Source organism: Macaca fascicularis, chromosome 6 (assembly GCF_037993035.2).
Source record: "Macaca fascicularis isolate 582-1 chromosome 6, T2T-MFA8v1.1".
NCBI lineage: Eukaryota > Metazoa > Chordata > Mammalia > Primates > Cercopithecidae > Macaca > Macaca fascicularis.
In genome coordinates, this window is record NC_088380.1 from 77382402 (window position 1) to 77454490 (window position 72089).

Here is a 72089-nt window from a genome sequence, read left to right on the forward strand (position 1 = left end):
CTCTCCAGAATCATAGACAATACCCTTTAACCATGGAAAGAGATCCCACTGTTTAATATTTCAGATTAGAAAAATCAGACGCCTAGAGAAGTCACACTAAAGTCATCTGTATTAGTCAGAGTTTTGCACAGGAATGGAACCCTTAGATACATAGGTACATATATATTATATATCTATATAATATAGATATATAATATAAATATATACAATTATGGACCCTCAGAAGTCCCATCATCTGCAGGTTCGAGACCAACAGACGCTGGTGGTGTAAATTCCAATCTGAGTCCAAAGGCCCAGTGTCCAGGGGCACCAATGGCATAAATCCCACTCCAACAGCAGGAGAAGACCGATGCCCAGCTCGCAGGCAGGCAGGAAGCAAAAGGGATGAATTCCTCCTTCTTCTGCCTTCTGTTCTATTCAGGCCCTCAATGGATTAGATGACGCCCTCTCACACTGGAAAGGGTAATCTGCTTGACTGAGTCCACCGATTAAAATGCTAATCTCATTTGGAAACATCCTCACAGACACACCCAGAAAGACTGCTTAATCTGGGCACCCCTAGGCCTAGTCAAGTTGACACATAGAATTCACCATAACACTATCCTAATCAGGGTTATTTCTAGCCATGGAAAAAGGTGTAGTTACGAATTGATAACCTAACGGTGTCTGCCTCTCATTCCTCCTTCCTTCCTGTTAGCCTGTTGTGTTGACTTTGATCAATGAAGGAACAAACCTAGCACTTACAGGCTGTGTCTGAGCCCTGTCATGCCACAGGAGGATGTGAGTGTTGAGACTGGGAAAAGGTATTCATGAGGTAAGTCCTAAGCAACTTTTCACCTGACCTTGTGAGCTTTTGAGATTTTACAAGTCTTGAGAACCAATCATTCCTTTTTGAGCAACACAAAAATGACACTTAGTGAGGGCCATAGACAGCATTCTGATACTGCTAGAGCCAGAAGGCTTAAAATCCTAGCACTGATACCTGCTATTTCTCAGCCTTTAGTTTTGCTCTCCCTTGAAAGAACTCTGCTGATCATTCACATATGCATTCATCAAACATGAGTCAGCATTCCCTGAGTATTCACAGTCTAGCAGAGTTACAACAGGTACTATGAATAACGAATCTCTGAATAAGAAAGAACTTTGATGAGTTAGAGGAAGGGAAGAAAACAGAAGGGTTATTCAGTTTCGAACTACACTGATCGAATGACTCAGAGCCCCTTTGTGTGCATCCACAAGAAAGAGACAGAGCGATAGGGAGAGCCATGTCACCCAAGCTCCTGCCATTCATACTCTTCTAGCAGTAGAAAAAGTACCACTACTTACTTGGCTAGTAGCCAGTCACATATTTCCTATTCTAGAGACAACTGTGGGACTTTACTGAGAGTGTCTTTTTTTTAGTCAGACTAGGAAAGTTAACAGTTTTAATGGCTTTTTTAAGTCATAAAGTATTTATGAAGTACCCATTATGAGCAGAACTTTTTAAAATTAAAAATTGCTAAAGAAATTAGAAGATACAGTCAGCCCATGAGGATTTTACAATTTATTTAGGACAGAAGATACTCATATTGTTAGAGAATGCTATAGGAATTCAAATTAAGAATTCAGTTTCCTGGAAACGATGATTGATCACAGGAACTATCATGAGGAAGAGTCTAGAACTGAGTCTTGAAGAAAATGGAGAGTGACATTGACAGAGAAGAGAAAGAAAGACTTACTAGGGAGGGCGAATCACACCCAACAAAGGCACAGCAAGGAGAAAGTTCACCAAGGTAAGAGGAAGACCAAGAAATCTGGGCAAACTGAATAAAGGGATCATTTGGCAGAATGGGAATTGTAAATAAAAGGTGAACCCAAAGGGTGGAATTCTTTGAATTCAGCCTAATTGTTAGGTTAGCCATATGAAACTGCCACTTTTGTAAGTCAATTAGCAGGAATTTCATATGGTTCAGTTGGAAATATGGAGTTCGTGAAATGACATAGTGAAGAAGCTGTTTTGGGAAGACTTATCTGGTAATGGGTAGGCTAGAAGTCAGCTACACCAGAGACCTGAAGACAACTAAGAATTACTCTAGTAAATTGAGCATAAGATGGTGATAACATGGATGAGGGCAGGCTGTGGATATAGAGAGGGAGAGTCAAATCTCACAGGCATTACGAAGGAAAAATTTCACCTAGACTTGATGACTAATTGAACATGGGCAAAAAAGGAAAGAGAAGAGTCAGAGATGAATACGAGATTTGCTGTCTAGGGGACTAGAATGATAGTGTTGCCATGGACAATAGAGGTATACCTTGATTTATGTAATAAATGCTTTCCTGAAAATGTGTGTAGCACAAAATTTTTAAAATCAGGTCATGATTTAAATACACTAAGAACACTTGCTGCATTTGTTAGCGTATTGATTTGCTGCTTTAATAAACAGAAAGATAAACCAGAATGGCCAGTAACGCCACACTTTGGGGTTATCTTTACTGAATATGGGCCCTACTGAACAGAAATTAGAGCTTATCACAAGACAACAAATTTTGTTTGAAAATAACCTTTTTACTACTTTTTTATCTGACTCTAAAAGTAACATAGTGGCTTAAATAAAATAGATTCGTCTCTTATGTAAAGGTCTGAGCTGGTAGAAAACACACAAAGCAGGACAGGGCTTTGTGGGGACCCAAGTTCTTTTCATCTTTTTGCTCTATCATCCTTTATGATGTTGCCCTCATTTGCATAACCAAAACTGGCTCACCATCATCTGTCCTTCTTCCAGATTATAGAAAAAAGAAAGAGGATGTCAAGGACAGCAGCTTCTGTATTAGGATATACCAGAAGTTGTACACATCACTTCTACTCATAGCCTACTGGCCAGATCTTGGTCACATGGACATATCTAGCTGCAAGGGATCCTGAAAAATATAGTCTCTAAGGGTAGCCATGTGCCCAGCTAAAAATTAGGGGGATTTTCCATTAAAAGGAAGACTAGAACAGCAGATATTGTGAGACAATTAACAGTTTCTGTCATAGTTGGGAAAGCCTTTTGTAAAACTGCTTTGAAAATAATAGTGAAGGGAAAATCCAGATTTTCCATTATCAGGTGGTCTAGGACTGCCATATATCTGTGTAGGGAATGGGAAGAAGAAAATATCACTTCCTTTTCCCAAAAATGTGCTCTAGTCTCTGAAATTTTGAGCTAATCAATGAGTCAAGAAAGCACTGAAGAATTGTTTGAACAAACAGGTTGTCAAATTGTAGAACCGGAAGGAATCTTGTAAGAGTATCTTATTAAACATAGTGTGAACCAACAGATTTTCTGGAAGATTTCTCCATGTAAAATAAATGATTGCCCAAGTGAATCTTCATTTCCACCTCTGTCACCAAACCTAAGACCTTTCCAAAGTTGCATCTTCTCCTGGAAGTATCACACTTTGATTCCAACTGCCCCTGCCATGCCTGTCTCCCTGGAACACCCAGTTTCTCCTTTAAAATTTAGCCCGGACACAAGTAAACCCCCTTTCTTTAGTGTCCTTTCATGCAGCTAAGACAGGTATTCAAAAATGACTTAACTAGATATGATGAGAGAACCAAAAGAAAAATAAAAAAAAATAGATACTACATAACAATCATCAGGTTTTTGAGGTATAGAGAGAATTTCGAGCCAACACTGACAGTCGTGGAGGGACTAGTACAATGTCAGAGACACCTTCCTTCCCAGCTCTCTGCCAATCTTTGCCAGGTGGCCTCTGGCCATTGCTTGTTTTTCTAACCTCTGGGAGCCAGTCCCAGACAGTTCTGCCCCTGAATGAATAGAAGACCTTTGGGTACCAAATTGGGGCTTCTAAACACTAACCAAAGACACTAGTCTCCTAAGCCAGGGACTTAGGATCTCACAATTAGCAGACAGTAGGCTCTGTTCATTCTTGTTGCCTGCATGCCTAGCCTAGTAACTGGCACATGGTCAGGGTCCAATATAATGTCTCTCATGTAAAAATTCAAAACCTATCCTCATGCAAATGATCAGAGCAAGCCAAATCTTCCCACTTAATTCCAGTTTGGGATCTGACGACCGTGCTTTCCTTGAACAGTCGGAATTGGGGTATTGGACATTCTGAATAGTCAATGCTTCAAGACTTATGTGATCTGCTGCAGCCATCTTTGTGCACTCCAAAACAGGAGATGACTCACAGACCTGACCTGAGGTCATCGCACCCACCTCTTCATTTTGAAATGAAGCCCACAGAAAGATCAGTGACTTACCCAGGTTCTCATAGTAATTCAGTGGCAGAGATGCACCTGGAATCCAAATCGTGCAATGCCAGGTCTGTGTGTGTTTCAGTTCACCACTCCTCATTGCTTAGCCCCTTGATTTGTTTTCCCCACAACACTGATCTCAGAGAAGCTGCAGAAGGCTCTGCTCACCTGGGGCCCACAGGTGGTTCCCTATGGTCCCTCAGCATCAGATGGGCCTTCTATTAGTTCCCAGAAGCTACATCATTCCTTCATGTTTACCCCAGAGCCCTTGAAGTTCAACAGATGTAAAAACACATACTGCCCAAACCCGGGCTCACCTGTGCAAGCCTCTGGAAACTTGAAGAAGATAGAGTTGTTTGCTACAGGGCTCTTGAGTGGGTCATAAATACAGAAAGCACCTGTCAAAAGTAATGCTGCCTTATTCTTTGAAAAAAAAAAAAAAAAGCACAAAACACTTTTCTCTGTTTTATTTGCTTTTTCCTTCTATTGGCCCAAATCTACCTTCCTGAAGAAACTGTAGGCAAACCTCTGAATGCCTAATCCTCTATTTTTGAACACATCAACCAGAAAGGCCAGTAACTCCATGCCTTGAGGTTACCTTTACTGAGTATGAGCCCTACTGAACAGAAATTAGAGCTTACCACAAGAGGACAAATGTTGTTTAAGAATAACCTTTTAAATACTTTTTAATCTGACTCTAAAAGTAATATACACTCTTGGACCAAAATTGGGGGAAAGCAAAGTAGTATTTTTTAAAGTTTTAAAAAGTATAATCCCACCAACACTGTTAATGGTTTGGTATATATCATTTCAGTCTTTTTTTTTTTTTTTTTTCAACACACATGGAACTATCATACGGTTGCAGGCAGAGTTACAAACTTAAAAAAAAAAATCAGTCTTGGGTCAGAAGAACAGGCAACAGAAAAAAGAAAAGTCTCACACGTCCTAAGAACTGTTGATGCATATAGAGATAGGAAGCAAGAAAGCTGCATCTTTAAACTTGGAAAAAGAGAACCGCAAGTGGTTTTCATGTTATCATTGTAACTGATTCTTTCCAGTGGGAAAAAAAAAGTATATTAATCCATTTGTCGTTTAGAATTTGTTGGTCAGGATTAGAGTAAGCGTTTGGTGTGGCTCTGACTATCGTCAGTCATTTCTGTTCTTGCGCTGAAGTGGAATGAATCAATGTGCTTGTCTGAAGGGGCTATGGCAGAGGTGATGGCAGCAGTGTTTGCAGCAGCAGCGACAGCCTGAATGCAGGAAATCACTTTCAAAGGGGACGCTCCAGGCTGGCAGAAGTGTGTTAACCTTTCATCCATGTCATTGGATTTTAATATGTTAACTTTGTACTAAAAGCTGCTGCTTTGAGCTCACGGTTCATAAAAAGTGTGACTGGTCCTCAATGTTCCCAGTTAAGGATAGTAAGGAAAACAGAACCCTGAAAGCTCACATTGATTGAAGCAAAGACAGAGCTGGGGGGTCAGCCCAGTGCCCCAGCTCCTCCCCAGCCTGACAGAACTGAACAGCTATTCATAGCCGCTGGAGCACTTCCAAGCTGCGAGTGTAAATTTACTTGTATCATCTTTGCAGAGAGGAACTGTATAGTCCCCAGTGCCTCCTGGTTGATTCGGATCGACTGTTTATTTGTTTAGTCCTGTAATGATATTATCCACAGGGCCAGAGCCACACAGGGAGGACGAGGAATTCCTGGAGGAGGGAGGCTGTGTGTGTTTATTGCCCTGTCAGCCCTTCACGACAAAAGACAAAAGTTGCTGTAATTTGTGTGTTCCCACACACATGATCCATATGGACAATATCGAGTATAGGTGCTGATGAAGTGGGGAAGAAAGGATGACCAGAAATCAAGATGCTGGCTGCCTTGTGGGAAACATGGAGAAATACTCTAACAGTGAGCCTCTGACTGAACACCACAATTCCAGAGCTGGGAGGAATTCTGAGATGTTCTCCATACCAGAGGGAAAAAGAACCACCAGCTCTTGACTGACTAAGGCCTTGTGTTGCCTTGGACTTTGAGCATAATTTTTTTCTTTTCAAGCTTAAAGGATTCTGTTGCCTTTGCAGGAGAATCTAGGTTTTTCTCCTACAGCAATACATATTGCAGGGGACCATGATTTCCCTTTTTCTCAGCACATTTATTATAGCTCAGTTTCCACACAGTTCTGAGCTATGGGTGTATTATCAGGGCCAATTCTCGTTCATCTCCTCAGTGTCAGACTGAAACCACCTAAAATATGCTGCCAATTGGTTCCTGATTGTATTTCTGGAAGCTTGCAACTCTGAAAGTTTTTTCTACCTCAGCGACATGCCATCCATCCAAGAAATGCAGTACTTGAAAGAAAGGGCACAATGAATCAGCACAGTGAGCCTGTCACTCAGCAGGCTGGCAAATGATGATCTGCTAAGGAGCAGTTGTGCCCAACCTTCTTGCTGACTGTAGGTCCCCTGGGACCCTGCCACATGGAGGCTGCCATCACACAGTTTGATCAGTGCCAAGTCAGCCCTGCGAGTCTCACACAGTTCACTGATACCAAGACAGCAAAGGGCACTGCACTGCAGTGAGGGCTGCCTGGAAAGTAAATGCAAGTGAGATGGATGGCTGCCACCGGCCTTGAGAAACAATACTCAAAACACCAAGCCAGCCCGGAAGTGATGTGACACTGCTAGAAGCCGGTGAGGCACGATGGCACAGCCGGCAACCTCAAACCGCCTGGGCTCATTTTGAGTAGGAGACAAAGCATGGATGCATCAGGGAGTTGCAGCCATCCCAGAAATAGCCATTTAGGGTTCCCAAACAATGGAATATTTCATGACCAACGCCAGGGAAAGGAATAGGAAAAGCCACATTCGTCTTCCTGGGCAGTATTCACCATAGAAGCCCCACCCAACTGACACAGACCCCCGCATGCAGTACGTAGTGAAAAGCTGAACTGCCTCTATAGAATTATAATATGAATAATAATTTAGGAAACGGGGATATGAAATAATAAGAGGAGAATGCTTAACGAAGGAACTAGAAATTCATTAGCAATCCTGAATTGCTGGAAGAGGCAGCGGTTGAAAGGCAGATGCTGTTGCGATTCGTACTTGGCCTCGGGCTGGTACCCACCAGCCTCCGAGCTTACCTTTTCTGATCCTCTGAGTAAGAAAATCTAGAAGAATCCGCTCACTTTGTTTACCGGGTGTGAATGGGAGGCAGATTGAGGGTCAGGATGAGGGAATAAACTTGCCCTAGAACAAAGCAAACAACTATATTAAACAGAGGAGCTGTTACAAAAGCAAAATGTGGGCAGTGCATACATTTTTAATGACCAGGACTCGGGTGCCCTGTGCAAACATAAACATCTCCCTGCCTGCGGAGGGCTAGAAACCTTCCAGTCCTGGAGTTTGAGCTCCCTGACAGCCCCTCCTAAGGGTGCCTGGCTGGCCTGACAAAAAATCATTTACAAATAAAGAGCTCTCAGAAATGTGCCCTACCTTCGGCCAAAGAGGAGAACCTCTTTTCCAATAAATATTTGGCCGGGTAGGGGGGAGGGGGGCCAAGAGTAACAAAGGGAGCCAGCGGCCTGGTTTGTTTGGATTGCCGGTTCGGCGCGGGAGCGGCCGGGCGCTGCTGACCACGGGTACAGATAGGTTAATTTCCACATGGAGCTGCAGAAACCCTATCCGCGGGTTGCGAAGCGTGGGTCAGCCAAGGCATGTTAATCTGTTTAGCATGTGCGCCGCGCGAAGGAGCCAGACCACCGGGGCGTAGGAGGCGCGGCCGCAGCCGGCGCTCCTCCGGGGGAGTTAATAAAGAGCTTAAGGCAAGCAAGTAAGTGTATGGAGGTTGCGAACGGCTCCGTGCCGGCGGCCCGGGGGAAGGCGAGGCCCGGCTGCCAGCGCTCGCGTCCTCAGGCTCTCGGAACCGCGCGCCCTCGAGGCCGAGCGAGCCCTGCCGCGCCAAGCCTCCCGGGCGCCCGCGGGCCTGGCGCGTATCGAGGCGGGGGGCGCAGTACTGCGCTCCCGCCCCCCGGAGCCGAGCCTCTTCTCCGCGTTCGCACCGTGAAAGGAGGAGGGGAACGAGGGGTTAGGCATCTCGAACATTTTTAACTAATCAAAATATTTGCTGATGAGTATTTATTTTTACAAGAACTCGGTTTGGCTGGAGACTTCCCCAGCAACAATATGGGCTGCCGTATTAGGTTTGTGACGGAGCCAAGTGCAGTTGGGCTTATTGAATCTGCGGGCCGGAGATCGCTTGCTCCGGAGATGTTTCTCCGTTCTGGGGAAGCAGCTTTCCCAAGACCGTCTCTCTGCAGATGGCTCTTAGAACACAACCACATGTCCCCTAAAGCACGGGAAGCTTCGTGTTTTATGTTTGGGCTGAATGAAAAGAGGAACGCACGCTCTTTCCTGCCCAAGCCAACAAAAGAGAAAACAGCGGGAAACATCCCTGTCCTGAGAAAGGAAAGCCAAAGCTCAGAGGTTCCAGTGTAAGCGCAAACAACAAAACTGGATGAGTCCAAAACACCTACCTCAACACATCGCTTCATCGTGCTAAGCTTTTTCTCTCTCTTGTCTTTCTTCCTCCCAATATTCACCCAAGAAAGACCCACTTTTAACTACCGTAGTAAAGATGTGGAGTCTGGTCTGAAGGTGATTAAACAACTATGTCAAGTCATTGCAAAGCCACTGGCCACTATCTAGGAAAACCTATGGAAGATGAAGTCGAATCAAGTTTGAAAACGGACAAGTGGGAGCTTACAATACTTGAACTATAAAGATAACCTGAAAAATTACTGGACCATAATTTTTTCAATGTTACTGAGAACTAGACAAAACATATCTGAACTGGTGGCAGTAATAGTCATTAAGAAAATGGACTGCTGTGGCAGGAACTCAATGCTAACCTCTAACAATTCAGCAGTCCTTAGTGCCTCATAAAGAGTACTTCTCAATGGCTCCTAAGAAAAGAGAAGTTGGGTAGGGGTTGTTCTGGAAGAGAGCATGCAGGGTATTGCTGGTAAGAAGTGTCTGCAGAAACTGTAAATGAGCAAATATTGAAAAGAAGAGGTTCGTGGCTCACGCTTGTAATCCCAGCACTTTGGGAGGCTGAGGCGGGCGGAACACCTGAGGTCAGGAGTTGGAGAGCAGGCTGGCCAACATGGCAAAACCCCTTCTCTACTAAAAATACAAAAATTAGCCGGGCATGGTGGTGAGTGCCTGTAATTCCAGCTACCCAGGAGGCAGAGCCTGGAGAATCACTTGAACCCAGGAGACAGAGGTTGCAGTGAGCCGAGATGGCACCACTGCACTCCAGTCTGGGCAACAGAGCTAGACTCCATCTAAAAAAAAAAAAAAAAAAAGAAAAAAGAAAAGAAAAGAATGAAAGAAAATAGGAGGTTGAATCAGAGCAAGCAGAGAGTAAATTTACCTCTCCTGAAAAGACTTCCCAAGTGCAAGATGAGACAGAAATCATTCAAATATACACAGAAGAGAAATATCTGAAGAGCCACAGAGATCTTAAGCTAAGCATCACTTGGCCATGCAATCTGGGGACTTTCAAAAGCAAGCATAGTACTAGGAAATAGAAAGTAAAATGAACTGTTTGGAACCATGTGCCAACTTCTCCCTGGCTTCTATATTAGAGGTTTTTTAATTCAGTCTGGGGAGCCACAACTGAAGAGATTTGGGGAATTAAAACAATCTTCTTTTTCTCTTATACTTCCTTCACTTGCTTGGTTTATATTGTTCATGAAGTGTCTTGATCTAAATGACTTAATACAATGTCCACCTGTCTGAGTGGGGACCATATGCTCCTCCAACTCAAAATTAAGGTGTGAAAGAAGCTTATGGGTACCTTTGATCAAAGAGACACATGGCCTTACATTTAAAACAGAAAAAGAAAGATAGCACTAGTACAAATTGCCTTCAGTTTACATTACTTCGAAACTGATTGGCATAAGGAATAAGGGGAATAAGGAAAGTAAAAATTTCAGCGAACCAGAAAAAAAAAATCACAGCTGAGGAACTTAAATTCTTTGGAATAAAAGAAGAGAATGGGTTTCAATAATTCCAACCTAAATTTCCTTTACTTAGTGACCCTAGTCAAAAGAGGACACTTTACTCCTACCAGTCAGTAGAAAGACAACAATAAAGAACCTGAAGCCCAGTAAACCAATGAGATTGCCTCCCTGGAAGGTGGCATATTCCCATGCGAAGGCTGAGGTTTCTGATGCTCCCCTGGCCTCATATGAGAGTGTCTTTGTCAGCTTAAGCAGCTGTAACAAAATACCATAGACTGGATGGCTTAAACAATAGACTGGATGGCTTAAAAAACAGACATTTATTTCTCACAGCTCTGAAAATTGGAAGGTCCAACATCCAGGTGCTGACAAATTTGGCTCCTGGTGAGGACTCCAGTCTCCTTGCTTGCTGACAGCCACCTGCTTGCTGTGTCTTCATAATGCAGGGAGAGGGAGCTCTAATCTCTTCCTCTTCTTATAAGGGTACTAATCCTATCATGGGGGGCCCACTCTCATGACCTCATCTAAACCTGATTACCTCCCAAAGGCCCCACTTCCAAATATCATGACATTGGAGTTTAGGACTTCAATACATGAATTTGGAGTTGGGGGCACAAACATTCAGTCTATGACAGAGAGGCACTGCTGTGTCAGTGCAGTACAGCTGGTGGATGGAACACAGTATGGCAATTTCCAACCCATCTTCGAGGCCCAGACGAAGGCCCTGCAAAGGGACCACCTGCTCTTTGAAGTTTTATCTCTCTTCCTTTTTACAGTCCTTTATTCCTCTTAAAAAAATTTTAGAGCACTTATTTTGACCATCTTTGTTTAGTAGCATAAGTTACTTTTAAATAATGTATATATGGATTTACATATATACAATTTATATAACATATACATGGATTAATATATATTCCATGGTCTTGACTAGAATATCAGTAACAGTGATAATGTAATGATGATCATGATAATGACAGCAGCTAACAATGATTTAGCCTGTATCATCTGCCAGTGCTTTGCATGCATTATATTGTATAGTTTTCACAATAAACCTATGAGATAGATTATTATTGCCCATTTTACAAATGAGAACACTGTGGCTTAGGGAAGTTAAATAGTTTATCCACCAGGTTAATATGTGGCAGGGCTGGTCTCCAATCATTGGCATATGTACTCCCAAGCCTATGATCTTAACCATGCACCATACATAGGCCCCTCTTCATGCATACGGTGTCCCCCCATGTCTGTGAGGGATAATTCTAAACGTTAATTTCAATGCTCCTGGGATCACAGTTTTCTTAATAGAAGCCTAAGATTTTGAGTATCAACACTTTCCTTATTGGATAGAATTTCCATTCTCAACAATGAATTAATTATTGTCTCCCTGTTTCTTTTAAACTAAGCCCTCTTTCCATCACCTATGACTTGATTCTGTTGTACGCCTTCCGTAAGCCAGTGTCATTTCATTTGCTACAATGGGAGTGATTGATGGTTCTAATTCTTATGTATTTAATTTTTTAATATATTAGACACCAAACTAGGAAAATTTACTCACCCCATTTGTCATTCTAAAAAATCTAAGACTAATGAGATATAGAAAAAAAAAAAAAAAAAACTTAAATGGAACAGAGTTTCCCAGGGTCCCCAGTAGGTAGGTGGAGTCATGGCAGGAAATGAACCCAGGGCTTACTGAAGAACTCCAGCGGAAGAGAGTGCAGAAACCCAGATAAAAGGCCAAATGGGCCCGGAACCAGCCTCCTACTATGACAATCTTTGGTGTAAGGAAGTAGATATCCTTCATTCAGAGCAAAGAGAACAGGACAGGGATTTGGTTAGCTCATGGGTCTTATGCTTATAAAAATGGAACTGGTAGTAGTGGTGCCTCTCTTCTAATTAAATATGCTGCCCAATTGAGGGACAAATTTGAATTTGGCCAAGTACCTTGAGTATCTCTGAGGGGAGCACCACAGAAAAGATCTTTTCTATTTTTCTCTCTCTCTTTTTTGAAACGGAGTCTCACTCTGTCACCCAGGCTGAAGTCCAATGGCACCATCTCGGTGCACTGCAACCTCTACCTCCCAGGTTCAAGGAATTCTCCTGCCTCAGACTCCTGAGTAGCTGGGACTATAGTTGGGCACCACCACGCCTGGCTAATTTTGTATTTTTGTATGTTAGCCAGGCTGGTCTCGAACTCCTGACCTCAGGTGATCTACCTTCCTTGGCCTCCCAAATCCTCCCAAAGGGATTATAGGCGTGAGCCACCATGCCTGGCCAGAAAACCTCTTTTCTAAAATGACATTGCCTCACTCAATTGCCAGAAAGTATTTCTTCCCAAATAAAGTGATTGATGAACTGAAGAACTTTCAAAGTATGATGGATCCATGTCATTTAGATAAGCCACTTGTCTGGGGTTCCAAAACAGAATCAATCCCCCACAATTCCTTAAACATCAGGTATACTTATATGGGCCAGATTTGCCTGAAAAGAACAGAATGACATTGCCCAGTGAATCCCCCAGGCTTCACATTCCAAAAGTGTCCCATTAAATGAGTCCAAGCAGTTGCTTCTGAAATCATAAATTCCAAAAGACAATGAAAGTTGCAATCACAAGGGGTAACAGAAGCCAAACACATTAGGAACATGTTCCTTGTGCAAATAGCATAATCCCGGACACGCGGGAACACATGGTTTGCCTCAGACATGTTTCATTTTGTCATCGCATTGAGTGTACAGTATTTCTCTTTGGGTGCAAGAGTGATTGATTTCCTTGGGAGAATTGTTTGTAAGAACATGAAAGTTGCCAAAGCAAACACGTTGGAGGGAAGTGTGGAGAAGGGGAGTAAGAATATTTGGAGTAGATCTGGGTTTGGGAAGTTCATGCAGAGGTGAGACAGTGAGATGTAGAACAAATAAAAACATTCTGCACACTTCATCTACATAAATTATGTTCTGAAATTCACTCTGTGTAGACATTAGCTGTGCAGCTACAACTCTCCCTAGTGTGCCTCTAGAATGTGGGCACAAAGCCAATTTTTAAGTGAATGATTTGTAACTTTTCCTCCACATAAATTAATCTACTAATATTTAGATCATCCTGATTTTAATCCACAAAAGTCATATGGTCATTGTAAAAAATACCCAATAATCTATTTGTCTTTTATGATACAATTATAGTTCTGACTTGTATTAATAGATCTGTCTCAAGATATGTTGACAAAATGGAAAACATTACGCATATTTCCTTTGATCTCTTTCTCTACCATAAAAAATCTACCTAAATAAATACAGCGGCATTTATAACATGTGAATTTGAAATGATCCTTTTGGTTATTTACTTTAAATTTTAAATTATGTTAAAGATGAGCATTTTTAAGCTCCTATCTACCTATATGAACTTGCTTCTTAAGAGATGTGAATTTATTATAAAATACTCATGACACTTAGATGCTTAAGTGTGTGGTTACAAGACAGAGTAACAAATGGAATTTGTTTACTCCATTAGGATTTTGTTTTCCATATAGCTATTGTTAGAGTGCAAAATGAGAACTTCTGAGAATTAGCAATAGGATACCTAAATAAACATTCCCATTTAAAGATGATCCTCTAAGTAAAACATAAATAATTTCAACCCCAGAGAATAAAGACTGTTGACCCGGTTCTGTAGAGTGCCCAGAATAACTTCGTTACATGAAAGTTCTCATCACTCACACTAAGGCAGTTTTTCTCAAGTCTCCCCACTGCTGTTCTCCTGCCCAGCTAGTTATCTATTGCGGCATAATAGATTACCCTCAAACTTAGCAGTTTAAAACAACATTTATTATCTCACAGTTTCTATGGGTCAGGGGCTGGGCATGGTTTGGCTGGATCCCCTAACTGGGTCTCTTGCATGCTACAGTCATCTCAAGGCTTGACTTGGAAAGGTCCACTTCAGAGGTCACTCATCTGCTTGGTGGCAGGAATCAGTTCTGTGCTGGTTGGCTGGTGGACTGAGGCCTCATTTCTTCCAGGACTTTTGGCTGGAGGCTTCGTCTCCCTAGGTTACTTCCCATGTGGGCCTCTACGTAGATCACCTCACAACATGTCAGCTGGCTGCGTCAGTGCTAGCATGCAAGTGGGTGAGAGTACGAGCAAGATGGAAGACACGGACTCTTGTGACCTGATCATGTAAATGACAGCCCATCACTTTGGCTGTATTTTCTTTGCTGGAGGAAAGTGATGAGGTCCTGCTCACACTAGAGGGGAGAGGATTACACACGGTTTGAATTTCAAGTGGTGTGCATCACTGGGTGCATGTCAGTAGCTGCCTTCTGTATCACTGGTGACTATTAGGGGTATAATTCCTGTGATGGTTAATTTTAGGTGTTGACTTGACTGGATTAAGGATACCTAGAGAGCTGGTAATGCATTATATCTGGGTGTGTCTGTTGGGGTGTTTCCAGAGAAGACTAGCAGTCTGTGGACTGAGTGGGGGGAAATCTACCCTCTATGTGGACAGGCACCACTCAATCACCTAGAAGCCCAGAAAGAACAACCACCACCACCACCACAACAAAAAGCAGAGGAAAGGTGGTTTCCTGTCTCTCTCCCGGAGCTGAGACATCCATCCTCTCCTACCCTTGGACAACAGAACTCCAGGCTCTCCAGCCTTTGGACTCTAATACTTAACCAGCAGCTCCCCAGGTTCTCAGGCCCTTGGTTTCAGATTGAGAATTAAACCATCAGCTCCCCTGGTTCTGAAGTTTTCAGACTTAGACTGAGCCACGGTACTGGCATCCAGGGTCTCTAGCTTTGGACGGCTTGTTGTGGGATTTCTCAGCCTTCATAACCATGGGAGCCAATTTCCCTAATACATTACCTCTCACCTACCTACTTTTCTATCTACACTCATTCTTTGGTATCTGTGGGGGACTTAGGAACTTGTTAGAACTGCAGATTTCCAGGCCTACTCCAGATCTACTGAGTCAGAAACTCTAGGACTGAGGCCCAGTGTGCTGTGTTCTAAGAAGCCCACCAGATTATTCTGAGCATGTTAAAGTTTGAGAAGTATTGCCTTAAAAACAAAGGGAGCAGAGTTGGCTGGGCCTGCCAATTTCCCTCTTACAAGACCAGGATCCCAGTCATAGGAATATTTGCTACTACTCATGTTTTTAATGATGATGACTTGCAATGTAAACCAGGAGACAGCTTATAACGGTACATCATGTGGCAAATCTAGAAGAGTATTTTAGTTTTTCTTTACCTGGGATTTCAGGTTTTCAACCTAGTGAACTTCATGAGGCCAAAAGGAGCTTAAACAAAGCTTCAGAAAAGCTAATCAGCAGTAGAAACTTCATTCAGTTGTACAAATGCCAGACTTAATAATATATCTTAATTCTCTAAAAGGGTTCTTCTTATACTCTTTACCTCTCCCTGTCCCTCACCCAAGAAATATTGTAAGGGTCACAATTGTACTCTTAAGGTATAAGGTGACTAAGAATAGCTAATTATATGTACTAGGTCCTTCTAGTCGAAATGCAAACTATGAAGTGAGTTAGCATCATAGCCATGGAATGCTGTGCAAAATCTCCTCTCCTCCCCATTTGTGTTCCTTCTGGTCTCCTTACCATCATTTCAAACTCTTCATCTTTGGGAGGCCTCCACAGTGTCATAGGAAAGAATATAGGCTCAGGAGATGGAAGATCTGGGTTCACATCTAAGCTCTGATACTTAGTTCAGTCATGCATTGCATAACAATGTCTCAGTCAATGACAGACCACCACTAACAGACAAATATTGATGATCAGGCTATATTTTTATTGTGTCTTTTCTGTGTTTAGATATGTTTAGGTACACTTACCTTTGTGTTACAAGTGCCAACAGTATTCGGTATAGCCATACTGAACAGGTTTGTAGCCTAAGAGAAGTAGGCTATACCATATAGTCTAGATGTGTAGTAGACTATACCATCTACATTTCTGTAAGTACACCCTATTACGTTCACACAACAAATTTCTCACAACCTCATTGTTAAGCAACCCATGACTGTACATCTATACTAGTGTATAACTTTTGGTCAGACCAATCAGCAGTCATCCAACATAGCAGTGTGAATGCCAGGTATCTGAAAGGATGAATTACTACAACCCTACTGTTCTAGTTGGACAGTGTAGATCCATTAGGCCAACATTTACAGTTAGAGCAATTTCTTTTCTTTACTGGTTTGCTTTTGGATAAGTAGACAAAGCCAATGGACTCCAAATTATTTTATCCACATCATTCACCTGGTAAATCAATTTATTAATCAGTCAAAATATTTATTCAGTGCTAATTATGTACATGGAATTATGGAAATGCAAAGAATTACAAGGCATGGGCTTACTTTTAAGTAGCTTGAAATATAGTAGAAACTTAATAGTGGACTGAATAAAGACTGGCACTTCACAAACGCTCACATAGAATTAATACCAGGCAAGTGGTCCACATAAAAAAATTGCTAGGGATTGGGGAAACGAGTCCTTCACTGAGGGCAAGTAAGAGGAATAGCATCCAGGCTCAAGAATCCAGCTACCTGGATTTGAATTCTAGCTCATCCACTTACAGATATATGACAATGGCAACCTGCTTAACCGCCTCATGCTTCAGTGATTCCTTCTTTTTTGTTTTGTCTTGGTTTTGTTTTTTTTGGAGACAGGGTCTCACTCTGTCACCCATGCTGGAGTGCAATGGAGTGATCATAGCTCACTGCAGCCTCAATCTTCTCCTCAGCTCAAGCCATCCTTCTGCCTCAGCCTCCCAAGTAGCTGGGACTACAGGCTTGCACCTACACACCTAGCCAATTTTTTGTAGAGATGGGGTCTCACTGTATTGCCCAGGCTGGTCTTAAACTCATGAGCCCATGGAATCTTCTCACTTTGGCCTCCCAAAGTGCTGGGATTACAGGTGTGCACCACCATGCCTGGCCCAGTGTTTCCCTCTTAAAAAAACCTTGTGGGATGGCTGTGAGAATTAAATGAGCTAATTTATGTCACATACTTAACATATAACCTAGCCTGAAGTACTCCATACACGTTACCTATGTAGTGGTAGCTTTTATGGGGTAATAGTATTCACGAAGAAGGAAAAAGTCTCAGTAGGGTCTTATGAAGACCAGAGTAAGGAGGAAAAGGTCTTACAGATATGGACTATAACATCAATAGTACAAATTGCAGGAAAATTGTGGTGTTGGCTGGGATAGTAAGTTTGGCCCAGTTGTAAAAGGTCTTGAACATCAGATGAATCTAAGACTTCATCATGTAATCAATAGAGAATCACTTTCACTTCTTAAGCAGAAGTGTAGCACGATAAAGATGTTTTTGGAAAGTTTTAATCTGCTGCATATATTGGGCAATGGGAAGACAGGGGGTAAGGAAACCAGACAGAAAAACGTATTTCAATGGTACAGGAATAGAGTAATAGGTGCTCAGTCTCTGATGATAACAGTGGGAGTGGAGAAGGGAGACAAGGTGAGTTTTTGCAGAGGAAGAATTAACTATACTTGGTGAATGACTGGATGTGAGAATTATGCTGCTATTTCTTATACATTCTATTTGCAAGTTTAATGTCTGTTCCTTCTTCAAAGGTCATTTCAAATATTACCTCCTCTGGGAAGCTTTCTTTATCCCTCCCAGATATTTTTCTCTGTCAATCCTGTCAATCAGTTCATATTTCTATGACAACACATCAGGTATTGTTGTATTTCAGTGACTATACATATCTCGCTACCTCCAACCAGATGTCTAATTTTTTTGTATTCACAACACATCACACTGTGCCTGGCACAAAGTAGGTGCTCACCATAAAAGAAAGAATGAATAGATGATTAAATCTGGGTCTTTGGTTCCCCTTGATCATTTGTTTTTGTTAGAATTAAAGTTTTGGTTTTTTTTTTTAGAGATGGGGGTCTTGCTGTATTGCCCAGGGTGGTCTCAAACTCCTGACCTCAAGCAATCCTCCTGCCTCAGGCTCCCAAAGCACTGGGATTACAGGCATGAGCCAACACGCCCAGCCTACAATATAAGTAATTTAATGTGAAGTTTATTTGTATTTTTTTCAACCCTTATGCTACTTTATGGTTATAATGTTATACAGATCCAAGAATCTCATAATAAATGCCCAAGTTTTGACACCTTTTATAGCATTTTGTAAGAAGTAGTTTTTCTTTATTAATTTTTCATATATTTTATTGACTTCTTAAATGAAAATATTCACAATTTTTCTAAGAATTTATGTAAGGATATTATAGAGCAAAGTAATGTATCATAAGTTGCTTTGTATTTAAAATAAACTGTTTTCAAGCAAAAGAAGAAATGAACAAAACTAAACAAAAATTTAATATCATTACTAGAGATTTTTCTATAATAAAACCATTTTGTCAGCTACTCACAATGTAGTTCTTCTGCTCAAGTTTCTTAGAATCTGTGTGGTCTCCTCTGAATTCTTTAAATAGACAGGAGCCCATCTATGTGAGCAGGTAGATGAATGGGTGCAATGAAAGAGGCCAGTCTCTTTCTCCACATATAAATCTCCAAAAATAATAGGATACATATGTGCAAAAGTGGTAAACCACTAATAATATTTATAACTCCACAATTCCTAGTGGAAATAAAATAATAAAGCAATAAAACATTCGAGGAAAGGAACAATACCATGGTTAAAACGCTGGCATCAGGGCTTGAAACTTGTCTGAAACCCAGTCACTCATGATTTGGAATGTTTACAGTAGGAATTTAGATTGTTTTATGTCATGGTCCACTTACAGATCGGCAGGCCAGATCTCATGGGTGGGATCTGTATTAAACCTGTGCCATATTCCCATTGAGCACAAAGACTGAACACGCTCTTCATCATTAGAGACTTTTTGCTACTTAATTAGTGGTAGTACTGATTGAGTCACCGTTATGCTTTGGTAGAGGGTAAAGGGAGTTACAATTATGTATAGAGTTTTTAAAAATTTCACTTGCATGGCCAGGCACAGTGGCTCACGCCTGTAATATCAGCACTTTGGGAGGGTGAGGCGGGCAGATCACGAGGTCAGGAGTTCGTTCGAGACCAGCCTGGCCAACACAGTGAAGCCCCATCTGTACTAAAAATACAAAAAATTAGCCGGGTGTGGTGATGGGTGCCTGTAATTCCAGCTACTCAGGAGGCTGAGGCAGGAGAGAGGCGGAGGTTGCAGTAAGCTGAGATCACGCCATTGCACTCCAGCCTGGAAAACAAGAGTGAAACTATCTCAAAAAAAAAAAAAAAAATCACTTCCAATAGTTCAAAATTATAAAACAGTTAAGATAATGTATATTGCTTTGTCTTAGAAAAAGATTAATAAATGCTATCTTTTAAACATTTGATACCCTGTTTAATATACTATTTCTAAAATAAGCCATATATATATTCAAGAACCATCTTTAAAGCATGACTAAAAAATGATACAATTTTTTTTTACCCTTCATCAAACTTACAGGAATGTTCTCTTCTAAGCAGTCACCCTGGGAGCACACCAATACCAATGATACTGCCATTCCTGAGGACATCTTGAGAACTCTCCTTTTGTAACCAGTTTACAAGACACACAAGATGATAAATCTTCAAGGACATGTTAGTTTTGAAAAAAATAAAAAGTGTTTTTTAAAAACTCAATTTGTTCATCCGCTTTATTCACCATATTTGACTCAGTGACATTTGGCCATTTGCAAAATTAAATCTACCTTCAAAGAATGAAGGTTTTCAAATGAATGGGCTTTTTTTTTTTTTTTTACATTTCAAAAAGTTTTCATGATGGAGCTTATTGATAGAAAATGCAATTGAAAAATGTCAGTCTTTTAAATGTTGTTTATAAAGTACCTGTTGCAAGGACAGAGCTAGATAATTACCCTTATTCATTATGAAAAAGACAATGAAAGCACTTGCCATCAGTGGAGTTTTATTAATGACACACAAACTGAAGGAGCCTTTACTTTTTTTTTTTTTAACTATTTTTTAAAATAATTATAGACTCAGAGGAAGTTGCAAAAATAGAGTTCCATACACCCTTCACCTAGTGGTGACATGTAATTGCAGTACAATATCTAAACTAGGAAACTGGCATTGTATAACACTGTTTTTTGTGTGCATGTGTGTGTATTTTTTGTTTGTCTTTGTTTTTGTTTTTGTTTGAGACAGAGTCTCCCTCTGTTGTTCAGGCTGGAGTGCACTGGCGCGATCTCAGCTCACTGCAACCTTCCCCTCCCAGGTTCAAGCGATTTTCCTGCCTCAGCCTCCTGAGTAGCTGGGATTACAGATGCCCATGCCCCGGCTAATTTTTGTAGTTTTAGTAGAGACAGGGGCTTCACCATGTTGACCAGGCTGGTCTTGAACTCCTGGCCTTAAGCGACCTGCCGGCCTCAGCCTCCAAAAGTGCTGGGATTATAGGCATGAGCTACCATGTCTGGCTCAGAAATTGACATTGTATATCACTGTTAAGTACACTATAGGCCTTACTCAATTTTTGCCAAGTTTTACATGCATTCATGTGTGTACTGTTCTATGCAGTTTTATCCCATGTGTAATTCAAGTAAGCACCATAACAAGATACAGAACTCTTCCATCACTACAAAATAACTCATTCCTGGTCCCCTCTTACATTCGGACCCCCACCCTTTCCCTGTGCTGTGGAGGCCACCAATCTGTTCTCATATATGCAGTTTTGTCATTTTGAGAATGTTAAATAAATGGAAATATGCAGTATGTAACAATTTGAGGTGGACTGTTTTCGCCAAACATATTGCCCTTGAGATTCTATTTGTTGTGCACATCAATTTATTTCTTTTTATTCCTAAGTAATATTCCTTTGTATGAATATCCCAGAGTTTCACCACTGAAGGACATATGGGTTGTCTGTTTTCTTTCTTTCTTCTTATTATTACAAATAAAGCTACTATGAACATTCATGTACAGGTTTTTCTGCAAACATAAATTTTCATTTCTCTGGGATTAATGCCCTAGGACATAGTGGCTGGGCTGAATGGTAAGTGCATATTTAATTTTGTAAGTAACTGACAAACTATTTTCCAGAATAACTGTGCCACTTTACATTCACATCAGTAATGTAGGAGAGATCCAGTTTTTTTGCATCCTTGCTAACATTTGGTATTACTACTGTTTTAGCTATTCTAATAGGTCAGTAGTTCTAATTATTTTTGGAAATTGCTGATTCAATGTATTTGGTCTTATGATAATTCAATAGAGATGGCTTTTTGCCTTCACATTGTCTTCCTGGGTATGAACTTCAAGCCTTATATTGATTTTTAGCTTTAAAATTATAAAAAGATGTGTTCATCACGTCGTTTACCAATGTCCAGTATAAGTGACCAAAAACTCACTTCAGGCCCTTCCACCTGCCCTTATAATTTCTCCCATGTCATAAACATGCCTTTGTCTAAAAATATTATCCTTCCTGGAAAAAAAGTCCTATTGGCTGACTTCTGTTTCTGTTGAGGGAAGGAGGACTGATGTTGGGCTGCACTGGTTGCCTCTGGTTGGTCACTCGCAGCATGAATTCTACTGTGAATTCTGGCTTTGTGGTTGGCTTTTGTGGGTGGATTTCTGGGGATGCTAGGAGTGAACAGGACAATCATAATTCTGCAGGTTTGCTCTGTTCAAAGTTAACTGGTCTGTATAGTGACCCACAGATGAGACAAAGTAGAGACTGCTGCTATGTTAGTTGCAAAATGATCACTTTACTTCAAACAGAATTCAAAGTGCCCTTGAGAGGCTGTTGCATTAAGTACTTGCACGGCAGAGGTGGCACACACAGGATACAATTTACTTTCCCCCTCAAGTTCATGCCATTCTTTGTGAAGAGGCCCAAAGTGCTTACTACTAGTCTTAGGGAATGAAATGGCAAGTAGGAAATAGAATCCAATTACAAAACAGCTTGTGGCTTCTGCTCCCCTTACATTTACCCGCAACTGCATCTTGAACGTGATGTAACTAGCAGTTACTATGTGTAAATCATTTCATTTTATTTACTTATAATCATAAAATTACCTCTGTTAGTTGATAATGAAATGTTGGGCTTTGGGGAGGGGGCCTAAAATTTCAGGTTAAGGTAAAGCTTTTCAGCATTTGCTTCCCATTCTTTATCTATCTAAATTGACTTATCATTTATATTATTCTATAAATAGGAGTTTGAACAGATGAATATCACAAACATTCTGACAAGTAAAAAAAAAAAAAGCCAAACAAGAGACTCCATACATATTGTATAATTCCATTTATATGAAGTTCAAAAACAGGTAAAACTAATCTGTGGTGAGAGAAATGAGAACAGTGTTTGGAAGTGGAATGACACTTATTGGATACAGGCACAGAGGAGTTTTCTGGGGTGTTTAAAATACTCTAACTGTGGTGGCTACACAGGTGCATCTATATGGACAATTCACCAAGATGTACACTAGGAGTTGGATACTTTATTGTATCTATGTTATTCTTTAATTAAAAGTTAAGCTAACAACTGAAATGAAAAAATAAGAGGTTTGGTGATAACATCACAGGCAGAATTGATTTTGGTTTTTCCTCTCAAAAGTTGCCACGAATTTTTAGATCTTGCAAATTGTCATTTTCTCCAATGCAAATGAACTGCTTTTCTCATCTCTTTCCTCTTCTCTGCCCCTCCCAGTTTCTAAACTAGTTACATTTATGGTGCAATGTCATGAATATTGTAACTGTGAAATTAAAATATTGTGAAGCAGAGTGTGGAAGCAATAAAACCCTATTAAGATCAGTTTAGGCCTTGAAAAATTTCATGATTCCTTTCACTCACATGACATCTTTCATTCCTGTTTTTGAAGTTTGGATCCAAGGAATTTTGCATGCTGTGGGTTGACATTTAGTTAATAGCATCTTTTGCTGAGGTTCTATTTTCTAAATTAACAAGATCAAGAACAGTGACCTGATGATATTTCTTTGTACATCTGGCTCTTTTCCAAAAAGAAGGATTAAGGGGGTGGAGGGTGGAGAGAGAGAGAGACAGACAGAGAGAGAGAGAGAGAGAGAGAGAGAGAGAGAGAGAGAGAGAGAGAGGAAATCAAACCCCTTTTGGTCACCTTTATTTTAGGGCAAAGTTTGCTTCAAATTTTTGTAAAAATATTAGATAACTTCTCATCAATAAAATGAACAAACAACGCCCTCCCCATACAAAATCTGTAGTTGCAATATGTCTACTATTTCTCGTTTCTCTTTTGCTTCCCTATTATCTTGTGTCTTCAGTTCTTTCTAATGAGCCATGAAAAAGACAACGGAAAAAATACACTATGGGGACAGAATCAACAGCTTGCCTAAGGAAGTGAACCAAGTCAGGTTTAACTTGTTAAAACAGATTTGGAGAGGGACTAAGAGGGAAGAAAGAAGACTGAGGAGTACAGTAAGAATCTGTCTGTCTAATCACACAGTAGGTGCTCCACACACATTTCTTAAAAAAGAAAAGAAAAAACTGGTAACAAAAAATACAAATTATTGATGCAAGCGAGGAACTCCTACAGCATGTTTGGCCAAGATAGTGACTTCAGGATGGCATCCGACCCACTTTCCTCTCATTCCCAAATGCTTTACTTGGAAATTCTATGTTGCTAAAAGTAAGGAGGGGGAGAGGGAGGAGGTGGTAAGTATGTGAGAAATACAGAAGACAGATGGAGAGGAAAATATGTAGCCTACCGAATGCAAAGTGATGCTTTCCAAGACAGAAGGAGGGAACTAGGCGCCTTTTTTCCACTCCGCTGCCCCCAACGTCTGGGCTGTGCGTTGTAATGCAGTTGGCGGGGCCTTCAGCTTGGGATGAGGGCGAAGGGGCTTGGGATGGGTGGGAAAGCAAGGGCCGGGCAACAGGTGGGGAGGTGGCGGACTTTTGTGTCGGGGAAGGAAATCGGCTGTGCTGAAAGGGCGGAAAGCAGTAGCGCACAGAACTAGTGTCTGCGGAGTCCCGGGCGCTCTCGCCTTCGCTCTGGGCTCCTCTAATTAGAGAGGGGATGCAGGGTGGCATTAGTTCCCAAACGTTTTAATCGAGCCTCTTTTCAATGGCCAGGGATAAATGTAGCCACTGTTACTCTGTGCTGAATGGGTCGCAAAGGCCCCCGCCCGGCCCCCAGCGAGGCCATTCAGGCGTCTTTTCACAACCCCTAAGCGGTTCAGTCCCTGGGCCTAGCGACACTCCAGAGCGCTCCTAATTAGTCTAATTAGAAAGGTGGATTGATAGATGGAAAGAAGACAGAGTTGGGTTAGGAAGATGCTCAATGCTGCCAATCTTGGCTGGGTTGCCGCTTATTCTCTGCGTAAAGAAAAGGCCGCAAAGAAGGAAGTTAGAGCCGAAGCCCGCGCCAGGTCTGGGCCTGGCCGAATCCCGGGCTGGGCGGTCTTTGACCCCCCGCGCCTCCCGCCCACAGCCGGAGCCCGGTAGCTGGAAGCAGCCATACCCCGGCCAGCGTCTCCAGGCCGCGGTCTCCGGCCTTCGCCGAGCGAGGCGGGCGGGAAGGAAGGGCCGTGACCGAGCGGGCACGGCCTCCCGCCCCAGCCTGGAGCCTCTCCGCCCCGCCGGGCCCCGCGGCCGCCCCTTCCTCACCCGGAAAATCGTGCGGAGACGCGGCGTAGCGGCCGGACCCCTGGCCTTCGCGTCGGGCCGCGCCACGTGGCAGCTCCCAGCACCCTCCCGTCCCGGCCTCGCGTGCTGTTCGGGCAGCCCTCGTCCCACTCAGGCCGAAACCCCAGGAAGGAAATCACTCTGGGCTGGGGACGCGGCCTCTGCGCGGTGCTGCTGGGTGGTGTGCCCGAGGTTTCTCTGCCCTTCTCCAGGCGCAGGCCGGTCACTCGCGCAGCCGCTCCTGCGGGTTGCTGGGCGCGGAACCGCCTCAGCCCCGGCCCGGCCTCAGGCCCCGGCTCCGGCCCCGCGCATTCCTGCGCTTGCCGCAGCTGGCGGGAGGCGGGGAAGGGAGCAGCCCGGGTGGCTTGGAGAACACTGAACCTTTAATTGGGCTATAAATCAGACAGGGGAGTGCGGTGGAGTTTATGCAGGTGTAAAAACAGAGGGGAAAGCCCGGGCCGAGCAGCCAAAGCGCCCGGGCAGGTCAGAACCTCCAGCAAACTAACATCTTGATAAGTCCGCTGACAACAAAATAAACAGTGGAGAGGGCTGAGGGGCGGGAGGCGGGGGGCGCCGTGGCCTACGGCCCGCTCGCAGCAGCTTGGCGGCCGTCTTCGAGGGAAAGGCGGGCCGCTCTCGGCTTTGTGCTTGGGGCTTTAGGAGAGGCGGTTGGAGGAGAGAGAGAAGCAGAATTATCTCCCTTTCCGCGCCCCATTCCCGTGGATGGAGGGCCCCGGGAGCGTTCGACGATGGCAGTTTGGGGCGTGAGCGCTGCCTCGTCGGCCCCTACGACGTCGGACGCCAGAGCTGCCGGGGCCCCGGGCGAGCGGCGAGCGGCCCCTGCGTCCCTCCCGGACACAGCGCCACCGAGAGGCCGAGCCTCCCGCTCCCGCTGCCATTTCAAGGGCTGACGCCTGGAAAACACCGCCAGGCCCCTGGCCGAAGGAGGTAACCGAGTCGAAACGGCGATCAGAAATTAATTCAGTGCCCTGCTCAGGAGTAAAACCCTGTCAAAACCCCATCGAGATGTTGGCACAAGCGGCAAGCGGATTCACATACAAAGGAAAACAATAAAAGTCTCGTTGGATCATTTTTCTGGATATTGTTTAAGGTCTGAAAGGGACCAAATCGTTTCAAAATGTTGCCAGTAAAAATTATCCTATGTGGAATGCAACTAATCCTTTTAGGTTCCTGTCAACTGTTTCCACAAAAGGAATCCGATTTTTTCAAATCAAAGATCCAAAAGTCTTTGGGGAGAGATTTATTACATGCCAGAGCTTTAGTTACATTATAGAGTCACAGTAACAACCCGCACCCACCAACTCCCTAAAATAAGGGATCCTATCCTACAGAACTCTAAAGAACTGTGGGAGATAGTTTGCTGGAGTCCTGCTATCTATGCAGATAGGGAGGGAGGTCAGAAGGGGGGAGGAAGGCAAAGAAATAATAAATTCCATAAATACAAAAACAGAGCACAGAATGCCTCAACATTTTATTTTTCTCCTCTGTACCCCCAGTTACTTTTGGAGACACACACACCCCCCCCCCCAAAAACTTGGTGATTTGGAAGCAGTTCCTTAGCAATGACAACTTAAAGGTGAAATAAATGCTTGAATTGAATGCAGAAAAACTCTTGGGTGCTTATGCACCAACCCCAGTGGTCCAAAACCTGGATTCTCTGTCTGCATTTTGAAGATGCCACAACAATTTCAGCAAGTGGGAAAGTATTTATTCAAAAGTTTAACAAGGAAAATATACCTGGTTTAATTTTAATTTTTTTTATTTGTAATACAATGTCTAAGCCTGCAACAACAACAAAAAAAGTGCCTAGGGTTTTTGTTGTTGTTTTACTGCGTCTCTATATTTAGCTCTTCACAAACCCATGTGAGCCTGAACTCATTCAGAATAGGTGACAGTCTCCGTTCACAATGATATCTGAGGTCTGATCACAAACCATCACCCTCCTCCTTTTCAGCTCTTCACAGAAAACTGGCAGCTAGGGATAGGATTTGATCTATTAGTAAAAAGCTGTAAACACTTGGGAAGAAATTTAAATTCACAGTGCCTGGAAACTTCTGGCTCTGAGTTGCCTCCATACCACATAGGCAAAGGTGCTCAGGCGTTTTAGTCATTTTTGAGTAAATTGGCCACACGAGAAATATATTGTCAAGAAGCTATTATTAGTTTCATTTACACACTAGGGAGATTTTTCGTAATGAAAAGAAATGGTTTTAATGGAGAGATTTTAAAAATATATCTTGCTAACCTTCCCTCCACCCCATTGTTTCCTGCTAAAATGGCTTGCTCTTGTTCCATAGTGAGTGCTTATTGGTGGAAGGAATTCTTTAATTTGTTTCTTATATTTAAAACAGGAGTAAAGGGATTTGCAATATAGCAGGTGCTCAATAAACAGTGCAGACTAATCCCACTTTTCAAAGCTTAGCAGTTAAAGAGATGATCAGTAGATAAGTAGAGGAAAGAAACAGAGCAAGAGACTAGAAGAGTGGATTTAAAACACCAGTGGTTTGTTTATTTTAGAAAGGGAAAGTTATCTGTCCAAATACACATCTGGCTGAAGTAAGAGAAAACACATGCCATCTCTTTTATCCTCATTATATCTAGAAGAACTAATTTATTTCATAGATAGCGATGGAAATTTTGAAGATAAATTTTTATATATGGCCAAAAATTTCTCTTAATTTAGGGATTTAAGTATATGCCAACGTTTAGAGGTTTTTCCTTTTTTTCCTTGAAAAATAAGGATGTGGAAAGAAGCCACAAAGTAATCATAAGTCTTATACATTATATAGGTTTTAAGTTTTCCAAAGCATTTTCACATAAATTGTATTATTTAATTCTCACAACCTCTCCTACTCCACAAGAAAAATGCAAAATATTATGAAAACTGATCTAATGTTTAATTTCAAACTAGTCTTCTTTCTTCTCTTGCAGGCTTTGGAGATTTTTTTTTCTTTTGGCTTGTGATTTTTTTTCTCCAGAGTCAATCATCTAACAGAACAAAATTCTGCACAGTTTCATACATATATGAAACTCTCTGCATTAGAATAAGCAAAAATAGAGGGCCAGTTATTTTTCCTTCATAATAACCCTTTCTTGTAGACCTTTCCGAAAATGTATTGCTTCCTTTTGCTGCTGAAAAAATCTGTCTTCTAGCTATTTTAACAGCAATTCCTAGGCAAGTAAGCAAAGACACTTCTGCCTTCTGCCATAATTAATCTCTGCCCTCCCCTCTTTGCCAGTCTGTTATTGATCAGTAATTGCAATAAGAATCCTTGGTCTGTGCCTGGCTCCCTCTAGGACAAGGAGATCCAGGCAAGGCCGCAGGGTCTCAGATTCAGCCTGTACCCACCCACCTCCACCCCACACCTGTTCCTCTTCCGGTGCTCAGTGGACTGGTGGGGCCTAGGTTTTTGTTTTTTTTTTTTAAACTCTAGAATTAAAAAGAAAAAAGTTTCTTGTTTTTAAAACAACATATTTTCTCCGGGAAATCCATTTTCTCTTGCATTATGCACCGTCCCTTGGAAAGACTGCCATACACACTCTCCTTTGCACTCTGCAGCTTACAGGCACAATCCCTGCACTGACTCTGGTGTGGATGTCTTCACACTGAACAAAGCAGTGGCCCCAACCCTTGCCTGAGGAGGCTGGGCTGTAACAAGACTTCTGGATGGCAATGGGCAATGGTAAGCTCGCAGGTAGTCTAGAATTCCCCCATAAGCATTTTAGGAGACCTCTGGCAAGGCAGGTGGATTAATTGTATAGGGGCGAAAAGGATGGGCCCAAGCCACATCATATGCAGCTGTTCAAAGACAACAAAATATCTTTAAGAGTATGCTGAGAGAAGGATATTCAGAAAAATCTTTCATTTTCTCATTAAGTGTTAAACCAGTTGATCTGACTCCTTATGTATTCCTACCTTTTCCACACAGGGAGGATGTATCCCTAAGGCTGGTTGTAAGACCTGCTTAGCAGTTTAGCAAAAAGTTCTAAACTAGAGGATCCTGACCATTAAAAACCAGCAAAAGAAGCTGAGGAAATGGGTAAATGGTACAAAATAAGCTGTGTGTGTGTGCGCGTGTGTATGTGAATGTGTGTGTGTGATGTTTTAAAGAATACTGTTGATGCCAAAAAATGGGGGGCGTGAGGGATGCCAGGAAAGTATCATGTGTATCGTATAGAGCTACGTGGAGGAAGCTGATGCCTCTTAAAATAATTAGCTATCAATTCCAAACGAATCTAAAATGAGTTGTGAGAGTATCTCTCAGAAGACCTGGGTGGAAGTGGTAGGGAGGAAGGTGTGGCAACAATGCCCCCCCCCAAAAAAAAAAAAAAAAGTGTAAGAAATAAATGACTCTTCTACACAGTGACCTCTAAGGCAACTTCCCTACCACAGTTGTTATTTAATAAATCACAACGATGGCAACAAAGTAGCAGTGCGATGTAACAAAAATAAGATGAGTTTTAAATGCTGAAGTCCCAGTAGCTGTGACCTTGGGCAAGTCATTTAATCTCTTTTGAGCCTTGATATCTTTATTTGTAAAATGAGGTCAATAATAATTCTTATCCTCACTATTTCACAGTGCAGTTGAGAGAATTATTAGTGAGTGTCCTTTTACAAAGTCAGTGTGTGTTGATGATATTGACTGAATAGACACGAAAGGGGTTCTGGGACACTGATAACATCTGCTTCTTGCTCTGATGCTAGTTATGTAATACATATGTGGCCACTGTGAAAAGTTGTTAGGATTTGCGCACTTTTCCAAACATACACTTCCCTAAAACTTCTACTTTTAAAAGTCAGAGTAGCACAAAATAGTTCTTTCAAGGTGGTAAGCTCATGGTAATAACAACAGGAAAAACTCTAAATGTAAGTCATCAGAAGCTCATCACTGTTATCTTCGTTTCTCCTCCTAGCCACCCCATATGGAGGCTTTGGAATCAAAGGGGATCTTTGAGAATCATCAGTTGTTTTCTCTGTGTGTGCTTTGCATCTTACTGACTAGTATTTTCCTAGAGGAAAGAAGCTGGAGGAACAAACCAGGAAGTTTCCCACATGCCAGAGGGGTCAACACTAACAAGAAAGAAGCCCAAGCTGTTCACATCAAGGGAAAGATGTGATTAGAGGGATGCGACATGCAAAGAAATTATCTGAAAAGCGAATTCAGTTGGGAAAGTATAAGCCCCAAAGAGCCCTGAGCAGCTGGTCATGATCAGATTCTCCATCTTTCTGTCAAATGTAATTGTATCTGAGCTGGCAGGGTATTTATTGCTAAAGTCGAAGGGCCAGATTTTACACTAAACATATTTACACATTTACATTCGTTGCCCTATAAACACACCATGTTTCACTGGCCATGACATCAAACACATTTACCAACAAAAAGCATATGTCTAATTACAAAATCATAGAGGAGGCAAGTGGCAGCTGATGGGCAATGAGCATGCATGCCTGTGTATGTATATGTGTGACCCAGCTGCACCACCAGGAAAACGGCAGAAACAAGAATGAATGCAGACAATGCTGGGCCCACTTCACTTGTCCTCTGCTCCCCAGGCCTGTCCTAGTCTGGTTTAGTTCTAAGGGGGTGATGGACCCCTGGAATTCCAATTAGATGCATAGTTTCCCTCCTGGAAGAGCCCTGAGACACTAGGGCAGTTCCTGGGCAGATTTCTGATTTGGATTGGGTTTGATGCTGATATGACCTTTAAATTGCCCCCAAAATGTCTTTTCTCAGTCAGTAATAAAAACAGGTGTGAGCAAAATGTGTAGCCAGCAGAGAATTTTAAAATTATAACTAGAGTCCTTGATTCCTGGCTTTGGGTAGTAAGAACAGATCCCTACCCATCAATAGCAGTTGTAATAACACCGTTAGCTGCTCCAAGCTTGGTCCTTGATCAAACAAGGAAATCAGAGTCACTGGGGCTAGAGAGAGAAAAACACAACAGGCACAGCCTCAACCACTGGCCTCAGACGGCCTTTAATAAATGACACAGGCTGGTATTCCATCAAAATAATCACCTTCCATCAGAATAACCACCTCCCCCAACTCTCTCAGAGGACAGGCTACAGGAAGAAATGGTAGGTTTATAAAAAAGAAAAAACTGTGAAGGGCAGAAAAGCCTTTTCCTGAGATGAATGCTTACTACATTCACTGCAAGAATTTTGATAATAAATATATCCAGAATTCCAGTTCCATCAACAGAAAGTTTGGCCAGGAAAGAGCTGCCAAGTAGGGGCTAGACAAGTTGAGATGTGTAAACATACAGATGCTTCAGGGAGTGAAAAATAAGAAGCGTCTTCACAATTTTTTTCCTTCATCTCCCCAGTTCCTTTTTTTCTTAAGGGGAAGGGAAGTGGCCCTTAAATAAATGCATGAGATAGGATGGACAGGAAACACGTTGTTGAGGAGAAGCACTAGCTTCTTATTTTAAAGAAATAAAATAATTACCCAATAGAGAAAAGAGAAATCAACCAAGGAACGATGTAAGGTCATGACACCATGTGTGGTACAAGGAGCAATTCAACCCATAAGGGCTTCATTACCCCCGCAATAGATAACATTTGGCTAAATCTAGCTGCAGATTAAATCTCCGCAGCACAACAGAGCCCTGAATGGAGAGGCTCCTTTTTGTGTGGTCCTTCTCCGGGAGCTGCCTGAACCATTAGCCCCAATATATCCCTCTCCCTATTAACTGCAATTCCCTCCCGACTGAGCTTCGGTCATTTGTCTCGAGGCTCTACGGGGGCGTTTGATGAGCAGAGAAACAAGGAGAAGGGGAGAAAAGCGTCGGGTTAATGAGTTGTAGCAAATCCACACTTTGTAGTTGGGAGGAGGAGAGCTGGTGGCCAATGTTTGTCCAACTGGTTTATTTTTCGAGACCCAGCCTATTGAGGAAGGCTTGTTCAAGCAGGCTTCGTTCCTACAAACACACAAACATCCTTCTGTTTGCCTACAAAGAAAAGGGGACCAGCGCTGGATTTGCATGCGAATGAGGAGCTCCAGGAGGAGAGGTCCTTGCCCATCAAAGGCCGTGGTAGCCTGGCGGCCCCGCGGCCTTTGTTCCAGCACCTGCTTGCCTGCACGGCCTGATGGGGCGCGCCCCGCGCTCCTGGCTCGCCGGTCCCGGGTCCACGGCCCACTAGTCCCTCGCCTGCCCCGCGGCCCACACCTCTCGCGGCTCCTACCTCACCCGCCCGGTGGCCCTGCTTCCCCCAGTCTCATCCCCCTGGGAGCAGGCCCGCAGGGTCTGCAAGGCCGAGAACTGAACCCCAAACGCAGAGGGTGGGGAGCTGAGCAGCAGGACGCAAAACTTTGAATCGAGGCGGCTTGGGTTTGCACGTTCCTTTAGCTCTGAGCTCACGCTGGTCTCCACCTGTTTAAAAACAGGCTTGCGGTCTCCGGTGGGGGCGCGTGAAGCTGGACCCCAACCCCGGGACCTGGAGCGAGGCCTGGATCGCCCTGTGCCTTCTTGCCATTCTCTTAAATGCACTGACACCCCTGGAGGTGGGGCCCGTTCTGGCACTTTTGAAGACGTGGGAATATGAACAAGAGACAAGATTAACCAGGATTCCCTGATTTCAGGACATCCACGCATCGCGCAAAAAATCAAAAATACACACGGTTTTGTTCTTGGCTGTCTCTGTTCGTAACTATTTTCATATCTAAATTTCAGATGCGTGCGTTACAGAAGGCTACCAGGCGCGCCAGCAGTGTCTGTGCCGTTTGGATTCCGCCTGCCAACGCCTCTCCACCCGAGGCGGCGCGTGGAGTCCAGACGTTCTCGGATTCAATGACTCCCCTCTCTTAACCGGGCTAGAGTAAAAGTAACTTTTGTATATAAGACTTTGGTCTAACAGTATTTCAATTTGTATCTACAGATTTAGGGGTAAGTTTGAGGGTGAGAGAATTTAACCTCCTTCAAACATTTAACTGGGGGCGGGGGTGGGAGAGAGAACTTCATTTGAGCCCGCGAGAGTCCGTTTTCTCCCTAAAAAGAGACAGGGCGTCATGAATGAGCATCATTGCAAAATATTGACCCTATAGATTTCATTAACTTGGTAAGTTAAATCTGCGAATCTTCATATATATACCTGTCCAAACATTTTAAAGAAATTGAATAAACATTTAATCTCCGCTGCAAACACTAATGTTAGACATTTAAATTATGTGTTACATATACCTAGGTATTCTTTGGGGCACACAACATTGTAGTAATCAAAACTTGTATCTCACGTTTTTTTCAAAGAACTAGAAATTTCATGTAATAGTTAATAAAAGACATTAAAAACTGAAAAAGATAAACCTAAATCACCTAAATTCAATAAATATAATTAGTTCAATGAACACCTGATACATTTTCATTTATTCTTTAAAGCATCCCAAAGTTGAAGGTTTATCTTAAATACCCTATTCACTTAAGTCAGAATTTCAATAAATTGGCCTTTTAAGAGAAAAACCTCTTTATACAATTACTCGCATTCCTTCCATCTGCAACATAGTAGCTGTAAATACTGGCACTTTTAAATATAATTTATTTCTTATACGCAAATATGTCCTTATTCAGGGCTTTAAAGCTCCTTAACTGATGGTCATCTCTACTAATTTTTCCTATTAGAATTTTAAAACTAGACTGCCTCTTTGCTTGTTTCACTTCCATTGCAACCTATTATGTTGAGAGTTTCCGTAGATATAATATTGTCGTGAACGGAGTAGAAATTAAATGAGGAAGGAAGCTCAAAAATGAAATGCAAAGTTCCTATAAAATTATCTTTGGGTACCTGTGGTTTTAATTTTAACATACCTCAATGCGCTTTAAAATGGCATAGAATCAGATTTGAAAATGTACACGAAAGTAACTTATTTTATTTGAAGTCATTTAAAAGTAATTTCTGATCTCCTACCACGGTTTTCACTTAGGAGGTTCAAATGAAAAATCACGGCATGATGCTGTTGTTAAATTCTCTCAGAAAATACTTAAGTCTGTTCTATACCGAGTTCCTACTTACCCCATATAGAAACTTTAAGTAGAAAAGAAAAACTAAGAAGGGGACAACTGAAGCCAATTATTCTGGTGAATTTTCTTTGAAAATTAAGCATTTTTATTTCTGAAAAAGTGTAAAAATCTTACATTTAGAATAGTACAATAATAATTGCCAGTAAAATTTACAATACTCCTTGTAAAGAATATGCAGTAAGTACAAAAAAATTCCGCACGTCTGTTATGATACAAAACACAGGTTGAAATAAGAAATGATAATTTTGACTTTTTTTCTTGTGTAAACATGTTAACCATTTTTTTCCTTTTCATGAAAAAGTACACCAGACAAGTGTCCTCAAAAAAGAATTGCTTCGTTGGTATTCTTCAAGACCTTTACTATTTTTGTATTATTCTTTTGAACATTATTTTTTAACGCCTGGACCTGAGAATCTCTACACCTCAAAAAGGCTTAGTTGTTTTTCATCTACCAAAAGTCAAGGGAGCCTCTAGTGCCTGGACAGGGCGGACCCCCTTCCCCGGCACCCTCTTCCTCCCCACTCCAGGTCGGGGGGGCTGTAGCATAGGACGGCTTTGCATAAATAGAGGGACCCGCAGAGCCGAAAAGCGCGCCCGAGCTGTTGACAGTTTCGTCCGAGAATTTGCAGCGGCGAAAATAGGCACGCGAGGTCGAGAGGGGCCACGCCGGGAGGAACGAACAAAACACCGAACCACTGAGACGAGAAAAGGAGCCGGGATTCCTACCTTCTTCCTCGAGCGCGCTAACATAGCGTTATTAACAATTGGATATCCTAGCAGTAAAGTTCTCGACACTGGACAGGGCAGTCCCTTGGTGCAGAGTCCCCAGGGCGGCGGACGAGGAGACGGAGGAGGCGGCGGCGGCCGCGGCTGCCACGAGGGAGCGGGTGAGCGCGGCCGCCGGGCCCACGGCCGCCTGCGCTGCGCAGCCTCCTCCGCTGGATCCGGGCGCGGGCGGAGCAGCCACAGGCGAGGGCGAGGGCGAGGCCTGAGCCGCGGCGGCGGCCTGCGCGGCGGCAGCGGCAGCGGCGGCCGGGCCCAAGCTGCCCCCGATGATGCTCTCGATGGAGAAGGGCGAGCGCGCCAGCGCTGAGGCGCCCGGGCCGCCCGCCTTGGCCGCGGAGGCCGGCAGGGGGCCGGGCAGGGCGGCGCCGAGCGGGTGCGGCCGGTAGCCGAAGGCGGTCCGGGCCAGCTCGGCGGCCGCGCCATGCGGCGGCGGGGGCGGCGGGGGCGGCGGGGGCGAGTGCGGGTGGAAGGCGGCGGCGGCTGCGGCGGCCGCGGCAGCAGCGAAGAGGGCCGAGGGCGGCGCGTAAGGCGGCAGCTGCAGGCCGTAGCCGCAGCCGTAGGGGCCGTAGCCGTAAGCATGCGGGGGCGGCGGCGGCGCGGGCGGGAAGAGCGCGGCGGCTGCTGCCGGGTCGCCCGCGCCCCCTGCGGCTCCCGCGCCGCGCAGCAGTAGCGACTCGGCGGCCGCGGCGTTGGGTGGGAGTAGCGGCTGCCGCTTGAAGCGCTTCCTCCGGCGCAGGAAGCTGCCGTTGTCGAACATGTCGGCGGACTCCGGGTCCAGCGTCCAGTAGTTGCCTTTGCCTGGGTTGCCGGGCTCGCGGGGTATCTTGACGAAGCAGTCGTTGAGCGAGAGGTTGTGGCGGATGCTGTTCTGCCAGGCGGGGAACTTCTCTCGGTAGTAGGGGAAGCGGCCACTGATGAACTCGCAGATCTCGCTCAGCGTCAGCCGCTTCTTGGGGCTCTGCAGGATGGCCATAGTGATGAGCGCGATATACGAGTAGGGCGGCTTCACCAGCGGGTTCTTGGCGCCGCTACCCGCGCTCCCGCCGCCGCCGCCGCTGCCGCCGCCCGCGCCGCCGCCGCCCCCACTGGCTCCTGCCCCCGCCGCTGGGGCCGGGGCCGGGCCCGGGGGCGCCGGGGAGCCCCCAGCAGGCGGGGCCAGCAGGATGTCATCGTCGTCGTCCTCCTCCTCCAGATCCTCCAGCTCGTCCTCCCCGGCGTAGGAGCGCCGCCGCCGCCGCGCGGGGACAGCCAGCCGGGGCCCGCCACCGCCGCCCTCGTCGTCGTCCTCCTCTTCCTCGTCGTCTTCGTCCTCGCCCTCCCCCACCACGTCGATGTCTGTTTCCTCGGCGAGGCCGGAGGCATCGGACATCTCAGTGCTCAGGGTCATAGCTGTGGCGTGGCGGCGGCGGGGCGGCGCATGGGGGCGCCGGGCTCCGGGTTCCCTCTGCGCCCCAGCCCTGGTCCCGGGCGGCAGGCCCGGCCGGGGGGCGCCACGCTGGGGGCGCTGCGACTGCGGCTGCCGGAGCTGCGCCGGGGCTGCTGGGTGGCGGCGGAGTCTCGCGCGCAGATTTTGTAACTCCTGCGCCGCCGCGGTAGCCGCGCGGATGCTGCGCTCACTGGGCTCCGCTCGCGTCGGTCCCGGGCAGAGCACTTGACCTTCTCCTCTCGGAGCAGCTTTTGCCCCGTCGGTTGAGGAGGGGGTGGCGGGGCCCGGGCGGGCGAATCCGAATGCCTGGCGCCCAAGAACGTGCGGGACGGGTGAGAGTCTAGGAACAGAGCTCGGCGAGGCCAGGGCTGAGTCCAGGAGAGGGCGGACCTTCCTCGGCTTATAGCAGAAGGGGGCCTGTCACATGGTGTGCACGTCAGAGCGCTGCCGAGGGAAGAAAGCCTAGGAAATCAGCCCTGTTCGGGAGAGAAAATTCACCCGTAGGAGGGAGGCAGCAGCTGAGAAGAGTTGGGAGGAGAGGGGACCTCACTATTTCCTGCCAAAGGGGCTAATGCCCGAATTACCTGGCGTTCTGCACCGAGGGCCGCTGCACGAGTTAGACTTCCCAGCCTCCTCAATTAGTCCTCCTCCCTAACCTCAGCAGCCCACCTGCGACACTCTGGTTTGACCCCTCGACAGCCTGTAGAAGCCGTCCAGCCGGGGGATAACCACCCCACTGTCTGACGTAGTCCCTGGGGTACGCTCTGGGGTCTGTTGGGGGTGTCCAACTCCCCTAGATCGGGCGAGCGACTCCCCATTGGATCTGATGAGAAGCCCCCCAATTTAATCACGATAAGAATTGTTTATTGACTCCTTAGCCCATTCTCTTAGGTTTTACTCCAAAGACGTTTATTTTCCATCTGTTAATAAAATTGCTCTGAGACTGGCGTTTTAGTCACTTCTCTGCAGTTGAATGCCCCAGAGACTTGACAGTTAAACTAAGCCACTCTAATGAGACGATCTGACAAATGTCATGGGAATAAAGAACATAATAATTGAATTCGGAAAAGAAATAGAAAATTTTAGTGAAAACCCAAATACACGCACAAAAATTGCACCTAGAAACTACTGAAAAGTTCGACCAACCTGGCCAACATGGTGAAACCCTGTCTCTACTAAAAATACGAAAAAATTAGTAGGTGGCGCCTGTAATCCCGGCTACTCAGGAGGCCGAGGCTGAAGAATCGCTTGAACCTGGGATGCGGAGGTTGCACTGAACCGAAATCGTGCCACTGCACTCCAGCCTGGGCAACAAGATCGAAACTCCGCCTCAAAAAAAAAAAAGAAAAAAAGTTCGTTCATAATGGGGCTATGTAGTTCTCAGTAGGAGGAACATTCTAGTCAGCACTTTTCATAGTAATCTCAAAATACTTAAATTACGTAACGTATACATATTTCTACTGAGTCTTTTTAAATAGAAACTATAATGATAGATGACTTTAAGATAAACTTTAAAAAATGTGTTTTTGGAAAATCCTTAAATATTGTTAATACTTTCTGGTGAAATGAAGATTTTTTTTATGAGATTCAAGTTCCGCTCAATTCAGTTTTCTTTTCAGGTGACAAGATAGTGGAAATAATTAAGATATGCTCTTTTAAATATATCTTTATCACCAACTCAAACGAGCTATTTTGGCTAGTGGGAAAATCCTAATAGTTTGTTAAATTCACATTCACTTATTTGTGCATTTCCTAAAATGCTTCTATTTCAAAGAGGGGAGCTTGCCCCAAAAGTTTAACTTTCTGATTAAAATGACCTCTTGACAAGAACTAAATCAAACTTCAATGACGTTCTGTAGTAACAGCCATCAGCTGCCCTTGTGTATATCATTTTATCGACCAAGTACTTTTCACATTTTGAAACGTGTCATTACTACCTCTATCAATCACAGAGCCTCAAAAATAAACTGTTTCCCCATCTAAAGACCTCTATTAAAATCGAGTTTTTGTTGCTGAGGACTGCTACCACCAGTTACATTTACACATGACCCATAAAGACTATCATAGGTCTTTGAACAATCTATGAGAAAGCCTCGACGTTCTAAATTGTTTTTCATTGACTCTCGTTTGATATATGACTGAACCATTTAATTACTGTAATAGGCTGAGCATTAACCTGAGCCAACATTAATCAGCACTATTAATCAGGCATCACATTTCTTTGTTGATGCAGCCAGGAGTCCTTACCAAGGAGTTCACTTTTACATTGGAAAGTTTAAGTTTTATAAGTACTCAGTCGATATCTAAATAAACACCATGACTTTCGCAGCACTGAGGGTTGGTGTGTGGCGAAGTTATTCAAAGATGAAACAGAGAGGAAGAATTTGTTCGCGGACCATTAATTACTTTAGGTGACCGGTTACAGCCATCATAACGCTCATGGCGTGGGAGATAGACTGCGTTCGTTTGTAACTTTATCCGCAAGTTCCTCCCCCAAAGGGTTAAGAGGCTCTTCCCTGGAAACGTTTGCAAAATGTGGCGAATTATCTCCTGGCCACTCCGGGGAAAGTGTTAGGACTTACTGAAGGTCAGAGTGGAAGATCAGCCCAGAGGGACCGCTGCAGAGACAGAGAAGTGTCACTAAGATTTAGGCGAGCTTTACTGAAGCCCCACATTTGGATGTGACCACTTGTTTTGTTTGCTTAGTTAAGCTCCATGTTTGTATGCAACCTTTAGTTCCGACTTCGCGAAATTCCCCAATCGCGGAAACCCAAGCGATTCACGTCTTGCGCGACCCCCTTGTCTCCCCCGTCGTCCCCCACCCCGGGTCTCCCTCCCTACAGCGCTCCCAGCATTCGGCCCCAGCTGGTAACTCTCCCCCGGCTCCCCGCCCCCAAGCTGATACAAGGGACCAAAACCTTTCCCAGCGGCGAGCCGGGGAAGCGACGCGGCGACCCCCGTCCCGCGCAACCCGCTCGCGTGGACACGGAAAGTGGCTGGGCGCGGGTCCCCGGTGGTGCCTGCGTGGGGCAGAGCTGCCCCCTGGCGGCGGAGCGACGACCTGCGGGCCCTCGCGCCCGGGCCGGGAACTCCCTGGGAGCTCGGCCAGCGCCGGGAACTCACTCAGCAGCCTGCGTTTCCCGAGTGTGGGCAGCCCGCTCCCGGGCGTCCCTGCCACAGGCTGCGGGCGGCCGGGACTGGGTGGGAGTGGAGGCAGGTCCTTGGACTGCAGGCTTTGGCTTTTTACCCCCCGCAAGTGGTTTGGGCGCTCCAGGAGCCCCCGCGCGGGAGTCACGTGGATTACTTTCGGTGAGAACCGGAGAGGTTGCGCTACCCTGGGAAAGGCTCTCTGCCTCCGCCCTTTGTCCTTTGCCCCTGACCATGAGCGCCCCAGGCCCAGGGACATCCTTCGGCGGATGAGGGCTGGCAGAGACCTGGAGGCTCAGACTTACCGGGCAGGATCCTAGGCTATTCCTTGTGCATCCCAGAATTTTACCCATGAACGTGAATATGAACGTGTTTTCAACCCCGGCGGTTTCCCCGGCGCCTCGACCCTCCTTTGAAGAGTCATCCTAGAAGGCTGTATTGAGATACTGTTTGTGCCTGTCACTCTGAGCCCTGTAAACAGAAGAAAACGCGAGTCCCTGGTCTGAGGGTGCTCCGTCCCGTGGGTAACCAGGTAGGTAGTTACTCTGCCCGATGATGAGGTACTCCTGAGCGCCCCCACGAAAGGGAGGGATGCCGGGAGTCGCTGCTCTAGGGCCCATTCAGCCTTCGCTGTCCTTCCTCGGGGCTACAGGCATTTCCATTCCTGTTAAACTCAAGCGTCGCGTCGGGGGGCCAAAACCTGGGCTCTGAGTTTTTATTGCTTACTTGGCTAGTAGGGGGAGGGGCGAGTAGGGTTGTAAAATATACATAATTTACCATTTTAACGATTTTAAGTGTACGGTTTAGAGGCACTAAGTACATTCACATTGTTGTGCAACTATTACCACTACCCATTTCCAGAACTTTTCCATCATCCCAAACTGAAATTTTTTACCCATTAAAAAGTAACTCCCCATTTCCCCAACCATCCTTCTACACCCCCCAACCTTTCACCAGATCCTGGCAACCACCATTCTACTTTCTGTCTCTATGAATTTATCTACTCTAGGTACATCATCTGAGTGGAATCATAATCACATTTGTCCCTTGTGTCTGGCTTTTTTCTCTTAGCATAATGTCTTTAAGGGTCATCCTTGTGGAAGCATGTATCAAAATATCTTCTTTTTACGGCTGAATATGTTCCATTGAATGTATATGCCCCATTTTGTTTATCCATCCATCCATCCATCCATCCATCCATCCATCCATCCATCCATCCAGTGGTGGACATTTGGGTTGCTTCTCTTTTTCTGTTAGTTCTTGAACCTCCACTCACTTAGCTCTTTGTCTACTCTGCATGCAGTAGACACTGATAAAATGTTTGATATATTCATTTTCCTGTATCTTTTTCACCCCAGAAACCCTCAAAGGAAGCCCGTTGTCCTAACAGAACACACACATTGGTGAAGTGAGGGGGAAGGTGTCTGCTGACAGAACAATGTAAGGGGGACTCGCCCTTCTGGATTTGAAACCTCAACTTGTTCACAATTTTGAAACTTTCAGATTCAGACTCTGCAGATCACCTTCAGTAAAAAGGCATGAGTCAAGACTCCTCCACAATTAGTTCTGGACAAAATTGTGATCATCCCCACTCCCACCCCATGCTTTTACATCCTTACTCCCCCTCCTTACCTGTCCCGCTCCTTGGGAGCCCCAAGATGATCTAAACTTTTTCTCTGGCTGTCTAGGGCACTCCACTACAGCATTCTCCTGTAGTGTAACATTACCTACCACTCATGCTGGTTCCCATGTGCCAAGCTAATTTCAACAACGGGTGAAGTGGACATCTCCATGTGATGACTGAGGAGATAGATTCTGGATGTTGCTACTAAGCCTCATGGAGGCAGCCATGACAGAGCAGAGCCTTCCGTCCTCCTGTTCCAGGTCGGTAGCTTCTCCTAAGGCAGGACTCCATCGGCCAGGCTCTTTCCACCCCCACCCTGCTTCTTCAAGCCAGCTCTTACTTGGTCTGGCAATAAGTCTGGGTAAGCTGCTATTGACTGACGGTGTTTGGTGCCTTTCCCAAGAGTGGGTACATTTTAACCTGGGCATCCTCTTGATACCGCCTTAATCAAGGTTCCAGTGGTGGGTCTTTTATAGAGAGTGTGGTTGGGAGGTGAGATTCCTTTGTGAAGAAGATATTTTAGTGGTCTCTAGGTCCCACTAGGCAGCTTGTGCTTGCCTGACAATTCCTTAAACAAGCATTTCACGGCCTGAGCAGGACTCAGACATCCTCAAGAATTCAGAATGTCAGCAAAAGTCCAAATCTGTGTTTTATAACGCCAAAATTATATACATGGACTCAGGAATTTTCCTTACATTGTTAACCTGGACTGGTCCTCCCATCCTAACACACGCCCACAGACTTATTTAGCTCCTCATCTCAGTGGTTTGTAGTGGCACATGTTTAGATTTCGAACCCCAAAGTCAAAAGCTCATAAAGTATTTTTTATCATGAATTCAACTGAAAAATACACACATTTCCATTCCAGAGAGGACTCCTCGTGTTGGGGGCTACATTCAACACCAGACTCTCCAGAGTACATCTTTGCAGCTCTATAAACTTCTGGTATTTGTTCACATTGTCTAATAATTTCCTGGAAATAGACTTAGTATTTTTAGTTATAAGAAGAATTGAAAAATAATATTGCTGTTCTAGAAGAAGACATTTATTTATTTTGCATTTGTAGTTCACCCAGAGGTTGGCTGTGCAGACAAATCTCTCTGCTTGGGAAGGACAGGGCTCTCTAAAGTGATTCTAGGGATGCAATTGTCTACAAGTCACACTGAAAATGAAAAGTATGTTTATGAGGCCATGAGAAAGCCTTGTCATAAGCTGTAATTTCGTGTGTGTATTTAAAATGTGTTTGGTGACCAACCTTTTCTATAACACACATATGCACACACACACTCTTTATTGCCTGATGTCCAGGCTTAAACTGAGACTGAACTATCACCTCTCTGTTACGCATATGCAAACACACTGAAACCTCATTGTCTACACTCAGTGTGGCACTTCACCTGATTCCACCATCTGACACCAGGCTGCAAGTCATAGGTTGCAGTAAAGTACATACACCCCTTTGCAGAAGGCATTCTCAATAGCTTCCACTAGAGGCACATGTGAGCACCTTTGCTAGAAAGCTTTGGTTGGCTAGCCTTCCAGAGCAGAAAAAACTGGGAATGGCCTGAACCCAAAATTTACAGAAAAGTAAATACAAACAATGAATGATCACTACTAATCAGAGACATGCAAAATAGGAAAGAGAAAACTCTGTCAAATTAGCAAATTACGTGAGGATGATGAACATGATGGTAGGAACTCAGTTACACACTCCTGTGGAACTGTAAAGTCATACAAATCTTTCAGCAAACAATTTGGCAAAACAGAGCTTGGATCTTAGTGTCCGTTCCCTTGAATCCATTCATTCTAGATTCTATTTTATGGAAATAACCAGAAATATGAGTAAATATTTATGTACAAACTGTTTGTTGCAGTTATTTAAGAAGCAAAAAAATAGAAACATTCTAAATGCTCGGGATTAAATATATTATTCTTATGTTGGAATATTTTGCAATCATTAAAGCAAGGTCTGTGAACAGTTTTAATAACTTGAGAAAATCTTAAAGTTAAGAGAAAGATTCAGATAGAAAATTACATACAGTATTTTCTCAATAATTTAATGTGCTAAACATGCAAATAGAAGGACTGGAAGAAAATACAATAAAATGTCAATTGGTTAACTCTGGGTGAAATTATGGGTGGTTTTTATTTTGTTATTTATACTGTATTTTTCTATGTTTTCCAAATTTTTCAGCCTGAGCAATTTCCAAAGTGCTGAGTTGAGACAGCTGAGGAGCACAATTAGTGTAAAAGAAAGACTACAGATGGAACAGGTCATGTCATTTGAAGCATAATTATAGGAATAGACATCAAGAATTTAAAGCAAACATAATACATATATCAAAGAGGGAGGGGACTTATTAGTAACATTAAGCAAGAGAAAGAATTAATTGTTTTAAACCTAGTAGAAACATTAAGTATGAAAAAAGTAATAAAATAAAGGACAAATAGATGGAATAAATAGCAGAATGTAGCACAACAGTGTGACTATTGTCAATAATAATTAATTGTACATTTTAAAAATAACTAGAAGAGTATAATTGAATTGATAGTAACACAGAGGATAACAGCTTGAAGGGGTGGATACCTCATTCCCCATGATGGGATTATTATGCATTACCTGCCTACATCAAAACATCTCATATCCCCCATAAATATGTACACCTACTATGTACCCACAACAATTTTTTTAATTTCTTTTAAAAAAAAAACCCCTCATCTGGGGCCACAACAATTTAATTTTTAAGAAACAAATACGAAGCAGAATAGATACAACTGAAGAATGGACTGGGTTTGAAGAGTTTGAGGAGCTCTCCCAAGAGCAGCAGGAAAAGAAAAATTCTGGCTCATGAAATCAATTTAGTGCATTTTGACCACAACTGAAAGAGAATAGAACAGAACAGAATGGGATGGGTTAGGACAGAAAACATCACTGCACAACACATAACAATGCTAAGAATAGTTTGTGAAAACTTTATTTCAGTTACTTTTATTTTTAAATTTTTATGTGTGTGTATGTATACTGAGTTTCTATGTAAAATGATCTCTTGGTTTGCTTGAGCCCAGAAGTTCGAGACCAGCCTGGGCAACATAGGAAGACCCTATCTGTACAAAAAATAATAATTAAAAATAAGTAAAATAATTTCTTAGTGTGGGTTACAATAAAAAAGTTTGAAAGCTCCTCTTTTATTTTATTTATTTTAGATTCAGTAGGTACATGTACAAGTTTGTTACATGAATATATCGCATGATACTGAGGTTTGTGCTTCTATTGAACCTATCGCCCAAATAGGGAACATAGTACTTAATAGGCGGTTTTTCAACCCTTGCCCTCTTCCCTAATTTTAGGGTCCCCAGTGTGTCTATTATTCCCATCTTTGTGTCTATGTGTATCCCATATTTAGCTCCCATTTATAAGTGAGAACATATAGTATTTGGTTTTCTGTTTCTGCATTAATTCATTTAAGATAATGGCCTTCAGCTGCATCCATGTTGCTGCAAAGACATGGTTTCATTCTTGTTTATGGCTGCATAGTATTCCATGGTATATATGCACCACATTTTCTTTATCCAGTCCACCGCTGATGGACACCTAAGTTGATTCCATGTCTCCTATGGTGAATAGTGCTGTGATAAATGTACAAGTGCAGGTGTCTTTCTGATGGAATGATTTCTTTTCCTTTGGATATATACCCAGTAATGAGATTGCTGGGCTGAATGGTAATTCTATTTTTAGTTCTTTGAGAAGTCTCCTAACTGCTTTCCACAGGAGTTGAACTAATTTACATTTCCACCAACAGTGTCTAAGTGTTCCTTTTTCTGTACAACTCTGCCACCATCTGTTTGTCCCCATTGCTTTCATATCCTCTCTCCATATTCCATAGGCCCTCATAGTGTCATTCCTACTCCATACTCCACTGCTGTGGTAATCAGTGTGCCATGGAACAACCTGGCCGTGAAAATTTTGGAAAAGATGAGGTACATCAAGAAAGCAGTTGACTTTACTGCAACACTTTGAAATGTTTAGGTTTGTTTTGTACATTGTGACTCTTTCAGAGGACTATACAGATGATGTAATATTTTCCAAATTTATTTTACTATGGGATACCAGTTTGGGAAATGGCATTCACTGAAATAATGTGATACAGACAGGGCGCAGTAGCTCTCATCTGTAATCCCAGCACTTTGGGAGGCTGAGGCATGAGGATCGCTTGAGCTTGAGCTCAGGAGTTCAAGGCCAGTCTGGGCAACATAGTGAAACCCCTGTTTCTTGAAAAAAAAAAAATTCCAAAAAGTTGCAGAGTTAACAGTGACTTTCTAATTTCCCAGATTTAAAATTCCTCTCATTCATTTACTTAACAAATACTTATTTTATTGAGTGTCTACTATGGGGCAAATACTGTTCTAGGAACTTGGGATACATCAGTAAACAAATAGACAAAAGTCTTTGCCCTCAAAAGCTTTACAGATTTAACAGAAGAAAGACCATAAGAAATAAGTAAACTGAATACCTTAATTAATTAATGATATCATATGTTAAAAGGTAATATTTGCCGTGTGGAAAAATAGAGAACAGCTAAGGGGGCTGGAGGTAGTAGTGGCGGGGCAGAATGGAAAGGACAGGTGGGTGAAAATTTTAAACAGTGAGCAAAGACTAGAATAATGCTACGCTGGATATCTGGGGGGAAAGGATTCCAAGCAGGAGAAACAATTTGGGCAAAGGCACGAGTAATCTTAAATAAAAGTAATTTTAAAGACATGTTACAAACTATTATTTAATTATCCCCAAATGTAGTGGCTTAAAACCATCATTTCATTATCCCCAAATGTAGTGGCTTAAAACCATCATTTCATTATGCTAACACCTTTTTTGACTCAGGAATTAACAAAGAGAATCAAAGGGTGAAAGTTGTCTTAATTTATATCTCTATCAGTCAATGCTAGCTGTCAGCTGGGATTGTCAGCTAGAACACCAACATGTGAACTTTTCTGGTGGCTTGGGCTTCCTCACAGACCAGTCTTCCAAGAGAATCAGTGGAAGGTGTATTCCCTTTTATGACCTGGCCTAGGAAGTCACGTAATGTCACTTCCACAGTAATTATAAGCTACCCAGATTTGAGAGGAGGATTTAGTTTGCTAGGGCTGCCATAACAAAGTACTGCAGACTGGTGGCCTGAATAAGAGAAATGTATTGTCTCACAGTTCTGGAAGCTGGAAGTCCAAAATCAAGGGGTTGGTAGGGTTAGTTCCTTCTGAGGGCTGAGAGGAAGGATCTGCTCCAGGCCTCTCTCCTTGGCTCTCCTCTCTTCTCTCTCTGTCTCATCACATCATCTTCCCGCTCTGTATGTCTGTGTCAATTTTTCCCCTTTTTAAAAGTACACCAGTCATACTGCATGAGGGCCCACCCTAATGAGTTCATTTTTACTTGATTAACTGTGTAAAGACCCCATCTCTGATTAAGTTCACATTCTGAGGTACTGTAGGTTAGAACTTCAACATAAGAATTTTTGGGGAAACACAGTTTAACATAAAAGGAACATAGACCCAACTCTGAATGGGAGGAGTCTTCAAGTCACCATGTAAAAAGTGCATGGGAGATGTGGGTACTGCCATCTTTGAAAAATATAGTTTGCCACATCATGACATAAAAAGTTTGATAATGAGGCTGGCCATGGTGGCTCATGCCTGTAATCCAAACACTTTGGGAGGCCGAGGCGGGCAGATCACGAGGTCAGGAGTTCGAGACCAGCCTGGCCAATATGGTGAAACCCCATCTCTACTGCAAATACAAAAATTAGCCAGGTGTGGTGGCACATGCCTGTAGTCCTAGCTACTGGGGAGGCTGAGGCAGAAGAATCGCTTGAACCTGGGAGGCAGAGGTTGCAGTGAGCTGAAATCGAGACACTGCACTCCAGCCTGGGCAACAGAGGGAGATTCCGTCTCAGAAAAAAAAAAAAAAAAAAAAATTTAATAATAAGGTCAGGCACAGTGGCACATGCCTGTACACCAAGCTACTTGGGAGGCTGAGGCACAAGAATCGCTTGAACCCAGGAGGCAGAGGAGACAGCGAGATGAGATTGCACCACTGCACTCCACCCTGGGTGACAGAGCAAGATCCTGTCTCAGAAAAAAAAAAAAAAAGAAGAATATATGAGAGTCCATGACAACTTATACATTTCTATAAATCAGCCCACATCAAAATAAAACATAACTTGGGGGGAACTACTTTTATATGTTTTTAAAAATTTTTTGTGATAGGGTCTCACTCTGTCACCCAGGCTAGGGTTCAGTGGCACGATCATAGATCACTGCAGCCTCAGACTCCTGAACTCAAGCAATCCTCCCACTTCAGCCTCCAAAGTAGGTGGGACTACAGGAATGTGCCATCACACTCAACTCATTTTCTTTTCTTTTTCTTTGTTTTTTTTTTTTTTTTTTTTTTTGTAAAGACAACGTTTCACTGTTTCCCTGACTGTGTTGCATGTTTTTATAGTGAGTGAAAACGCATATACCAACTGTCTGGTTCCAGACAAGACACCTGGAAAAATCTATGACTGACTCTTTCCCAAGGCAATTCAAGTCCATGCTTCAAAAACCAGTGCTTTCAGCAAATCATTATTTCTGGCCCAAGGATTTGCTTTACTTTAAGCTCCTTCACTAATTTGCTTATTTGTAGTAGACATTTGCTATTAGTTGCTGTAGTTCAACCTTGACCAATCTTGTCTTCACTCAGAGGAATTCGTGCCTGTTAGTTTTATTTTATGTGCAAAGTAAATGAAACATGTATTATTACAAATTCTAGGAGAAACAAATGTTAATAAGTACTTGCTATAACAATAAATACTATCATGCTTTATTTCTTGCCATTATTGTTACTACTTGAGATGAATCTTGTGCAAAATAAACTTTAAACCTGGGTAGGGCTCCCACCAAACCCAGAAAGGTATTGTTAGCATCTTATTGCTCCAGTGCTCACCAGCAAATTTTCTGTAACATCAATCATTGAATAAAGATTACACAAAAGCCAGTATCTTTTTGCCCTCTCTAAACCCTAAACATTCCTTTTAAAAGTGAGTTGAAGAGACCCAGTTAGCCTACAATCCAATAGACTAATCTCCAGTTGCCTTTGGAGTATTTATCACCCTTGCTGCTTCGATTTCCCTAGCCTCTTTTCACTGTTCAGCCTTCTCCAAGTCCCGCTGCTCACCTGGGATGCACATATCACCAGACCAGGCTCACCACAGACCTACTGAATTAGAATCTCTAAAGGTGGGGCTCAGGAATTTATTTTGCTTTGTTTGTTTTTTGTTGTTGTTGTTTTTGTTTTTTTGGAAGTTCCCCAGGTAATTTGAGTGATCATTTAGGTCTGATTACTACCAATATGTGTGCTAAAATTCAAGTTCCTTAAGCTAAGTATAAAAAGGGCTTCACCTCTGCTTGACTCTACAATTGTATCTCCTACTACTTCACACGTCATGATTTACCTATTTGCAATATTGAACAACCAATAGCTCACAATGCCTTCCTCCTCTGGGCCCTTGCCTGGAACACCCTCTGCATACTTTGACTGCTGAACGACTTATTTTCCTTCCAAAATTTAGCCCTAGTGTCTGCTTCCAGAAAGCCTTCCCTGATGACCTCACCTCCACCTGCTCTGAATTCCGACTGCGCCTCGTTCACACAGCAGTCAGCACCCAGTGTGGAAAAATATTAATGAAACTGCCTTTGCAAAATTATGACTGAGACAGTGAAAGAGATCTAACTCAACCAACTCCATTTTGCTTCTAACCCCCAAGCTATCCTTGTTCATTCCTAGGTGTAGGCTTAACTAACTTTGGGAGAAACTTATCAAAGGTGGTAAGAGCCCTTTCCCAAAGCAGAACCCCTTCTTGCCTGGGACTGGATTGCCTTTGTAGAACTAACATTAGCCACAAGATTAGAAATTATGGTTTAGGAGTCATACAGCTGAAGGCTACAAGATTCTGACCCTCCCTAAACTGCTCCTAAGATCAGCGCTTGAGATATTTTGCAGACCCTGCATTTGAGGGATCAGCTGGCCCCACACAGATCAATAAACTGGCTCATCTGATCTTGTGGCCTTCACCCAGGAACTGACTGAGCAAAAGAAGACAGCTCCAATTCCCTATGATTTCATCTCCTACCAATCAGCACTCCTGGCTCACTGGATTCCTCCCACCCACCAAGTTATCCTTAAAAACTGCTTCCCAAATGCTTGGAGAAACTGATTTAAGTAATAATAAAACTCTGCTCTCCCCGCCAGCTGACTTTTTGGGGATTACTCTTTTTCTATTGCAATTCCCCTGTCTTAAGGAATTGGCTCTGTCTAGGCAGCAGGTAAGGTAAACCCCTTGGGCAGTTACATTAATACTTGCTCACCTACCTATCTCCTCTGCTAAAGTGTGATCTATTTGAAGGCAGGCTCCACGTTATCTTCACCTCAGCATTCTCAAAAATGAACCCAGTGATGCAGGAGATAGAAATTATTTAGGCAGGTAGGCCGGGCGTGGTGGCTCAAGCCTGTAATCCCAGCACTTTGGGAGGCCGAGACGGGCGGATCACGAGGCCAGGAGATCGAGACCATCCTGGCTAACACAGTGAAACCCCGTCTCTACTAAAAAAATACAAAAAACTAGCTGGGCGAGGTGGCGGGCGCCTATAGTCCCAGCTACTGGGGAGGCTGAGGCAGGAGAATGACGTAAACCCGGGAGGCGGAGCTTGCAGTGAGCTGAGATCCGGCCACTGTACTCCAGCCCGGGCGACAGAGTGAGACTCCATCTCAAAAAAAAAAAAAAAAAAAAAAAAATTATTTAGGCAGGTAGTGAGGGTAAAAGAGTCCTCAGCAAGATTTCCCTTTTCATAAAAAGCAGTCCCCAAATAATTTCTTTTCTAACAAAGGGCAGCTGCAGATATAGATAAGCAAGCTGAAAGTTTGCATGAGTGAATGCCAGCAGCTGTGCCAATAGGAAAAGGCTACCTGGGGGCCAGGCATGTTCAGCATGGAGGCTCCATCTTCCCTTTTCTTTGTCAACCACATGTGCAATAAAGAAGCAGGCAACATGGCGCCAGCCAGGTAGAGAACCTATTCAAATAATAAAGATTATGGTGGGCTGGCCAGCTTCTTTGCACGCTATGTAAATGGCACACCTGGTCCAACTAATCTTTTGGGCCCTATGTAAATCAGATACCATATCCTCAAGAGATTTTTTCTTTCTTTTGCCTATTAGACCTCTGCTCTTAACCTCACTCCTTGTGTGTCCACATCCTTGATTTCCTTGGCATAAGGCAACGAACCTCAGGTATAACCTCAGACAAATGATGCCGCTTCACCAGGGCTGGATTGAATTAGAATAAACTGGTTTTATGGGAATATGCAGTGTGGGCCTTTATCAAGCAGTTTAAGTCTCCTTTGTAGGAGCTGTTGGATATTATTGTACTGAACAAGGCCACCAAGTGTTCTGTTACTCTGCAGGCCCTGAAGTGGTCAGGAAGATTTTCTTTCAGTGTTAAACACAGTACATGACCAGTTTGAGTGACTCATGCCTATAATCCCAACACTTCAGGAGGCCGAGGCAGGTGGATTGCTTGAGCCCAGGAGTTCAAGACCAGCCTGGGCAACACAGTGAAACCCCATATCTACAAAAAAACGAAAATTAGCCAGGTGTGGTGGTACATGCCTGTGGTCCTAGCTACTTGGGAGGCTGAGATGGGAGGATCAATTGAGCCTAAGAGGTAGAGGTTGCAGTGAGCCATGATTGCACCACTGCACTCTAGCCTGGGTGCCAGAGTGAGACCCTGAAAGAGAAAGAAAGAAAGAGAGAAAGAGAGGGAAGGAAGGAAGGAAGGAAGGAAGGAAGGAAGGAAGGAAGGAAGGAAAGAGAAGAGAAGAGAAGAGAAAAGAAAAGAAGAAAGAAGGAAGGAAGGAAGGAAGGAAGAAAAGGAAGGAAGGAAGGAAGGAAGGAAGGAAGGAAGGAAGGAAGGAAGGAAGGAAGGAAGGAAGGAAAGAAAGAAAGAAAAGAAAAGAGAAAAGAAAAGAAGAAAGAAAGAAGGAAGGAAGGAAGGAAAGAAAGAAAAAGAAAAAGAAAGAAAGAAAGAAAGAAAGAAAGAAAGAAAGAAAGAAAGAAAGAAAGAAAGGACCCAGACCAAAACAAAACCAAACAAAAAAATCCCACAGTAGACATTAATTTTTTTCTTTGCCAGAAAGCAGGTCCTTATAAACAGGAGAACAGGTGATGAAAGAAAAACTTCAGCCAAAATAAATTTAAAGGAGTTTAACTGAGCAATGAATGATTCCTGGATTGGTCAGCCTCCCAAGCCAGAGTAGGCTCAGAGTCTCCAGTGTAGTCAGCGGCTAGTAGAAGATTTATGGACAGAAAAAGAAAAGTGTCATACAGAAAATGGAAGTGAGGTACAGAAACATCTGGATTGGTTACAGCTCAATGTTTGCCTTATCTGAACATACTTGAAGTAGCTGGCTACATTGGATTGGCCAAAACTCGGTGATTGGCACAAGTGTAGGCTACAGTCTATTCACATCTCCACTTGTTATAGTCACGATGTACAGAAAAACCTTTAGGCCAAACTTAAAATATGTAAGGAGACAACTCTAGTCTAAACTTGATTTAACACAGGTATCATCTATACTTGCAACAAACTTGAAGGGTACTCACTAAAGTACAAAAAAAAAAAAATGCCAAATTGAGGCCCTCCACAGCCCCTCCTGGCACAGACACTTGCCTTTCCTCCTTTCTCCACTTGTATTTCACTTCACATCTCAGATGACAGAGGACCATGTTTGTCTACGTCCCTTCTATCTCTTCCTTGCTTGTAGCATTGACCAAGGTTGCAACTGCAGCCCATAACGAACTCTCCCAATTTAAGGCCATTAGTTTCCAGCCAAAAAAGGCTTCACAGATTATATAAAAGCCCAACTACACCAAGAATTTTAATGATACTTGTCTGGAGACTGGGGATTTCCCATTGCCCAACATTCAGAGGATAAGTCCTTGCTTCTTGCTCTGGCTGGTCTCTAGAGGGATGGCAAGCAGGACACTTGGGCACCTGAGAATTGACAGTACAATAGCAGTTCTCAAAGCTTTGGGGGCATTACAGTCACCTGGAGGGCTTGTTACAATAGACTGCTGCGTCTCACTGATACAGGTGCTAAAAAGAAATTAGCCAGTTACTGAGGGTAAGAGTCCTCAGTAAGTTTTCCCTTATAACAAAAAGCAGCCCCCAAATCATTTCTTTTCTAACAAAGAGAAGCCTGTAAAATTGAGCTGCAGACATAGACAAGCAAGCTGGAAGCTTGCACGGTGAATGCCGGCAGCTGTGCCAGTAGGAAAAGGCTAACTGGGGGCCAGGCATGCTCAATATGGAGGCTCAATCTTCCCTTTTCTTTGTCAACCACGTGTACAATAAAGGAACAGGCAACATGGCACTGGCCAGGTAGAGAACCCAACGGCATAACAAAAGGTTATGGTGGGGCAGCCAGCTTCTAATTGCATGCTATGTAAATGGCACACCTGGTGCAAACAATCTTTTGGGCGCTATGTAAATCAGACACCACCTCCTCAAGCTCTTCTATAAAACCCTGTGCATTTCACCATGAAACCAGAAGACCTGCTCAGGAGCCCCTCTCTGCAGGAGAGAAAGGTTTTTATCTTTCCTTTGCCTATTAAACCTCCACTCTTAACCTCATTCCTTATGTGTCTACGTCCTTGATTTCCTTGATATGAGGCAATGAACCCCAGATGAACAATGCCACTTCACCACAGCCAGAATTGCTGATTCAGAGGACCTGGGATGTGGCCTGAGAATAGCATTTCTAAAAATTCCCTAGATGATTCTGATGCTGGTTCAGGGACCACACTTTGAGAACCACAATTGTAGAGTGCATCTAGGGGATTGGGAGGAAAGGGGAACCAAGCTACCAACCTGACTTGTTAAATCTAGAATAGTGGTTCTCAAACTTGTTCACGTACTAGACATATCAGAATCATCTGGGGAGATTTAAAAGCTCTAGATGTGGTGGAGCGCAGTAGTTCACACCTGTAATCCCAGCACTTTGGGAGGCCAAGGCGGGTGCATCACCTGAGGTCAGGAGTTCGAGACCAGTCTGGCCAACATGGTGAAACCCCGTCTCTACTAAAAATACAAAAATTAGCTGGGTGTGGTGGTGGTTGCCTATAATCCCAGCTACTCTGGAGCCTGAGGCAGGAGGATCACTTGAACCCGGGAGGCAGAGGTTGCAGTGAGCCGAGATTGTGCCACTGCACTTCAGCCTGGGTGACAGAGTGAAACTCCATCTCAAAAAAAAAAAAAAAAAAAAAAAAGCTCTAGATGTCCAGAATGCATCCATTATAATGAAATCAGAGCATCTGAAGGTAGAAGCAGAACATCAATATTGTTTAAAAACTCCTCTAGTGCTTCTAATGTGCAGTCAAATTTGAAAATCAGTGATTGATGTGGTTTGGATGTTTGTCCTCTCCAAATCTCATGTTGAAATGTGATCCCCAATGTTGGAGGTGGGGCCTGGTAAGAGGTGTTTGGGTCATGGGGGCAGATCCTACATGAATGGCTTGACACCATCCTCTTGGTGATGAGTGAGTTCTTACTCAGTTCATGCAAGATTTGGTTGTTTAAAAGAATGTGGCAAAAAGAAAAAAAAATTAATAATAAAGAAAAAAAATGTAACACTTCCTCCTTCTCTCTTTTTCTCTTGTTTTCTCTTTTTATCTCTCAGCATGTGATGTGCTGGCTCACCTTTTGCCTTCTGCCATGATTGTAAGCCTAAGCCTCCTGAGGCCCTCACCCGGAGCAAATGCCAGCTCCATGCTGCCTGTACAGCCTGCAAAACTGTGAGCCAATTAAACCTCTTTTTATAAATTAGCCAGCCTCATGTATTTTTTGTTTGTTTGTTTGTTTTCTGAAACAAGTCTCGCTCTGTCGCCCAGGCTGGAGTGCAGTGTCACGATCTCGGCTCACTGCAGCCTCTGCCTCCCAGGTTCAAACGATTCTCCTGCCTCAGCCTCCCAAGTAACTGGGATTACAGGCATGCACCACAACGCCCAGCTAATTTTTGTATTTTTAGTAGAGATAGGGTTTCACCATATTGGCCAGGCTGGTCTCAAACTCCTGACCTCAAGTGATCCAACTGCCTTGGCCTCCTAAAGTGCTGGGATTACAGGTGTGAGCCACTGTGCCTGGCCTCATGTATTTCTTTATAGCAACATAAGAATGAACTAATACAGTGATCTGGACCAGCAGTTCTCAGCCCTGGTTGCAAATTAGAGTCACATGGGTAGCTTTTAAAGCTTATTCCTGCTAAGATAAGACCCCACTCCAAACATACTAAACTAGAATATCTGGGTGTAAGGCCTGGGCTGGCTTGCTTCCTTCTGCCCTTTATTTCTTCCTCTTTCCAGTTTCCCAGATTTTTCTAAAGTTCAGCCAGTGTTGGAGGCTATTAATCTGGACTTGAATGCACCCCTGTTATAATCTGTATTTCTGTTCCAACTAATAAACCTCTTCTTGTTCTGAATAACAACCAAAAAAAACAGGTAATTACGTCGATGTTTTGAAAACTAGAGGAGAATGATCTACATAGTCTGGGTAAGAGTAGGGGCATGAAGGAAAATCAGGCTTCAGAGCAGATGCCCTAGAAACAGGAACAGACCTTCTCTAAAAATCACTTAGAGCAGCAGTGCTCAAGCAGTCTCTGGACCTGCAGCATCAGCATCACTTGGGAGCTTCATGGGAATGGAATTCTCAGGTCTCACTTCAGAAATTCTGAGGATGAACACAATGGACTAAATGTTTGTGTCCCTGCCCAAAATTCATGTGTTAAAATCCTAACCTGGCCGGGCATGGTGGCTAACGCCTGTAATTCCAGCACTTTGAGAGGCTGAGGCAGGTGGATTGCCTGAGGTCAGGAGTTCGAGAACAGCCTGGGCAACATGCTGAAACCCTGTTTCTACTAAAAATACAAAAATTAGCCGAGCATGGTGGCATGTGCCTGTAGTCCCAGCTATGCAGTAGGCTGAAGCAGGAGAATCACTTGAACTCGGGAGGCAGAGGTTGCAGTGAGGCGAGATTACTCTGCACTCCAGCCTAAGTAACAGAGTGAGACTCCGTCTCAAAAAAAAAAAAAAAAAAAAAAGAGGCCGGGCATAGTGGCTCATGCCTGTAATCCTAGCACTTTGGGATGCTGAGTTGGGCAGATCAACTGAGGTCAGAAGTTCAAGACCAGCCTGGTCAACATGGTGAAACCCCGTCTCTACTAAAAAATAAAAAAAATTAACCGGGTGTGGTGGTACACGCCTGTAATCCCAGTTACTTGGGAGGCTGAGGCAGGACAATGGCTTGAACCTGGGAGGTGGAGGTTGCAGTGAGCCAAGTTCGCGCCACTGCACTGGGTGATAGAGCAAGACTCTGTCTCAAAAAAAAAAAAAAAAAAATCCTAGTCTGAAATGTGATGGTATTAGGAGGTAGGGCCTTTGGGAGGTGATTAGGCCACAATGGTGGAACCCCCATGAGTCGGATTAGTCCCCTTTTAAAAATGACCCCAGAGAGCTCTCTACATCTCTTTCCACCATGGAAGGATGGACACAAGAATAAGTTGGCATCTGCAACCCAGAAGAACGTCCTTATCAGAACCTGACAGTGCTGGCACCCTAATCACAGACTTCCAGCCTCCAAAACAGTGAGAATTAAACTTCTGTGCTTAATAAGCCACTGCGTCTATGGTTCTTTGCTATAGCAGCCCAAACTAAGACTGTGGTGTTCCTGAATCTGTTTTTACCAAGCTCTGCAGGTGATTCAGATGCACTGACCGGAAGATAGCAGTGGGGAAATTATGATCTTGATCTTCCTTTTCTAATGTGGATTCATCTCTGTTTTTATTTTAAACACATCCTACCCATACTGCCTCTCAAAAGGAAGACTGTAGCAACAGCCAAAGCAGTAACGTCAGAAGCTACCTGACTTACTGTCACGTGTCTCAGTGTTAGACGGAACATTGCAGACTCCACCGTTCCCATGCCCACTGGGCCCTGACCTTTTTGTTTAAGCGTAGGTTTTGTGCCCCTAACATGACAGCCACAGTGGTAATCCCCACATTCTGACAGCCATGAACATTTAGTAGCTTCTCAGGGATGGTACTGCCAGACTGATGTGATTAAAATATGTTTTACAAGGTTCTTTTTGGCTCCTGTTTGCCCGTCTTTTGTTCTCCATTTCCTCACCAGATGGGGTCACATGCTCTCCAATTTTCATGCAAGCCACAGCACATTAGCCTGTGCAGCTGGGAAGCTGGATGGAGGTCATTCTGGATTCCACCCAGCAGTATTTTATCCTAAGCCAGAGCTTTCCTCTCAGCCTGGAGGCCAACGAAATAGGAAGCAGCTCAACCTTTTTGGCAAGAACCCTTTATCATGGGTTAGCATAGAGCCTCAGACAGTGTGAGGCCTCAGAGCCTGTTTGGAACGGAGACCACACAAGAAATGTAGAATGACACCTGTAGGATAAGTAGTCCCATGGCTTGTTTTTCTCAAAAAGGAAGGAAACCTACCTTTATTAAACATAGACTAATTCTCAGGATTTTACATACATAATTTTACTTAATCCCCACAACAACACTGTGAGGTTAGTGTTATTATTCCTACTTATAGAAATACAAACATGTAGAAAACAAATTGAGAAAAATTGAACAACTTGCCTGAAACCCCACAGCCGATAAACTTTGATTCGTGCTCTCACTGTTACCCTGCCCTTCCCATTCAGGGGTGCCTTTGCTGAACACACTGCACAGAAATGCCAGCCCAGCTTGTTTCTGCTACTGCATTGCCTTTCCTGATACAACATTGAAAGTGAATGCAATTTTAAAAAGACTCCAGTGTAAATGTATGCTGGGTTTTAAGAGTTGATTCTTGAGATGCCCCATAAAAATAAAAAGCTGAGCAAGGAAGAATTATGAAGGGAAACTTAGATTCAACGGCATCAGAAATGACAAGCACTCTCTCGGATCTGTTTCTCCCCTGCTCTCCTGCTGTCTAACATCCTAACCCATCAAGAACTTTCATCAAATCTCCAGCTGGGATGGCCAAGACTGATACCACATCCAGCCTCTTTAGGGACATGAAGCTGTTTACCTGTGACTCTCCTACCCCTTTCTCCCACACTCTAGCCTCAGTTTCCACCTATGTGTGAACAATCTATCTAAGACAGGAGAGTACCTGCTTCTCCACATTCTTGTCAATATTGAGCACTATATTCTCTTAAAATCTTTCCCATTATATGGTAAAAATAAAAATCTCATGTAATGTGCATGTCCTTTATTGATATTGAGGTTGAATTCACACATATTTGAATTTTTTTCTTTGTGATTTCCCCACCCCTATTTTTCACCCACCTTCTTTTGGGGAGTGATTCTTTTTGATATATTAGAACTTGTTATTGGCCAAGAATATTAATCATCTGTCATGTTTGAACTCAAAAGCATCTGAGACAGATCTCAATTAATTTAGAAAGTTTATTTTGCCAGGTTAAGGCCACACCTGTGACACAGCCTCAGGAGGTCCTGACGATATGTGTCCAAGGTGGATGGGGTGCAGTTTGCTTTTGTACATTTTAGGGAGACATGAGACATCAGTCAATACATGGAAGATATGCATTGGTTCTATCTGAGAAAGTGGGACAACTCAAAGTGGGGGCTTCCAGGTCATAGGTAGATTTAAAGATTTTCTGATTGGCAATTGGTTGAAAGAGTGAAGTTATTATCTAAAGACCTGGAATCAAAAGAAAGGAATATTTGGGTTACAATAAGGGGTTGTGGAGGCCAATGTTTTATCATGCAGATGAAGCCTCCAGATGGCAGGCTTCATAGAGAATACATTGTAAATGTTTCTTATCAGACTTAAGGTCCGTGTTAATGTTGATGCTGGTTGGCTTTTCCTGAATTCCAGTAGGGAGGAGGGTATAAAGAGACATGTCTGACTCCCCGTTCCCATGATGGCCTGAACTAGCTTTTCAGGTTAATTTTGGAATGCCCTTGGCCAAAAGGAGGGGTCTGTTCAGATTGTTGGGAAGCTTAGAATTTTTTGGTTTACACATATATATAAGCAAATATTGTGTCCCAGTTTGTTTTTTGACTTTGGTTGTTTTTGCAGCCCAGCAATTTTTATTTTATATGGTCAAATCTATGGTTTCTTCCTCCAGGGTCATTTTTAGAAAGACCTTCCCCATACCAAACTTTTAAAAATATTTACCTATACCATTTTGTATGGTTTTTATGTCTCATTTTTTACATGTAATTTATCTGAAATAATTTTGTTGTAATGTTGTAATGCATAGGATAAGATTCTGAAGTTAGCTGGTAGCCAGTTGTTCTAACACCTTTTATTGAACAAGACCTACTCTCCTCACCGATTTTAAAGTATCACCTTTGCTGGGCATGGTAGCTCATGCCTGTAATCCTACCACTTTGGGAGACTGAGGCAGGTGGATTGCCTGAACTCAGGAGTTGGAGACCAGCCTTGGCAACATGATGAAACCCCATCTCTACTAAAAATACAAAAAAGTAGCTGGGCATGGTGGCACATGGCTGTAGTCCCAGCTACTCAGGAAACTGAGGCACAAGAATCGTTTGAACCCTGAAGTCAGAGGTTGCAGTCAGCCGAGATCATACCACTGCACTGCACTCCAGCCTGGGTGACAGAGCAAGATTCTGTCTTACAAAAAAAAAAAGCCACCTTTATTTTATGCTCAATCTTCGCATGCATTTTAGTTGCTTTCTAGGCTAGAGACTTTCACTGATCTATGTATTCTTGTGCCAATACCACACTGGTTTAACTTCTGTAATTTTTTTTTTTTTTTTTTTGAGACAGGCTCTTACTCTGTCACCCAGGCTGGAGTGCAGTGGCACGATCTTGACTCATTGCAACCTCTGGCTCCTAGGCTCAAACAATTCTGCTACCTCAGTCTCCTGAGTAGCTGAGACCACAGGCACATGCCACCACACCAGGCTACTTTTGTATATTTTGTAGAGATGGGGTTTTGCTGTGTTACCCAGGCTGGTCTTGAACTCACACAATCCTCCCGCCTTGACCTCCCAAAGTCCTGGGATTACAGGTGTGAGACACCATGCCCAGCCTAATTTCTGTAATTTTATAATATGTTTTAATATCTGCTAGAGCTAGTTCTCTAATGATTACCTAGTGGTTCCTGTTAACCTGGCAGTTGGCTAGGCCCCAGAGATATAAAAAAAATTTGACCCAATCCCTGCCCTCAAAAGGCTACTACTCACATGTAGGTAAAGAACATCAACTAATAGGTGCATTAAGTCATGATCTCTGCTGTGGAGGAGGACTGAACTGGGTAGAGAGTATAGTAAATCTATCATACCCTATGGCCTACTTGGTAAGCCATAGGGTATGATAAAGAAGTGGTCCAGGAATCTGAAACTTAACTTGGTTCTGTCACCAAGCACTTTAGATTAATCACATCCATTTACATTTCGATGAGAACATCTATTTACACTTCCAATGAAATTTATGATATCTGCCCACCTCACAAAACTGTGGAGGTGTGTATGGCAGAGGCACCTGACAGCCATAAATGAGGCATACTCTTAGAATGACCCCATGGTCTAAGAAGAATGTGGATTTGAAGTCCCAAGCTAAGGAATCTGGGAGTGGCCAATCCAGAGAATCGCTCCTTATCTGTGAGGGACATCCAAACCCCTGGCCTATCCCTTAAAATACAGGCCATACAGAGGATTGAGGCCCTTTGTTTTGTGTCAAATAGAGATTGCTAGGTGGAGCCTGCTAAGTGAAAATGCTATATAAACTGCATGCTTTTTACAAAGAGTAGTGGTTCTCCTGTCCACCTGCTGTCACAGGACCGGCCCTGTGTGTAAGCCCTCACAGGCCACAGGACCGACCCTCTGTGTAAGCCCTCACAGGCCACAGGACCAACCCTGTCTGTAAGTCAGGGTCTTACACACAGACCCTGTGTGTGTAAGGGATGGAAATGAAAATAGCAAAAGGACTACAGTGCTTCACCATTGGGCCAAGTAGGTGGACTAATGGAGGCCCCATGCTCAATGTGCAGCATCATGACTATTAGTCAGGGCTCTCCAGAAAAATAGAGCAAGAATAGGGGTGTGTGTCTGTGTGTGTGTGTGTGTGTGTGTGTGTGTGTGTGTGTGTGTGTGTGTGTGGAGAGAGAGAGAGACAGAATATGAGAGAATGAGATATATTAGAAGGAATTGGCTCATTTAACTGTGGAGGCTGAGACATCCCACAATCTGCCACTTGCAAGCTGGAGACCCGGGAAAGCCAGTGACATAAATTCCAATTTGAGTGCAAAGGCTTGAAGACCTGGAGTGCTGATGGTGTAAGTACCAGTCCAAGGGCAGAAGAAGACTGATGTCTCAGCTCCAACAGGCAGAGAGTTCAATTTTCCTTCACTTTTTTTTGTTCTATTTGAGCCACCGATAGGTTGAAGGCTGTCCATCTAAACTGGGAGGGCCATCTGCTTTACTTGGTTCACCGATTCAAAAGCTAATCTCTTCTGAAAATATGCTCACAGACACACCCAGACAGAATGTTGAATGAGATATCTGGGCATCCTATGGCCCAATTAAGTTGACATATAAAATTAACCCTTGCAGAGACCCTAAGATTTCAAAGAGAGGTATTTAAGCAATTTAAAACAAAAGTCTACACCCTGTCTTAATTCTACATTTCCAGTTTCTCCTATCTCATGCTGAAAGTTCTGTTCAGATTACATCTCACATGCTGACAATAATGCAGACGCCTCCCCTCCTATACAGCTCTTCTTATATTTCTAAGCAGTATGGAAGCAGTGCTGTTGTCTGCGGTAAACACCCGAGGTTTATCCTCTCACACAGGGAAATCGAAGACGTGGTTACACAAGAAGTGACTTTAGGAGCAGATGTTTAGGCCGGGCGTGGTGGCTCATACCTGTAATCCCAGCAGTTTGAGAGGCTGAGGCGGGTGGATCACCTGAGGTCGGGAGGTTGAAACCAGCCTGACCAACATGGAGAAACCCCATCTCTACTAAAAAAATACAAAAATTAGCCAGGTGTGGTGGCAGGCGCCTGTAATCCCAGCTACTCAGGAGGCTAAGGCAGGAGAATCGCTTGAACCCGGGAGGCGGAGGTTGTGGTGAGCTGAGATCGCGCCACTGCACATCAGCCTGGGAAACAAGAATGAAACTCTGTCTCAAAAAAAAAAACAAAAACAAAAAACAAAAACAAAAACAAACAGGGTTTAAAAGGCGAAAGAAAGAAAAGAGAATAGCTTTCTCTCCTGCGGAGAGAGAGGCACCCAAGTGGGTCTTCTTGTCCTGTGGTGAAGTACACAGGGTTTTATAGACTGGCTTGAGGAGGTTGCCCCTGATTTACACAGGGATCAAGGATTGGTTGGACCAGTCATGACATTTACATAGCAAGTAAAGAAACTGGCCACCCCACCCTAATCTTTTATCATGCAAATGGTTTTTACCTAGCCGCTGCTGTGTGTCTGATCCTTACTGTACATGTGGTTGATAAAGAAAAGGGAAGATGGAGCCTCCATGTTGAACATGCCTGGCCCCCCCGGGTAACCTTTTCCTATTGTCACAGCTGCCGGGGTTCACCGTGCAAGCTTCCAGCTTGCTTATCTATGTCTGCAGCCTGTCTTAAAGGCTGCTTTTTGTTAGAAAAGAAATGATTTGGGAGCTGCTTTTTATTAAAAGGGAAACCTTACTGAGGACTTCCTTACCTAAACAATTTCTTTTTAACTCTTATATCAGTATTTACTGATTTTATGTCATCTACAACCTGTCCCTGTCATACTGGACCCCCATTGACTCCACTTGAGATGGCACCATGTCCAAGAGGGTGAAGAAGAGGCCTGGAGCCAGCAAACAAGACATAGGGCTTATGAGGACATACGAATGGGGTGGTCCCGTGGCCCGTGAGGACTTACACACAGGGTCGGTCCTGTGGCTTGTGAGGGCTTACACACAGGGTCGGTCCTGTGGCCTGTGAGGACTTACACACAGGGCCGGTCCTGTGACAGCAGGTGGACAGGAGAACCACTACTGTTTGTAAAAAGCATGCAGTTTATATAGCATTTTCACTTAGCAGGCTCCACCTAGTAATCTCTATTTGACACAAAACAAAGCGCCTCAATCCTCTGTATGGCCTGTATTTTAAGGGATAGGCCAGGGGTTTGGATGTCCCTCACAGATAAGGAGCGATTCTCTGGATTGGCCACTCCCAGATTCCTTAGCTTGGGACTTCAAATCCACATTCTTTTTGGACCATACTCTTAGATCATTCTAAGAGTATGCCTCATTTATGGCTGTCAGGTGCCTCTGCCATACACACCTCCACAGTCTTGTGAGGTGGGCAGATATCATAAATTTCACTGGAAGTGTAAATAGATGTTTTCATCGAAATGTAAATGGATGTGATTAATCTAAAGTGCTTGGTGACAGAACCAAGTTAAGTTTCAGATTCCTGGACCACTTCTTTATCATACCCTATGGCTTACCAAGTAGGCCTGATTTTCTGTTCAATAAAGTCCTAACAGTACTACTCGCCGTATCTGGCATGTATTATAGTATTTCTAGGAGAATATACGTCTGGAATTCTATGATACCTCTGCTCCGGCCCTTCCCTCCCACCACTATAATGAAGTGGGGGATCCTCTCTTTTTATATCCTTCCATCCAACACATACCTACATAAAAAGAGAGGAGGGAAGAGACTACAGTAAGACTGGGGTGAAGATCTGGATGGAGACCCAAAAAATGGAGCAGAGAGGAAATGGGCCTCTTTGGGATGAGGGTTCCAAGAGTTGCGACTGTCAGGATTTCCTGCTAATGAATCTCCAAGCTGCCTCCCAGTCACCCAGCCCGCCCACTTCCTTTTCCATTGCCACTCTTAGTGGCTATTTTTCTTTTCTTTTGTTTCCTTTTCTTTCATTTTCTTTTCTTTTCCTTTCTTTTCTTTTTTCTTTTCTCTTCTTTTTGAAACAGGATCTCACTCTGTCACCCAGGCTGAAGTGTAGCGACATGATCTTGGCTCACTGCAGCCTCAACCTCCTTGGGCTCAGGTGATCCTCCCGCCTCAGCCTCCAGAGTTGCTGGGATTACATGCACATGCTACCACACTCAGCTCATTTTTGTATTTTTTGTAGAGGTGGGGTTTCACCATGTTGTCCAGGCTGGCTTCCAACTCCTAGGCTCAAGGATCCCCCCATCTCAGCCTATCAAAGTGTTGGTATTAACGCTTGAGCCACAGCACCTGGCCCTTGGTAATTTCTGAACAGAATTTCTCTCCTCTCTGAGCCAGTGAAGAACAGAATTCAGACTCAGCTTTCTGCCTCCCCAGACACACCTTTTAAAAACACACACATGTCCTTAAGGGTTTGTGTTTTTTTTGTTTTGTTTTGTTTTGTTTTTTTAGTTTTTAAGGGTTTGTATTGCCAGTAACAACAGAGAAGGGAGCAGGGACTGAAAAGGCAAAAAGGCTCCACCTGGCACTCCCCTCTTTTGCTACTTTATGTAGATATTAGAGAGAAGGAGGGAAGACATTTTCCTTACCCCTGGTTTTTCTTTGAGACTATCTGGGACAGAAGATCTATCTGCGGCTCTTGCAGACCTGAGCATTTCATTTCTAGAGCTGAGAAGTCAAGAGAGGAGTCTGGGATAAATGTGAGGAAATGGGATGAATGCTGCCAAGACTAATATTAGGGGTGGGTGGGGACCGAGAACAGCTGTAAGGCAATGTTCTTCCCTACCTTAGCCTCCAGAGCTCATGCTGGACCAGCTGGAGGATGTGAAAAGCCAGAGGAGGTGGGGATCTGGGCCAAAGAACGGGCAAGAAAGAAAGGAGATCTTAAATCAAGCAATTGAAAGGAAAGGGAGGTTCCCATAGAGGACTCTGGGGCAGGACAGATGGAAGGGTTGGGCATTTGGGCTCTCACACACGTGTGTGGGGGTGGGGAAGATGGGGGTGCAGTTAAGGGACCTAGGTAACTGAGCAAAATTGGGCCTGTAAGGCCAATTGCAAAGCTCGCTTCTGCGTGTAATGTGTGTACCATCTGTCTCTCCATGCCACTAGGAGCACTAATAAATGTTACATGTTGAAACTTTTGCACTAGCTTGTACATAAAAATTCCATATGCCAATTGACTGGACTACATGAGCACATCTGTCAAAAACAGGTCTCTTAGGCCCAATTTAGGACATTCCAAAGCAGCTTTATAACTGCTTCAGTCTCCAAATGGTATGAATTAACTCTTATAAGCTAAGCCAATTCTCACTGAGTAAAGGATTGGGCCAAATGTCCAAAAAATTCAAGTCGAAAACACTCTCTTCCCTTTATTATAAAGAATATCAGTAGTAAGATCTTTTTTCCCCCAAAATTGTGCTGCTCATTGACTCCGTGTTTGATGTCATGTTGTTAACATATGTTAATATGGTCAAAATTATAAAATGCTCCATTGTATTATGGGCATGAAAAAGACCATATTTTGCATTTTTACAAAATTCTGTTATTCCAGTTATGTTTACAATTTACAGTGTATGCTGATATATATTAAGTGGTTAAATCTCAGGTGGCAACTGTATTTTATTTCGAAAAAGTAAATATGTATAACTCCCAAGACAACCTGTTTAGAGCCATTCTCTCCCTGCACTGGAAGATGCTTAAAGAATATAATTCTCCTGGCCGGGCACGGTGGCTCAAGCCTGTAATCCCAGCACTTTGGGAGGCCGAGACGGGCGGATCACGAGGTCAGGAGATCGAGACCATCCTGGCTAACACGGTGAAACCCCGTCTCTACTAAAAAAATACAAAAAACTAGCCGGGCGTGGTGGTGGGCGCCTGTAGTCCCAGCTACTCGGGAGGCTGAGGCGGGAGAATGGCGTAAACCCGGGAGGCGGAGCTTGCAGCGAGCTGAGATCCGGCCACTGCACTCCAACCTGGGCAACAGAGCAAGACTCTGTCTCAAAAAAAAAAGAATATAATTCTCCCTTTTAAGGTAAAGCTTAGATTTACACTTCACACGCCCAAACTCAGCACATATGTTACCTCTAGGAACTGGAAATTTTGCTTCTTTTCCTCATACTGACTTTTTTGTTTCTGTTCTTATTAACTTTTATGAAAATATGTTTAGAAAAGCAAGTATAAATACATGAATGAATAAATATACTGGATGATAGAATCAGAATCTTTAAATATGTCAACACGACGGAATGATGGGGAGAGTCTAACAATGAAATGTAACAAGTACGAATGCCAATCACGCCTATGTTCCAGGAGCAATTCATCATAACAGCAGGATATGTAATGAAAGGCTTAGGGATTTCAGTTCACTACTCATAGGCTTTTCTTTTTTTTTCTTTTTGAGACAGGGTCTTGCCCTATTACCTAGGCTGGAGTGCAGTGGTGCAATCACGGCTCATTCCCAGCCTTGACCTCTCAAGCTCACGCACTCCTCCACCTCAGCCTCCCTAGTAGCTGTGACTACAGCCACGCGCCACCACATCTGGATAATTTTTAAATTTTTTGTAGAGAAGGGGTCTCACTGTGTTGCCCAGATTGATCATGAACTCCCGGCTTCAAGTGATCCTCTGGCCTCAGCCTTCCAAAGTGCTAGGATTACAGATGTGAGCCACCACACCTGGCCCACAACTAACAGGCTTTAGAAAGTCATTCAGGCTACTCCTCACTCCATGCAATCTTATACTATGTTACTAGATAAATGCTGTCTAAAATGGGGGAAGAGAGATCCTTTTCCTCTACTTTGTGTCAGAATACTGTATTCAAATCTGGACACCTCATTTCAATAACAGGTTGGAGGGATCCAAACAAAGAAACCGGCATGGTGATCAAAATAGTGCCTGCCCCTCAAGGACTCCTAACTCAGTGGGGTTGGTATTGACATAGCAGATACACAAAATGTATGCAAGATTGGTACCAAAACTATGGTGAGTAGATGGCTATGACTGGGGGACTTCTCAATTGATTGCTCAGTCTCATGAGCGGTGGCCTTTTTGTGCCTATTGGCTGTTACTGGCTGCCTTGAGTATATTGTCTATATTTGATCCCCAGTGTTTTTGTGTGTGACTTGAGCTTTCAGAATTAAATTAAAATGATATATATTTTACTATTTAATCCTACAAAAGTTATTCAACTATCATTAAATAAGTCAAATGCTGAAAAGAAAAAGTATCAACTATATCTGGATAAATATTGACTATCTACTTATTTTCTCAGCTGGGCCTGGTGGCTCATGCCTGTAATCCCAATACTTTGGGAGGCCAAAGCACAAGGATTGCTTGAGGCCAGGATTTCAAGACCAGTATACATAGCGAGACCCCCAACTCTACAAAAAATAGAAAAATTGGCCAGCTGTGGTGGTTCAAGCCTGTATTCCTAGCTGCTTGGGAGGCTGAGGCAAGAAGATCACTTGAGCCCAGGAGTTTGAGGCTGTAGTGAGCTATGAATGTACTACTACACTCCAGCTACCCTGTCTCTTAAAAAAAAAAAAAAAAAAAGTTATTTTCTCATATGAAGCAAAAGTTAAACATTCATGTTTAGAAAATCAGTAATTTCCAACTGTTGCTTTTGCTGGAAAAATACCAGTTTTGAATGATTTTTTTTTTTTTTTTTTTTTTAGATGGAGTTTTGCTCTCTCGCCCAGGCTGAAGTGCAGTGGCACGATCTCGGCTCACTGCATCCTCCCCCTCCTGGGTTCAAACAATTCTCTTGCCTCAGCCTCCTGAATAGCTGGGACTATAGGTGCACGCCACCACGCCCAGCTAATTTTTGCATTTTTAGTAGAGATGGAGTTTTACCATGTTGGGCAGGATGGTCTCATCCCCTAACCTTGTGATCCACTGCATCGGCCTTGAATGATTTTTTTTTTTTTTTTTTTTTTTTTTGAGAGGGAGTCTTGCTCTGTTGCCAGGCTGGAGTGCAGTGGCAAGATCTCAGCTCACTGCAACCTCCAACTCCCAGGTTCAAGAGATTCTTCTGACTCAGCCTCCTGAGTAGCTGGGACTACAGGCACGTGCCACCACACCCGGCTAATTTTTTGTATTTTAGTAGAGATGGGGTTTCACCATGTTGGCCAGGATGGTCCCAATCTTCCGACTTCATGATCCACCCACCTCAGCCTCCCAAAGTGCTGGGATTACAGGCATGAGCCACTGCACCCGGCCAGCCTTGAGTGGTTTTTAAGAAACTAACTACAGGCCTGGCATGGTCGTGTAATCACGGCACTTTGGGAGGCCGAGGTGGGTGGATCACCTGAGGTCAGGAGTTCGAGACCAGCCTGACCAACATGGAGAAACCCCATCTCTACTCAAAATACAAAAATTAGCTGGGCATTGTGATGCACGCCTGTAATCCCAGCTACTCAGGAGGCTGAGGCAGGAGAATCATTTGAACCTGGGAGGGGGAGGTTGCAGTGAGCTGAAACTGGGCCATTGCACTCCAGCCTGGGCAACGAGAGCAAAACTCCATCTCAAAAAAGAAAGAAAGAAAGAAAGAAAGAAAGAAAGAAAGAAAGAAAGAAAGAAAGAAAGAAAGAAAGAAAGAAAGAAAGAAAGAAAGAAAGAAAGAAAGAAAGAAAGAAAGAAAGAAGGAAACTAACAAACTAAATACATTGCTATTATTATTTACCTATATAAATTGCTAATTTACATATAAAATTTGATATAATTATAGGAAAATAAATTCTATTAAAAGTTACTCAACAAAGATAGTTATAAAGGTAAGTTAAATGTTAATAAATTTTATTTTTAATTTAACTAAAATTTCTCTTTTTTTTTTGAGACGGCGTCTCGCTCTGTCGCACAGGCTGGAGTGCAGTGGCCGGATCTCAGCTCACTGCAAGCTCCGCCTCCCGGGTTTTACGCCATTCTCCTGCCTCAGCCTCCCAAGTAGCTGGGACTACAGATGCCCGCCACCTTGCCCGGCTAGTTTTTTGTATTTTTTAGTAGAGACGGGGTTCCACCATGTTAGCCCGGATGGTCTCGATCTCCTGACCTCGTGATCCGCCCGTCTCGGCCCCCCAAAGTGCTGGGATTACAGGCTTGAGCCACCGTGCCTGGCCTAAAATTTCAATTTACAATTTTGTTTCCTCCTTCCTAACCCTGCATCAGATAAAAAGAATATACTTACTCTTCTTACGTATGAAGTATAGACATAACATACAGTACATAAACAGATATATACTAGATCTGTGATATTAAGAAATTTTAAAGGGGGATGATTAGGTAAAACATGTTTTTAATTATTTTATTTTCATTTTTAAAATTTTTTTATTGTCAATGTTCAATATAAATATTTTTTAAATTATTGAGATAGGGTCCTCACTATGTTCCCCAGGCTGGTCTCCAACTCCTGGGCTCAAGTGAGAGTCCTGCCTCAGCCTACTAAAGTGCTGGGATTACAGGAATGAGCCACTGCACCTGGCCAACATATTTTTTAAAGTTCCTTAGGGAAATGACTTTTTTTTTTTTTTAAGTTGAGAAACTCTGAATTAAAACTACCTAGGCATTTTGACAGCAAAGTACTTTGCTGTTGGTTTGCCACAATGAATCCCAGCCAAAATCTGAAACTAAGAATGGATTTATTCACACTCTTCTTGTCATCATATCCCGTTTCTTGCTATTTTTCCTCCCCCAGCTTGTTGTATGTCTTCTAGTAATAGACTAATTCTTTTCCTCTTGGGAGCCACCATCCCACTCCTTAGCTCCAGTGACGGTAGGTGACCCGGCAGTGGCCAGGAGGAGACACATCCCTTGAGCCAGGCCAATCTGAGTAATTCCTGGGACTTTGCTGGAACTTGGAAGAGAGATCTTTTTCAGTGGGGTTACATTTGTTAGGTTGTGAGCCTGGAACAACAGGAGGCTCTCTTTACCATAACCTAGCAAAAGGCTACCAGAAAATAAAACCACCACAGCAGAAGCAGAGCCAGAGACCCAAAGGTGAAAGACAGTATTCTAGGATAGCACTGAGAACCTAGGTTTAGTCAAGCCTAAAGCTATTCAAACCTCTGGCATTCCTGGTGTCCTTTGTGGCCTAAGCTAATTGGAGTTGTGTCTCTCTCATTAGCAATCAGAAGGTTTTCATTTAATTCCAGCACTTTGGGAGGCAGAGGCAGGCGGACGACTTGAGGTTAGGAGTTCGAGACCAGCCTGGCCAACATGGCAAAATCCTGTCTCTACTAAAAATACAAAACTTAGCTGGATGTGATGGCAGGTGCCTTTAATTCCAGCTACTCAGGAGGTTGAGGCAGGAGACTCCCTTGAACCTGGGAGGCAGAGGTTGTGGTGAGCCGAGATCATGCCACTGCACTCCAGCCTGGGGTGACAGAGTGAGAAAAAAAAAAAAAAAAAAAAGGTTTCACTTAGTAAACCTCCTCTGCCCAGTACCCTCATTCCACAACTGTCAGAGCCAAGGAGCAAGGAGCTCTGGACAAGCTGAGGAGCTCAGTTCATTTAAATCTTCTCTTACCTAGGCCCCCTGACTTATCACATACTCCTTCTCAAATTCTCCTCTTTTTTTTTTTTTTGTGATGGAGTCTGGTTGTCTCCCAGGCTGAAGTGCAGTGGCGCAATCTCAGCTCACTACAAGCTCTGCCTCCCGGGTTCACGCCATTCTCCTGCCTCAGCCTCTGAGTAGCTGGTACTACAGGCACCCACCACCATGCCTGGCTAATTTTTTGTATTTTTAGTAGAGACGGGGTTTCACTGTATTAGCCAGGATGGTCTCAATCTCCTGACCTTGTGATCCACCCGCCTCAGCCTCCCAAAGTGCTGTGATTACAAGTGTGAGCCACCACGTCTGGCCTCAAATTCTCCTCTTAAGAAAACTGTTACAATTTTTACTGGGTACTATTTTGAACCTGACACACTAATCCTGCACCAGTATTTTTGGTGCCACTTTCAATTTCTTGGTTAAATTGTGAATTACTGTTTATTTGAAGGAGTCTGTTTTATTTCCTTTTTGCTGACATATCCACAATGTTTGCCATATGTTAACATATATAAATTAAATATTTAAAATGTGGCATTCTATCATTATCAGGTCACTTATCATTAAGGGTATATCGTTAAAGTATTATAACCTGAAGGGCAACCAACATGAATCTATATTTATGAAACTCAATTCCAACCTCCATGAAAATACCTATTGCTAATTTATGTCAGATAAATAGAAGGTGAAACTGACTTTGATATTTTTGTTGCAAAATATGTCTTCTACAAATATTTTTCTAGTTGAACTGTATTATATTCACTAATACTAATTGAAATGTGTTTGTAAGGTTTTAATTATCAACCAAAGTTGTTAAGTATTCCTTATGAGCATATCACATTTTATAGTCCAGTAATCAATAATTTGAAACTAAGTGAATTATTGATTTGTCACTTCTCAAGTATTTTCTCCTAAAAAAAGGGGGTCGGAGGGTGGCAGAATTCATAAGACAAAGACACAAGCAACAAAAGATAGTTTCTTTAATTCTTACAATCAGTTGACTGTGTCTGTTTCTTATGGACACAAATTATTGAACAGCATACCAACTAATGGGCAGGAAAGTCACAGCCTGAAATGTATCTTTGTTTGTTTGTTTGTTTGTTTTAAAGACAGGCTGTTGCTCTGTCACCCAGGCTGGAGTGCAGTGGTATGAATGTGGCTCACTGCAGCCTCAAACTCCTGGGCTCAAGTGATCCTCCCGTCTCAGCCTCCTGAGTAGCTAGGACTACAGGTGCATGCCACCACACCTGGCTAATTTAAACATGTTTTAAATAGATACTTCTATGTTGCCCAGGCTGGCCTCGAATTCCTGGACTCAAGTGAACCGCCCACCTTGGCCTCCCAAAGTGCTGGGATTACAGACATGAGCCACCTTGCCTGGCCAGCAATGTATCATTTCATCAGCCTCAGTGACTGACAGTCAAAATTGGGATCATTAAGGGTATTTGAATTTGCTGGGAAGATTTAGGTTGAGATATACTATATTTGAGGGCATCCAAATGGTTAGAGTCCAGAGACATCTGAAGATACAGGCCTGGGAGTAAGGGGCTAGAGTTTGTGATACAAATTCAAAATGCAAAAGTCAGCACAGACTCAATGAATGGAGGCTTGGGAAATGGCTGAGCTCTCTGGAGGAGAGTGGGAGAGCAGGCATGCAAGTGCAGAGGGTCCTGTAGAGCAGCGGTTCCCAGCATTTATGGCATCAGGGATTGGTTTCATGGAAGACAATTTTTCCACGGACAGGTGGAGGTGAGAGGATGGTTTTGGGATGAAACTGTTCCACCTCAGATCATCAGACATTTGATTCTCAGAAGGAGCATGCAACCTGGATGCCTCGCATACACAGCTCACAATAGGGTTATCGCTCCTATGAGAATCGAATGCTGCTGATCTGAGAGGAGGCAGAGCTCAGGCAGAAATGCTTGCTCCCCTCCTGTGTGGCCTGGTTCCTAGTGCAGAGTCTAAGGACAAGAAGAGGAGTGCCTAAAAAGGTAGTTGAAAAAATAAGCCAGTCCAACATCAAACCAAAAGATAAAAAAATAAAATAAAGCCTACATTGTTAAATGCCAGCATTTTCACAGCTGTTGAGAAGGTGGGAAAAGAAGTCTTATAATAGAGATTTTGCTAAATAGGCAACAGAGCAAACCTTATTTAGGTTATATGTTATATGTTAAGTCATCTAATGGGTAGGGCTTTATTTTGATCCTCATTGATAGAAGACAGACGTCTGGCATCTATCTACTTGGTTCTACAACCAAGAATGGCCACTCTTTCAGAGAAGCTGACAGTCATGCCTCGCCCAGTCTTTATGGTGAAACAGTGACTTGCCACTAGTCGTGTGTCCAGATTTGGGGGGCAGTGAAGAGTAGTAGGAAGTATTCCACCCAAATTACATGGAAAGTGAGAGTATTTTGTTCTGTTTTGATTTTTTATGTACATATTTTAAGAACTATTACCATAATATCAACAATATATGTTATCTTTCCAATTTCTTTCTTTCTTTTTTTTGAGACAGAGTCTCACTCTATCACCTGGGCTGGAGTGCAGTGGTGCGATCTCAGCTCACTGCAACCTCCACCTCCCAGGCTCAAGTG

The 72089-nt window shown here is 43.5% G+C and overlaps 1 protein-coding gene across 1 annotated transcript; it reads right to left on the minus strand.

Moving 5' to 3' along the window:
• Positions 1–33990: 33990 nt before the first annotated feature.
• On the minus strand, positions 33991–36510 carry FOXD1 (forkhead box D1). Its single transcript, XM_045393854.3, has one exon. The coding sequence runs from the start codon at positions 36099–36101 to the stop codon at positions 34686–34688; it is 1416 nt and encodes a 471-aa protein (XP_045249789.2). The 5' UTR covers positions 36102–36510; the 3' UTR covers positions 33991–34685.
• Positions 36511–72089: the final 35579 nt, after the last annotated feature.

Bases quoted from the DNA above. Each gene is read 5' to 3' on its own strand.
- FOXD1 (XM_045393854.3), bottom strand. From the start codon at position 36,101: ATGACCCTGAGCACTGAGATGTCCGATGCCTCCGGCCTCGCCGAGGAA.